Source organism: Vipera berus (genome assembly GCF_964194415.1).
Source record: "Vipera berus genome assembly, chromosome: 4".
In the NCBI taxonomy this organism is placed as follows: domain Eukaryota; kingdom Metazoa; phylum Chordata; class Lepidosauria; order Squamata; family Viperidae; genus Vipera; species Vipera berus.
In genome coordinates, this window is record NC_138206.1 from 72,100,417 (window position 1) to 72,161,364 (window position 60,948).

The 60,948-nt window shown below is 40.9% G+C and overlaps 1 protein-coding gene across 2 annotated transcripts; it reads right to left on the reverse strand.

The window, feature by feature from the left end:
* Positions 1-40,314: 40,314 nt before the first annotated feature.
* Positions 40,315-54,511, reverse strand: LOC308668113 (toll-like receptor 7). 2 transcript variants are annotated; one of them, XM_081327770.1, is made up of 5 exons: positions 54,219-54,511; positions 53,828-53,919; positions 48,990-49,075; positions 47,750-47,868; positions 40,315-45,492 (listed from the first exon to the last, which is right to left on the reverse strand). In XM_081327770.1, exons 4-5 carry the CDS (start codon positions 47,798-47,800, stop codon positions 42,340-42,342), a joined length of 3,204 nt encoding a protein of 1,067 aa, XP_081183896.1. In that variant the 5' UTR covers positions 47,801-47,868; positions 48,990-49,075; positions 53,828-53,919; positions 54,219-54,511; the 3' UTR covers positions 40,315-42,339. The 2 variants fall into 2 exon arrangements, with proteins under 2 accessions (XP_081183896.1, XP_081183897.1); XM_081327771.1 differs by lacking the exon at positions 53,828-53,919.
* Positions 54,512-60,948: the final 6,437 nt, after the last annotated feature.

Genomic DNA, 60,948 nt, shown 5'->3' on the forward strand with positions numbered 1-60,948 from the left:
CGATTATCTGTATGGCAGGGAGTTCACTGTCTACACAGACCACAAACCCCTGCTAGGCCTGTTCACAACAGACAAGCAGACCCCCCAAATACTGTCCCCCAGAATGCTCCGGTGGTCCATCTTCCTTGCAGCTTACGATTGCAAGCTGGTGCACAAGCCAGGGAAGGAGATGGGCCACGCAGACGGCCTAAGTAGGCTACCCATTGACACCACTGAACCAGACCCGGCACCAGCAACACAGATCCTAGTTCTGCAGGAACTACCAGAATGCCCAGTACATGCCAAGGACATTGCAAGCAGCACAGCCACTGACAACATCATGAGCAGGGTACACTCATGGGTTTGCACCGGGTGGCAGGACAAATCGCCGGGGCCGGAGTTCCAGGCCTATTTCACCAGGCGACATGAGCTCTCCACGCACCAGGGTTGTCTCCTTTGGGGAAGCAGGGTCATCATCCCCACCGCAGTCAGGGGCAGGGTATTGGAATCCTTACATGAGGGACATCCGGGGGTGGTTAGGATGAAGGCACTGGCCAGAAGCTACCTCTGGTGGCCAGGGCTGGACAAGGATATTGAGGAACGGGTCAAGGCCTGTTACACATGCCAGAGATCTAGGCCAGAAATGCCTCACGCCCCAGTACACAGGTGGGAAGCCACACACACACACCCTGGTCCCGCATTCACATCGACTATGCGGGGCCGTTCCAGGGCCAACTGTTCTTAGTCATGGTGGACAGCCACTCTAAGTGGCTGGAGGTAGTCCCTGTCCCCAACATGACCTCAGCAAGGATAATCCAGGTGCTCAGAGCCCTCTTTGCCACACACGGCCTCCCCGACGTAATTGTGTCTGATAACGGGCCTCAGTTTACCGCTAATGATTTCCAGGCGTTCTTGAAGGCGAATTGGATTAGAGACGCCACCTCCGCGCCCTTCCACCCATCGACTAACAGGCAAGCTGAACGGATGGTAAGGACGACCAAGGACGCACTCTGGCGCATCATCAGCGGGGACTGGCACCACAGATTGGCGGAATTTCTGCTTGCCCAACACACTACACCATGCGTTGCCACCGGAAAGAGCCCAGCAGAACTACGATGGGGATGGCGCCTCATCACCAAGCTTGACCATTTGCACCCCGACCGAGTGGCAGCAGGGATGGATAGGCCCTCATCATCAGCATCATCACACAGGGTTCTCAACATGGGGGACCTGGTTTGGGCTAGGAACTACGGGGCAGGGCATCCATGGATTCCGGGGACTGTGGTTGAAAAAACTGGGCCTCTCTCTTACATCGTGGGGGTGGAGGGAGATCGACACATAAGGCGACACATCGACCAGCTCAGAGGAAGGGTCCCTGAGTACACCACCCATGGCCAACGGGATAGCCACATTCCAAGGGAGGTCAGTCCAACCGGAAACGACTCAGAACCAGAACTAGAGGAGGATGGCCTCCTGCAACCAACACTGCTCAACCCAGCACAAAGGCATCACGAGCCCGCTGTCCAAGTCCAGGGCCAAGCCACACCCAGATGGTCCACCAGGCCCCACAGGGCACCGGCATACTTATGTGTGCAAGTGACCACCCAACAGCTGCATATGTATCAGCACACTTTGTATATAGTTATGTATATAGTTGTCATGTGATTCTTCTCTAAGGGGGGAGGGGTGTTATGTATCCAATGCAGGCATCTGCATAGCAACAGCTACTAGGGGGCATTGACCTGGACGGTTTTGGCGGGAACTTTAGTTTCAGCGGGAAACCTAGGGCCAACCCCATTGGCTGGTCACCTACCTGGCTAGGTATTTAAGGAGGCCAGGTAACCCTCGTTCCTCAGTACGCTACCCCCCCCAATAAAGAGCTGAACACGTACCCCGGCTGGCGTCTCTTCCTTGCGTCGGACCCACTACATTACACAGATGATACCACTCTAATGGCAGAAAGTGAAGACGAACTAAAGAGCCTCTTGTTGTGGGTGAAGAAGGAGAGTGCAAAAGTTGGCTTGAAACTTAACATTAAGAAAACCAAGATCATGGCATCCAGCCCTCTCAATTCCTGGCAAATATATGGGGAAGAAATGGAGGTAGAGACAGATTTTGTTTTCCTGGGGTCCAAGATCTCCGCAGATGGGGACTGCAGCCAAGAAATTAAAAGATACTTGCTCCTGGGAAGGAAAGCCATGGCAAATCTAGACAGCACACTAAAAAGCAGAGACAGCACCCTGCCAACAAAAGTGCGTATAGTCAAGGCCATGGTTTTCCCAGTTGCAATGTATGGCTGTGAAAGTTGGACCATAAGAAAGGCTGAGCACCAAAGAATTGAGGCCTTTGAACTATGGTGCTGGAGAAGACTCCCACGAGTCCCTTGGACTGCAAAGTGATCAAATTGGTCAGTCCTAGAGGAGATCAACCCTGACTGCTCTTTAGAAGGCCAGATCCTGAAGTTGAAATGCAAATACTTTGGCCACCTAATGAGGACTCACTGGAGAAGAGCCTAATGCTGGGAAAGACTGAGGGCAAGAGAAGAAGGGGACAACAGAGAATGAGGTGGCTGGATGGAGTCACTGAAGCAATAGACGTGAGCTTAAATGGACTCCAGAAGATGGTAGAGGACAGGAAGGCCTGGAGGAACATTGTCCATGGGGTCATGATGGGTCGGACATGGCTTCGCAGCTAATAACAACAACAACTATAATCAGCATATTTAAATCAATTAATTTAATATATTTTGTTCTGATCCTATCAGTTTATGTAAACCAACCAGCCTTATAAAGGCCAAATACCTTCTGCCTGGAAAAACATGTGCAGACTTGCTCTAAATAGTTCCTTGGAGTCAAAGGTTATTCCTTAAGTAGAATGGGACTCTATATATAAAGTTTATAATCCTTTTTATACTTATCTGAGCTCTTGATGGTGTTTTAGAAGTTGTTATATTCTTTGGATTTGTTTTATTGGGATTTTAAGTTTGTTTATAATCTAGCCTGTTTTCAAAGCCAGTCTTTTAAATATAATATAATATATAATACCCATATACAGGTAGTAGCATCTGGCTTCCCATTTCATTAAAGCTGCTTATCTGTGAACAGGGCCAAGCAAATTTTCTCATCAGCCACTTTATATTTTTTGTCTTAATTTTTTTCAGGGAAATGCCTCATGGACTTGCAATCTTTTCTTAAAATACATTCATGCCTGACCTATTTCTCTTCCCAAGCATTGCAGTAACTATTACACATGCTGGGTTTTCATATTCAATGGAAAACACTATGATTTATTGTTCCCCCATCCCCTTTTGTCTTTTGCAGCAATCCTCTTTTATTTATGGGTTGGGAGAGTGATCCTTCAAAAACCTCACTGGCAAACTTCTTTTCCAAGAGTATGTAAGAAACCCTGTGCTAATCTGAAATGCAGGTAGGCCACCACATGTAGACGATTTTAATGAGCAAATCCATTCTGAAACTGATAAGCCAAATTCCCTCATTATAAAAAAGAGCTTCTTTTTCAGATTTTTGCCAGCTCTTTAATATAGGCCAAGAAACAGACATCGCAGAGATTATTGGGATGTTTGTTATCATTGAAAGTAAAGTATCAAACAGAATCTGGAAAACCTGTCCTTCTGTAGGAAGACAGCCCCCCAGAGAAAGAAATATTAAAAGGGCAGAAAAATATATTTTCTTTTTTTTTTTATTAAAAAGTTTTAACATACATTTTTTCCCTTAAAAAATCCCCCCTCCCCCCCTTCTCCCTCCCCCCCTTCCTCTCCCCCCTCCCCCCCTCCCCCCCCCCGACTTCCCAGAGCTAAGTACAAGGTATATAAAAAAAAACCAATCATAAACAACCATATACTAACAACCATAAACTCTAAAATCTATCACTCTCTAGCTTATATAGGATAAAACAAACCTTAGTAATATTAAATATATATAAATATATATATAAAAAAACTAATATAGAAAAAAAAATAAAGAAAAAAGACTTATTCAAATATAAAACTTCTTAACCCTATACTTATTCTGAGTAAACTCAAGCCATTTTCTCCCTTCCATAATATAGCGTTCCTGCGAGTAATCTTTCAAATAGGCCGAAATCTTCACCATTTCGACCAAGTCGGAAACCTTTAAAATCCACTCTTCTATGGTCGACAGTTCCTCTTTCCAGTACTATCCTATCAAAAGTCTTGCTGCCGTAATTAAATTCAACATCAACTTAGTATATTCCATCAGATTTTTATCCAAAAAGCCTTAACCTTTTTGCAAGTCTACCATATATGAAAATATGAAAATATATTACGTCTTTATCACCGCACCTCCAACATTTAGGCTAATAATTCAGATACATGCTTAGCTTTTTAAAATCTAAATACCATCTATAAAACATTTTGTAAAAATTCTCTCTTAGATTTCAAACTTATATAAATTTTACATTCCTCATCCAAATCTTTTCCCACCTCCCACTACTTGGCTGTAAGTACGTTGTGAAAGTTCCATAGACTTCTGCTGATCTTGTTCTTTTATCTTTTTTGATCGTTTTAAAGCAGCACGCGTCACCCTCTGTTCTCTGGGATCATCCAAAAGTGTTATAACTTGATCTCCTGCAGCACCATTCTCCTCTATCTGTCCATCTTCAGCCTCTTGATATTCTCCTTCTCCAGATCCCTTTGCAGCTTCCAGAAGTGTTAATGGGGTTGCTTTTAAAACATTATTGTAAAAATCACGCGCTTGCATCACAGTAACCAAACGGTACCTTTTACCTTCATACATCACCATCAACCCAGCTGGAATCTCCCATCTGAACCTTATATCTCGTTGCTTGAGCTCTTGCACCAGAAATGTAAAATCCTTCCTTCTCCTTAAAATCTTTGGAGGAATTTCTTTTAGAACCAGAACTTCTTGATCAGCAATCACGACTTTAGTATCATAGGCAGCTTGTATAACTTCATCTCTAATTTCCCTTTTTGCAAAATAAACCACCACATCTCTAGGCAGCTTTCTCTGTCTAGCAATCCATGAGTTCACACGATACACTTTATCCATGCCTCCTTTTATTTCAGATGCTGGCTGATTCAATACCACTTCGAGAGCCTCAGAAACCAGCTGCTTTAAATCTTCCTTAATATTCTCCTTTAAACCTCTGATTCTAATGGCAAACTGCATCTGGAAATATTGAGCAAGACTCAATTCTCTATCCATTTTGTCTCTTAAATCTTCATTCTCCAATACTTTTGCTTCTAATATAGCATTCTTTTGAGTCAAATCTTTGACTTTTTCATCCAAATCTTCCACACATTCAGCCACTTTATACACTGAAAACAAAATGTCTACCTTCATCACGCTGAACTTCTGTTCCATCCTCTCTTCTATTCTCTCCTCCAATTTCTCCAATTTCTCCTCCATCTTTGCAAATTTATCACCCATTGATTGATTAATTGATTCCAAAAGTTTATCCAGAGCATCTCGTAAGTCCTTCGATGTCACTACATCAGGAGGATGTAATGCCTGCAATGATGATTGTTGCACCGGGGAAGTTCCAGCACTCCGAAGAGTTTTAGGGGGAGGTTTAGCCGCCATCTTTTACTTTCAATTGTGACGCACTTTCACTTAGAGTTTAAAAAGTCCATCAAGCTCGAGAGTAGAATAAAATAATCCTCTTCACCTTTTCCTCTTGTACCGCTCTGCCTGCTCTTTTTATTCCATAGTCCTTCCTTCAGGCAGGGGTGGTCGCAGACGCCTGGCTCTGCTCCATAAAGTCAGGAGCAGAGGCGCTGGCCAGCTGGGAGCGACCCAGGCTACGGGGGAGTTCGATCCTTCGGCCGCCCAAGCTACAAGCTCAGGCGGCCCCGGAGAACTCAACCCCTACCTGGGGCCTCACCCCCTCCTCTTCTCCCGAGGAGGGGGCTTCAAATTCACCCGAACAGCTGATCGGCGCTGTTTCGGGCGAAAATCACTCAGCTGAGCCGCGGGCAGCCCGGGAAGGCTGTCTCCGTCGCCGCGCAGCCACCGGAAGTCGAAAAATATATTTTCTTAAAGGATCTTAAAGAGGCAGAAAAGCATGCCCAGTTTTTTTAAAAAGCCCCAAGTCTCCCTACCCCAAGCAGAAACCAGCTCTGTAGAAATGCAGATGTAAATAATCCAGGGAGGTTGGAAGCCCCCAGCTAGAAGCTTAGGAAGACAAAGACATCTAAAATCTACATACCCCACCCAAACTCTAAGACAGGACATAATAGGAGTAACCCACAGATGCCAAAGGGCACACCCAGACTCGGATCAGAATATATGACACAGGAAATACAAAGCCTCAAACAGGAAGAGGAAACAACTCCAAACAAAAACCCTAGAGGGTATAAAAACCCACTCCCTACATATTCTCTCTCTCTTTTCTTTCAGAGCCATCTTTCTGTCTGGCTCTCCTCTTCAATAAACTGCAACCTTCTTTCTAAAGCAGTCGCCATGTTGTTTATTCCCGGCTTGCACTGAACCATGATGAAGACTTTTCCTTCAACAATTTGGCACACCAGATGAGACTCCAAGCTAACCTCTCCAATGGACTGAGACCGGTAAGCCCCATCTTGCTGGCAGCAGATCCCTTGTGTCTGTGGATAGGTTTCCCAGGCCCTGCTCATGTGGAGCCAGGGTAGTAAAGGGAGTTTTGGTTTTGAGCTCAAGGGCTGCTTTGGAAAGAAGGTGAAGGTGAGTACCTCTAAATTTTAACTTTAAAACCCAGGGGAGTGAGAAATATGTGTATGTCTGTGTGTGTGAGTGAGAAGACCCTTTTCCCAATCACAGTTGGATTTTGCTCCCTATGTCCTTTCCTAACCACAGAAAGGATCTGTTCAAGTGGCAGACCCTGTAAAGCATGGGGTTTGGCCAGAGCGCAGGACCTTTTGTTAGGGAAAAGGGAGAGGTTGTGGAATAAGTGAATGAGATTTGGGCAATCAGCTGGTTAGACCCTGTAAGCAAAGCCCAAAGTTAGGAAATTAAGCCTTGGGCTAGGAGTGTCCCTTACCTCTGGAAAGCAAGCAGAGGTATCCCGGACATTTGAAGTCCACAAACAGTGGTGGTGAAAAGTGAAGGTAGAGCCGGTAAGAGAGCGCCCCATACCTTCTGCAGGGGAACAGAAGAGTCCTCGACAGACCCCTTTTTGGTCTGAAACTGTGGTGGTAGATCCCTAAAGGAGCATCCAGTACTCTGTGAGGGATCCAGAGTCCTCCATGGGTACCTTTTTGACCCCAAACCATGGTGGTAGGCAGAGGTCTCACTAGGAGGCTTCAGTGCGCCGGACCCAATAGAACCAAAGTGAACCCCTGCATCAGGAATAAGGGAATCATGGTGGGTGTTCTAGTTCAAGGGTCAAGACTGGCTCCCCAGTAAAAGCTTGCTTGAAGCCTGGGACGGGAATCAGCTACCCATTCAGACAGGTGTGAAAAAGAGATAGTTAGAGAAACTATAAAAATGGACTTTGCTCAGGGCTTTGGCTGGGAAACCAATTTGGCTAAATAAAGGTACTCAAAGGGAAAATAAGAAATAGTGATTCTCTTCCCTCCCCTCTCTCTCTCTGCAACCACATGGTATGTTTAAGATTTGTGCCTTCCCTAATTTGAGTTAACTGAGGTTTATGGTGGGAATGACTAGGATGTGTAAAACTAAGACTTCTGTTTCCCTTTTCTGTTCTCTTTTCCTTGTCTTTGTGTATATATGTGTGTCAAAGTCTTTGTGTTGAGGTACATGTGACTGTTAATTGTTTCTAATCCAAAGAGAAAAGACTTTTAAAATTCTGCTAGAAATTCTGCTAAATTAAGCCACCAAAAGTAAAATATTCTAACTCTGTTTGTCTGGCCAACAAACAGAGTGAAGGGGGAAAAATCCTTTCTCTTTCTGTATTCATAAGAACAGCCCAAAGTTACCAGGAGGGAATGTTTTAAGTTCATCTGCTGGAAAAGTTTCACTCTTGTATTTACTTATCTGTTGTAAATGAGTTTTATCTGTCTATCATTTGATCAGCATTTTTCAAGTTGAAAGTCCTTAAGTCCTAACATGTTGCAAATGTTCAGTTCACAGGTAAGACCTTTCATTTATGTTCTCTTACCAGAGTGGAGCTTTCTTTTGTCCTCATCTGTGATTTCCTTATTTTGTTCCCATCTTATCTGTTTCTTTAACCACTGCAGTAATAATGCCTTTTCAAACTCTGCCTACAAGCTACTCCCCACCTCCATCTACTTCTCTTTCTTTTCCTCTGTTATCCATGCCTTTGTCTGCCTCTCCTGGGAGAGTTCACCTAGAAATTGGGGAGGAGATCTTGTTCTCATGTCTTTCAGCCCTACACAGATGACCCCCGCAACCTTTGGAAGCAGAGCACACTAACCCAGATGCTGCCTCCATCAATTTGAGCCATAGAATTGGGTTTTGAATCCAGCCATCCATTAAAAAGCCACCATGCAACCTGAGTGGAACATATCTTTCCACGTCCTACCATTCCCCCAGATACCTGTGAAAGCTGCAGAGGAAGGAAGGAGCCCTGGAGCCATTGGTCCCCATGTGAATGCTCAAAAGAAAATTAGGAACATTGTGGGGGGAGGGTGGAAACTCATTGTAAGGTTTTATTTCTTGCCTCATTTGTGTTGTAATTAAGCACTTGAATGTATTTGTGGAATGATGCCATTTGGGAATAGTTGGCACAGCAAGTACTGAACACCTTGGACTTCTGTCTGGTGGGAGGGAAAAATTGTCCAGGATGCTTGTATTGCCTGCTTTGTGAAAGTAGCTGCACACACATACCTGTACACGCACACACACCATTCATAATCACACTGAGAAGCTCCAGCCTGATTGTTGCCCTGTGTCTTTAAAACTTTGCATGTACAACTTCCTGCAAATTCCAAGGGGGAGGGAACCAAGCCCCCTCAGGCAATTTGCAATTCATATGCCCTCACTGAGGAGGTAGCATAAAAGAGATCTCCAAACCTAAGACCTGAATATCTTGCACTGGTGGACTCAGATTGGGAGTCCTAGGGCTCACTATGTGCAATTTAAGAAAATTTAATAGCCTGGCTTGCACACTGGCTAACCTCAATTGGACATTACAAACCTGCATGCACTGAACTAGGAGCTAAGGCAGGAAACAACCCTCAAAAATGGGCAGCCAGTGGTTATTTACTGAGGCAAGCCATGGCTGTGAAGAATTTGGGGAGGAATGTGCAAAACTGACTGGAAGCTCAAAGTGACATCCAACATTTGAAAATGATTGGCACAGAATATTGGACACTATAAATTTCTTTTCCATCTAACAGAACTTTTGCCCTGACTTTTAGACCTTTATGGGTTGGAAGCTCCCCTTTTGGGAGCCACTGCAGGGATCTTTTTCTGCTTGCCTCCATTAGTGTCTTCCCCTCTTTTTTTCTTTTTTCTTTTGGCTTAACAGTTTAAAGCTTGTTTACCAAGTCTCCCTGATCAGATCAATTTTAATCTTGTGTCAGTAAAAGTGTGTCACCCACACTATTATGGCACAAAGGGGGGATTTGTGGGAAGTCAGCCCCCCCCCCGAGAAAGAAATATTTTTTGGGAATATTTAAAAGACAGAATATATTTCCCTAAAGGATTTAAAGGCAGAAACCAACCCCACCCCCAGTCTCTTTGTCCCAAACAGAAACCAAGTCTGCAGAAATGTAGATGTGATAATCTTGTCAGAAAGACTGGAGTCAGGAAACTGGGATTAGGAAGAAAGATCCCTAGAATCAATAACCCCTCACATCAAAAATCTACGAGTCATCAGCCACAGTCCCAGGGAAGCAGGATATGACCTTTGGGACATAATAGGATTAACCCACCACCATCAGAATACCAGAAAGGCACACTCAGACTCAGGTCAAAGTTCATGTCACAGGAACAACTCCAAACAAAAGGCTCCAGAGGGTATAAAAACCCACTCCCTATATATGCCTTCTCTTTTTTCTTCCAGAGCCATCTTTCTGTCTGACTCTCCTCTTCAATAAACTGCAACCTTCTTTCTAAAGCAGTCGCCATGTTGTTTATTTCCAGCTTGGACTAAACCATGATGAAGACTTTTCCTTCAACACTTCCTAGAATCATCAAAGTAGGATTATTTTAAGTTTGCTCCTCATTCTTAGGACTGAGTAATTTTTTCTTAGACCTCTTAATGGCTGATTTTTCCTTCTGCATGTTTGAATCTACTGTTGAAGGAAAAGTCTTTTTTCTATTTTTTATAAAATGCTTTCTTCAATTATTTCAATTTTTCAATTTTTTTCAACTAAATGTTTTTTTAAAAAACAATTTACTTATTTTAATTCTTTAGAAATTTTTAAATTCTTAATTATCTAAGGGAAAAAAATAAAAACCCAGAACACCCCGCTGGAGGCTGGGCAGTGTTGAATTAGAATTAGAATAGAATAGAGCTGGAAGGGACCTTGGAGGTCTTCTAGTCCAGCCCTTTGCTCAAGCAGGAGGACCTATACCCATGGTGGTGAACCTATGGCATGCGTGCCACAGATGGCCCATGGAGCTGTCCCTGTGGATACGTGACCCATCACCCAAGAAGGAGGTGGGGCCAGGCTGCTCCCCTCCACCTCTCCACGTGCACCTGCACTTTTGCTCTCTTTCTCTCTGCACTGGGAGTCAGGGAGCAGCTGCAAGAGCTGGGTGGATCCGGGCTGGATGCTGGAGGCAGCTGCCAGCAAAAGTCCAGGTAAGACTCTGGAGTGATTTTGCGCCCTGGCCCATAGCTGATTCAGGTGGCAGAGGCCTTTTCCAAGCCTCTGGAGCTCACATTCATGGCTGCGGGGCGATTTGGTGGCACGCCAGCGGCCTGATCCGGACTCCAGAGGCCTGGAAAAGGCATCTGCCACCCAGATCTAGGGCTGCAGAGCGATTTCACACCCACCCACGGCTGATCTGGGTAGCAGAAGCCTTTTCCAAGCCTCTGGAGCTCACATCCATGGCCATGGGGTGATTTTGCAGTGTGCCAGCAGCCCACCCAATGGGCCACACCCACCCAGCACCCGACTATACATAACTGGGTTTTGTGTTCCAGGTTGAGAACTCGGTCTCTAAAAGGTACCCTATTACTGACCTATACCATCACAGACAGGTGATTGTCCAGTCTCTTTTTAAAAATTTCCAGCAATGGAGTGCCCATGATATCTGGATAGTTGAAGTCTCCCATTACTACTCTGGTATGCTTTCTACATACATTTGTTAACTGGTTGGCAAAGAGTTCATTTATTTCTTCTGATTGATTGGATGGCCTGTAATATACACCTATGATAATGTCACTTTTTTCCTCTTTTATATTGACCCGTATGCATTCTGGAGAGATATTATCTTGGATTGTGTGCATTTCTGTAGATATCTAGTGTTCTCTTACATATAATGCAACTCCCCCTCCTCTTTTTGTAGTTCTGTTTCTTTTGAACAATTTGTATCCATCCATCAGTCCATTCCATTCATGGGTTTCATCCCACCAGGTTTCTGTAATGCCAACTATGCCATACCCTCCTTCGTTAACTATTGTTTGTTCCCAAAGCTTTGAGCATCTGCATATAAGCATTTCCCCTTCATGGATTACTGCCTTGTCGTGGCGAAGGGGCTTATGTAATTCAATGAAGCTATGAGCTATGCTGTGCAGGGCCACCAAAGACAGACAGGTCATAGCAAAGAGTTCTGACAAAATGTGATCCGCTGGAGAAGGAAGTGGCAACCCACTCCAGTATCTTTGCCATGAAAACCCCATGAACAGTGCCAAAAGGCAAAAGGTTATGACACTGGAAGATGAGCCCCTCAGGTCATAAGGCGTCCAATATACTACTGGGGAAGAGCATAGCTAGTGGAGGTGACAGTATTCCAGCTGAGCTATTCAAAATCTTAAAAGACGATGCAGTAAAAGTGCTACACTCAATTTGCCAGCAAATTTGGAAAACTCAACAGTGGCCACAGGATTGGAAAAGATCAGTTTACATTCCAATTCCAAAGAAAGGCAGTGCCAAAGAATGTTCAAACTATCGCACCATTGCACTCATTTCACATGCTAGTAAAATTATGCTTAAAATCCTACAAGCTAGACTCCAGCAGTATGTGGATCGAGAACTACCAGAAATACAGGCAGGATTTCAAAGAGGCAGATGAACTAGAGATCAAATTGCCAACATACGCTGGATCATGGAGAAAGCTAGGGAGTTCCAGAAAAATATCTACTTCTGCTTCATTGACTATGCTAAAGCCTTTGATTGTGTGGATCACAACGAACTGTGGCAAGTTTTTAAAGAGATGGGAGTACCAGACCATCTCGTTTGTCTCTTGAGAAACCTATATGCAGGTCAAGAAGCAACCGTGAGACCTGGACACAGAACCACTGATAGGTTCAAAATTGGGAAAGGAGTCCGGCAAGGTTGTAAACTGTCACCCTGCCTATTTAACTTACAGTATATGCAGAGCACATCATGAGAAAGGCAGGGCTAGATGAATCAAAAGTTGGGATTAAGATTGCCAGGAGAAATATCAACAACCTAAGATATGCAGATAATAATAATAATAATTTTATTTGTATACCGCCCTTCTCCCGAAGGACTCAGGGCGGTGAACAGGGCAAACATATAAAAGTACAGGAATACAAAAACTAATAAAGAATTAAACAAGATGCCCAAGTTACAACAGTAGATTAAAATACATTTAAAATAGCAATAAAACCTAAACCCATCCCCCATCAGGCCAGGCCGGCTTGTTCAAACAAATAAGTCTTCAGATCGCGTCGGAAGGAGCGAAGGTCGGGCGCCATCCAGAGCTCAACCGGCAAATGATTCCATAAATCCGGGGCGCCCACAGAGAAGGACCTCCCCCTGGGGGCCACCAGACGACATTCTCTGACCGGTGGCACCCTGAGGAGGCCCTCTCTGTGGGAGCGCACAGGGCGGAGGGAAGTTGACGCCGGCAGCAGGTGATCCCTAAGGTACTCCGGACCCATGCCATGTAGGGCTTTGAAAACCATTACCAGAACCTTGAATCTCACCCAGAAGACAACTGGAAGCCAATGCAGCTCACGGAGCAGAGGTGTAACATGGGAGTATCGGGAGACTCCCAACACAACTCTCGCAGCTGCATTCTGTACCAGTTGGAGCCTCCGAGTGGTCCTCAAGGGCAGCCCCATGTAGAGAGCATTGCAGTAGTCTAAACGAGAGGACACGAGCGCATGAGTGACCGTACGCAGGGCATCCCGGTCTAGATAGGGCCGCAACTGGTGCACCAGGTGAACCTGGGCGAAGGCCCCCCTAGTCACAGCTATTATGTGGTCTTCCAAAGAAAGCTGTGAATCTAGGAGGACTCCCAAGTTGCGAGCCCTATCTATGGGGGGTAATAACTCACCCCTCATAGAAAGAGATGGAATGTTCTGAATATTCTGAATATCCCGAGATGCCGGTACGCACAGCCACTCAGTCTTGTCAGGGTTGAGTTGAAGCCTGTTCCTCCCCATCCAGACCAGAACCGCTTCCAGGCAACGGGACATCACGTCGAGGGCATCACTGGGGTGGTTTGGGGTCGAAATAAAAAGCTGGGTATCATCAGCATACTGATGATACCCAACTCCAAAACCACGAATGATCTCACCCAGCGGTTTCATGTAGATGTTGAACAGGAGAGGCAAGAGGACCGACCCCTGAGGAACTCCACAAGCGAGAGGCCTCGAGGTCGACCTCTGCCACCCTGCCAACACCGACTGCGAACGTCCCAGGAGATAGGAGGAGAACCACTGAAGAACCGTGCCTCCCACTCCCAATCCCCTGAGACGCCACAGCAGGATACCATGGTCGATGGTATCGAAAGCCGCTGAGAGGTCTAATAGGACTAGGACAGAGGAATATCCCCTGTCCCGGGCCCTCCAGAGATCATTCACCAGAGCGACCAATGCCGTCTCCGTGCTGTACCCGGGTCTGAAACCCGATTGGTACGGGTCTAGATAATCCGCTTCATCCAGAACCAGAGGGAGCTGATGCGCCACCACACTCTCAACAACCTGATGATACCACTCTAATGGCAGAAAGTGAAGAGGAACTAAAGACCCTCTTGTTGTGAGTGAAGAAGGAGAGTGCAAAGGTTGGGTTGAAACTTAACATTAAGAAAACCAGGATCATGGCATCCGGCCCTCTCAATTCCTGGCAAATAGATGGGGAAGAAATGGAGGTAGTGACAGATTTTGTTTTCCTGGGCTCCACGATCACTGCAGATGGGGACTGCAGCCAAGAAATTAAAAGACAATTGCTCCTAGGGAGGAAAGCCATGGCAAATCTAGACAGCACACTAAAAAGCAGAGACATCACCCTGCCAACAAAAGTGCGTATAGTCAAGGCTATGGTCTTCCCAATTGCAATGCATGGCTGTGAAAGTTGGACCATAGGAAAGGCTGAGCGCCAAAGAATTGAGGCCTTTGAACTATGGCACTGGAGAAGACTCCTGCGAGTCCCTTGGATTGCAAGGCGATCAAATCTGTCAGTCCTAGAGGAGATCAATCCTGACTGCTCTTTAGAAGGCCAGATCCTGAAGTTGAAACTCAAATACTTTGGCCACCTAATGAGAAGGAAGGACCCACTGGAGAAGAGCCTAATGCTGGGAAAGATTGAGCGCAAGAGAAAAAGGGGACGACAGAGAATGAGGTGGCTAGATGGAGTCAATGAAGCAGTAGGTGTGAGCTTAAATGGACTCCAGAAGATGGTAGAGGACAGGAAGGCCTGGAGGAACATTGTCCATGGGGTCACGATGGGTCGGACATGACTTTGCAGCTAACAACAACAACAATATAAGCATTTAAGACTTTTATGCCTGTTCATGGGCACGTTTCCTGCATCTCCTGATTGTTGTTTGGGTTTTTCTTTTTTTTCATCTCTGCCTTTTTGTAATGAATTTTTCAAGACAGAGAACAAAAGATCAAGAACTCTTATAAACTATTGTAAACTGACACTTTGCAACAAAGAGAATCCTTATTTTTTATAATTTTTTAAGTTTTTAGCAAACAAATAAAAAAGTCATGGATATAGAGACTGACATTATAGTGACTTGCAAAGTATGCCGTATGTTTCAGCTTATGCTCACAGAAGACCCAAACTATGTATGTATCAAATGTAAACTACTTGAATTACTAGAAGAAAAAGTAAAGGGTTTAGAGGCAACTATAGCTATTCTGAAACTCAATGAACAAAGCAAGAAATCCCAACCTAAACAAGAGGACTACACCAAAATAAACACAATAGGGAGCAAACAGCTTCTAAACAAATGATGTCCCCATATATGAACATGAAGAAAACCAATACACTCAAATTGAACACAATAGGGAACAAACAGCTTCCATAAAAATGAGCCTACGTATGTACCTAAAGAGCAAGACCAATGGAAACATGTCAGTCTAAGAAGAAAACAAACAAGAGCAAAGCCCCTAGCTACCCTAGCCCACTCCAGTGAAGCTCCTCTGGAACTGAACACTCACTTTCATAGCCTCCCCCTGGAAGAAAATATACAGACACTCACAAAAGAGCATTCATCAGTAGTTTCTAAAAAAGAGGCACAACCCAGGATTCCTGAGACAGGAAGTATTCCAGACTTCCCTATGGAAAAAAGGCAAATATTGGTGATAGGAGATTCAATTATTAGGGGAACAGAAACTATAGTCTGCAGACCATGGAGTCAGTCTAGGGAGGTATGTAGTTTCCCTGGAGCAAAAATCAAAGATGTAACTGAGTACCTTACTAAAATAATCAACCCCTCGGATTACTATTCTTTTATTCTCCTACACGTAGGGACCAATAACACAACAATGAATCTGAAAACAATAATGAGATTATGAACAGCTAGGGAAGAAAGTTAAAAAATTAAGAGCACAAGTGGCATTTTCATCTATACTTCCAACAAAAGGCCAACATCCAATGAGGTAGCAAAGGATTTTTAGAAACAAAACACTGGCTTAAAAACTGGTGCCGTCAACTGAACTTGAACTTCGTAGACCATGGTCTGCATTACCTAGATGAAGGGCTACTGGCAAGGGATGGACTGCACCTCACAAGAACTGGAAATAATATATTCAGAAAATGCCTGGTTCATCTTATCAAAAGGGCTTTCAAATAAAATTGAGGAGGGAGGGGTGGCAAATCTCATGACCTGTCCTATAGAACCTAATTCCAAGCAAAAACCACTAGATAACCAATCACATAAGTAGGAAGAAGAAATAAAAAAAGAAAAAGCATAATAAAATTGAGAGTGATGGAAAGGATGGAAATCCCAGTTACAAAGTAGGAGATACAAGAAATATACCCAAAACTAATAAAGGACTCAAATACCTATATACTGATGCTCAAAGTTTAGGGAACAAACAGAGACAACTTGAAGAATTAGTACTTGAAGGAAGATATGATATAGTTGTCATTACTGAAACTTGGTGGGATGAAACTCATGACTGGAATGTACCGATGGAAGGATACAAAAGAAACAGACCAACAAAAGAGAAGGTAGATTTGTATTATATATAAAAGATCACTACATTTCTACAGAAATAACAAAACCAAGGATGAAAACCTCCTAGAATCCATATGGGTCAATATAAAAGGGGAAAAATGACATTGCTATGGGTATATACCACAGGCTACCCAACCAACCAGAAGAAATAGATGAACTTTGCTAATCAATTAACAAATGTATATAGGATACATATCACAGTAGTAATGGGAGACTTTAACTACCCTGTTATCAACTGGGAGACAAACTCTGCAGCAAGTGGGAGATTGAACAGATTCCTAACCAACTTAGCTGACAACTTTGTCATCCAAAAGGCAGAGCAGGGAACTAGAGGAAAAACTATACTGGACCTAATTCTTACTAATAGAAAAGAAGTGATAGAGGGAGTTGAATTTGCCCAGAACCTTGGGCAAGAGTGACCACGTCATACTGGAATTCAATATAATGCAAACACAAACAATATAATATAATCCAACCAGTGTCTTAAACTTTAAAAGAGCTGATTTTAACAAACTGAGAGAGAGTCTAAGCAAAATTTCATGGATAAAAATCGTAAAGGGGAAAACAACTCAAAAAGCATGGGAAACACTGAAAAATATGATCATAAAATCCCAGTCCAACACAATATCACTGAAAAAGAAAAACAAGAAATCCAAGAAGAAACCAGCATGGTTTCACAAAGATCTCTCTGATAAACTGAAAGACAAAAAGGATAAGTACGAAAAATGGAAAGTAAGACCTATCCTGAAAATAAGCCCTGGCTTGATTTTTGGGAGTGGGCCTAATATAAGCCCTATCCCCAAAATAAGCCCTAGTTTTGGGGTGAGGAGCCCACCTAAAAATTAAGTTAGGATGGGGGTGGGGGATGGAGCTCCCCCATGCACCCCACACCTGCTTACATTACCAGTAGAACCACCACAGCCAGGCTTCCCACACCCCAACACTTTTCACACTGTGTGGCTCATCACCTCAGTGCTGCCGCTCATGGCAGCAGGCCGCATAGCACTTTGGGCCATTGCTGCTACTCACAGCAGAAGATGGCTTGGTGCTTCATGCCAGTGCCACTTCTTATGGAAGGATGCCATGCGGCACTTTGGGCCATTGCCACTGCTCGTGGCAAGAGGCCCACATGGTGTTCCATGCTGGTGCCGCTGCTTGCGGCAGGAAGCCTAAGCGGCGGCACTGGTACAATGTGCCACATGGTGTCTGGTGGCAAGTGGTGGCAAGTGGCTGCTGAAGAAGTCAAGCAGCAGCACGACAGGTGCCAGGGCATGGGAGGCCTAGCTGTGGAGGTCCTAAGGTAAGAAATCGGCCAAAAATAAGACGTAGTGCCTCTTTTGGAGGAAAAAAAATATAAGACATGTCTTATTTTCAGGAAAACACTAAGGCAGAATATCAGCAGGTAGCCACAATCTGCAAAGAAGAAATCAGGATAGCTAAGACTCAGAATGAACAAAGACTTGCAACAAAAGTCAAAGGTAATAAAAAAAAGTTTCTTTCAACATATAAATAACAAAAAAAGAGTCAAGGATACAGTCAAAAGAACTTTGGGCTCCTGGGCCATGGTCTGTACTACCTCCATGATGGACTTTTGGCAAGAGACAGACTGCACCTCAGAAAAACTGGGAAGAATGTTTTCGGAAAACGCCTGGCTCAACTTATCACTAGGGCTTTAAACTAAAACCGAGGAGGGGGAGGGTGACCAATCTTTAGGATCTCCAGGACCTAATTACAAGCAAAAACCCCTAGAAAACAAATTAAACAATGAGGTAAGGAGGGATGGGAAGGAAGACAAACTCAAACACCAAATAGAAGACATAGAAAGCATACCCAGAGTCAGACACAAAGATCTCAAATGCCTATATACAAATGCACAAATTTTTGGGAACAAACATGGTGAACTGGAATTATTAATAAATGAAGATAGATATGATATAATTGGAATTACTGAAACTTGGTGGGATGTAACCCATGAGTGGAACATACTAATAGAAGGATACAAACTGTACAAAAAAACCAGACCCCATAAAAGAGGAGGTGGAGTTGCATTATATATAAAAGACCACTATATTGCTACAGTAATGCACGAGCCCAAAGACAAAAACCTCCTAGAATGCATATGGGCCAATATAAAAGAAAAAAAGAATGACATTGCGATAGTGTATACTACAGGCCACCCAACCAAGCAGAAAAAATAGATGTACTTTTTCCTAACCAATTAACAAATATATGTAGGAAACACACTACAATAGTAATGGGAGACTTCAATTACCCTGACATTAACTGGAAGACTAATTCTGCACCAAGTGAAAAAATGAATAGATTCCTGACCAACCTAGCTTACAACTTTGTTGTCCAAAAGGTACAGCAGGGAACTAGAGGGATAGCAATGCTGGACTTAATTCTCACAAACAGAAAAGTGATAGAGGGGACTTCCTGTTTGCCATTGTGGCACCTGCGGACACAGAAAGGTGAGCTCCATCTTCCGCATTTGAATTCATCCTGCTGGGGGACCTTGGAAAGGGTCAAAGGTTGCCCTGTAGGGGCGATGAGCAAGAAGGGGACCCTCGTTTGATCGCAGGAGGGCAGCAGCCCTTCCACTTGATCCAGGGCAGCTCTCCAAACCGGCGGGAGAAAGACCGGCCATAGTACTATGGCTCGTCACTAAGCTGCTGACAGCTGAAGTCAAAATCACCATCAAGCACCTTTAAAGCAACGCAGATGAAACTGGCTGAGATCTGATCTTCTCTTTAAGACTAAGTATTTTTTTCCTATAAAAGCTACCCAAAGTATTTTTCCTCCTGTGAGGAGAGACGGAAGGGAATTTCTACCCCACTGTCTAAGAAAAACAGCGACTAACTACCCAGGGGAATCAAAGCAACTATAAGAACAATTTTAATCTAACTGGATCTATATGCTTTTGAAACTTGGGGAATAAAAGTTTTCCTATTCTTACTGGAGTTTGTTTTTATCTTAAAAAAAGAAATAAAACTTGAAAAACTGTCATAAAAATTTTAGACTTAAAAAGAAATTGGTGACATCTTGTGGTGAAGTATGGTATTACAACTTGTTGTTGTCTAAATGAGACTTGGCTTGAAGCCCAGACTCCAGAAAAAACTTCTGACCTTGACAGATACCACCTGTGAAAAACTTAGCTGTAAAGAGAACTTCTGGGTGACATATTTGACATTAGGATGGCAAAACAGCAATATAAACACAAGGTGGAGAACCACCTAGCAGACAACAATCCGAGGCAAGTGTGGCAGGGACTGCAGCACTTAACCAACTATAAGTGCAGTACGAGGAGCATGGTTAACACCGATGCCTCGTTGGCTGAGGAGCTGAATATTTTCTTCGCTTGTTCTGAGGTAAAAAGACCAGACCCTGTAGCCTCTCCTGGCCGGCCTTCTGATTTTCAACAACTCACCCTATCTGAAGAACAAGTGAGAACTGTATTGAAGGCTGTGAATCCCAGCAAAGCCGCAGGCCCAGATGGGGTGCTGGGGATAGTGGTTAAGAATTGTGCCGACCAATTAGCAGGGGTCCTGACAAGGATTTTTAACATCTCCTTGCAAACAGCATGTGTACCATCGTGCTTGAAAGCAGCTACCATTGTCCCAGTCCCCAAGAAAACTGCAGTTGAGTGCCTGAATGACTACAGACCTGTTGCATTAACATCTGTAGTCATGAAATGCTTCGAAAGACTGGTTCTCCAACATCTCAGGACATGCCTCCCACTGGATTTCGATAAACATCAATTTGCCTACAGGGGGAACAGGTCGACAGACGATGCCATAGCTACTGCTTTACACTCTGTAGCAAGTCGTCTTGAGAAACCTGGAAGCTATGTCAGGATGCTTTTTGTTGATTATAGCTTGGCTTTCAACACCATTTTGCCGAGCACTCTCATCGAGAAGCTGACTGACTTGAAATTTCCCCCCTCCATCTATGATTAGATTCAAGACTTTCTTAGGGACCGGTTATAAACAGTGAGGGTTGGGTCTGCTTTGTCCACCCCACTGAAGCTTTGCACCGGCTCGCCACAGGGCTGCGTGTTTAGCCCCTACCTGTACTCTTTGTACACATATGACTGTGTATCATCCAACCCATCTACTGCGATAATTAAGTTCGCAGATGATACTACTGTGCTGGGTCTTATTACAGGTGGAGATGAGACAGCATACAGGGCGGAGATACAAAAATTATCCATATGGTGTTGTAACAACAACTTGCACCTGAACATCGGCAAGATGAAAGAGATGGTGCTAGACATCCGGAGAAAAAAGGAGGAACCTGCCCCACTTTACATCAGGGAGGACTGTGTGGAGAGAGTTTCCTCCTTTAAATTTCTGGGAGTCTACCTCTGTGAAGATCTTACCTGGAAAGTTAATACAACCCAGGTGGCTAGAAAGGCCCAACAGAGACTTCATTTTCTCAGGGTCTTGCGGAAGAACAGGGTAGAACAACGGCTTATGACCCTCTTTTACCGGTCTAATATAGAGAGCATCCCCTCGTATGGTATTGTGGTTTGGTATGCTGGTCTGACAGCTGCGGATAGGAAAGCATTACAGAGGGTGGTGAGCACAGCACAAGACATTGTGGGCTGTCCCCTGACACCACTGAATGACATTGCCAGGGCTCGTTGCCTTGGAAGAGTGAGGAAAATTCTCAGGGATGACTCACACCCTGGACGGTATCTCTTTACTCTCCTACCATCCGGTAGGAGATATAGGAGTATAGCCAGCCATACCAACAGGCTGAAGAACAGCTTTTAACCATGGGCTGTTAGGCTTTTGAACAGGAAATAATTTTATAAACTTATGCATGATTGACTTGCGAGGCCGGTGCGTTGTGCAATTAGCTCACATGGTGTCATAAAATGGAGGGTTTGTGTCACTGTAAGTTGGGGGTGGGGGAACGAAGGGAGGCTCAGCCAATCTCAATGTGTACATGGTTGTACTTTGACAATAAAAGGTTCATTCATTCATGCTTGAAGAATCCTCTGTTATTACATAAGATGATGGAATACCTTGGATTATAAATTCTTACTTGACAAACAACGTCCAGTATAAAGACCACCTATAACACGTGAATTAGATGTCCCATACCTAGTTATAAAAAACTATTTTTAACGGCTGATTCTAAAGTCTTCAACTTAATACATTATTAAGAGAATATGGATGAAGATCAGGAAAAAATCCTTTCCATGTTGAAATCAATACATAAAACCATTCTCTCAGCCTGTGACAAAATAAGATGCAACATGAAGGAATAAGATGCCAGCTTAGATATACAAACCCAGATACTGACTACAACCAAAGAACTAACAATGCAAAAAACAACAGGAGAAGTGGAACAACCAAACATTAAGTGAGAGGACTTAATTGACCAACAAATCCAGCTAACGGAAATTTCAGAAAAGGGAGTGACAACACTGAAAATGGAAAAGACTTTCTATATACCGTATTTTTTGGACCATAAGACACACCTGACCATAAGACACACCCAGTTTTTAGAGCAGCAAAACAAGAAAAAAAATATTCTGAACCAAATAGTACCGGTATACTAAAACAGGGCTTTTCAACCTTTTCATCCATTGTACTACTTTTGTTGTTGTTAGCTGCAAAGTTGTGTCCGACCCATTGCGACCCTATGGACAATGTTCCTCCAGGCCTTCATGTCCTCTACCATCTTCTGGAGTCCATTTAAGCTCACGTCTATTGCTTCAGTGACTCCATCCAGCCACCTCATTCTCTGTCGTCCCTTTCTTCTCTTGCCCTCAATCTTTCCCAGCATTAGGCTCTTTTCCAGTGAGTCCTTCCTTCTCATTAGGTGGCCAAAGTACTTGAGTTTTAGCTTCAGGATCTGGCCTTGTAAAGAGCAGTCAGGGTTGATCTCCTCTAGGACTGACCAGTTTGATCGCCTTGCAGTCCAAGGGACTCGCAGGAGTCTTCTCCAGCGCCATAGTTCAAAGGCCTCAATTCTTTGGCGCTCAGCCTTTCTTATGGTCCAACTTTCACAGCCATACATTGCAACTGGGAAGACCATAGCCTTGACTATACGCACTTTTGTTGACAGGGTGATGTCTCTGCTTTTTAGTGTGCTGTCTAGATTTGCCATGGCTTTCCTCCCGAGGAGCAAGCGTCTTTTAATTTCTTGGCTACAGTCCCCATCTGCAGTGATCTTGGAGCCCAGGAAAATAAATCTGTCACTACCTCCATTTCTTCCCCATCTATTTGCCAGGAATTGAGAGGGCCAGATGCCATGATCTTGGTTTTCTTACTGTTAAGTTTCAACCCAACTTTTGCACTCTCCTTCTTCACCCGCAACAAGAGGCTCTTTAGTTCTTCTTCACTTTCTGCCGTTAGAGTGGTATCATCTGCATATCTTAGGTTGTTGATATTTCTTCCGGCAATCTTAATTCCAATTTTTGATTCATCTAGCCCTGCCTTTCTCATGATGTGCTCTGCATATAAGTTAAATAGGCACGGCGACAGTATACAGCCTTGCCGGACACCTTTCCCAATTTTGAACCAATCAGTGGTTCCGTGTCCAGTTCTCACTGTTGCTTCTTGGCCCACATATAGGTTTCTCAAGAGACAAATAAGATGGTCTGGTATGCCCATCTCTTTAAGAACTTGCCACAGTTTGTTATGATCCACACAATCAAAGGCATAGTCAATGAAGCAGAAGTAGATGTTTTTCTGGAACTCTCTAGCTTTCTCCATGATCCAGCGTATGTTGGCAATTTGATCTCTAGTTCCTCTGCCTCTTCGAAATCCTGCCTGTACTTCTGGTAGTTCTCGATCCACATACTGCTGGAGTCTAGCTTGTAGGATTTTAAGCATAACTTTACTAGCATGAGAAATGAGTGCAATGGTGCGATAGTTTGAACATTCTTTGGCACTGCCTTTCTTTGGAATTGGAATGTAAACGTTTTTTGCATTAAACGTTCCCTTCATCTCTCCAATTTTCTTGAAAAGATCCCTGGTCCTCCCTATTCTATTGTTTTCTTCTATTTCTTTGCACTGTTCATTTAAGAAGGCATTCTTATCTCTTCTAGCTATTCTCTGAAATTCTGCATTCAATTGGGCATATCTTTCTTTTTCTCCCTTGCCTTTCGCTTCCCTCCTTTCCTCAGCTATTTGCAAAGCTTCCTCAGACAGCCATTTTGCTTTCTTGCATTTCTTTTTCTTTGGGATGGTTTTGGTTGCTACTTCTTGTACAATGTTGCGAACCTCTGTCCATAGTTCTTCAGACACTCTGCCTATCAGATCTAATTCCTTAAATCTATTTGTCACCTCTACTGTATATTCATCAGGGATATGATTTAGTTCATACCTGAGTGGCCTAGTGCTTTTCCCTACTTTCTTCAGTTTAAGCCTAAACTTTGCAATGAGAAGCTCATGGTCTGAGCCACAGTCAGCTCCTGGTCTTGTTTTTACTGACTGTATAGAGCTTCTCCATCTTTGGCTGCAGAGCATATAGTCAATCTGATTTCTGTGTTGACCGTCTGGTGATGTCCATGTGTAGAGCCGTCTCTTGGGCTGTTGGAAAAGAGTGTTTGCTATGACCATCGTATTCTCTTGACAAAATTCTATCAGCCTGTGTCCTGCTTCATTTTGTACTCCAAGGCCAAACTTGCCTGTTATTATGGTTATCTTTTGTCTTCCTACTTTAGCATTCCAATCCCCCATGATGATAAGGACATCATTTTTTGGTGTTAGTTCTATAAGGTGCGGTAGGGCTTCATAGAACCGGTCAATTTCATCCTCTTCAGCACCGGTGGTTGGGGCATACACTTGGACTACTGTGATTTGAATGGTTTGCCTTGGATTCGAACTGAGATTATTCTGTCATTTTGAGGATTGTATCCCAGTATTACTTTTCCTACTCTTTTATTGACTATGAAGGCTACCCCATTTCTTCTGAGGGATTCTTGCCCGCAGTAGTATACCTGATGGTCATCTGAATTAAATTCACCCATTCCTGTCCAATTTAGTTCACTGATACCTACGATGTCGATGTTCAGTCTTGTCATCTCTTGTTTGACCACATCCACCTTTCTTTGATTCATGAATCTTACATTCCAGGTTCCTATGGAGAAAAAATCTTTACAGCATCAGACTTTCCTTTCACCACTAGACACATCCACAGCTGAGCATCATTTCGGCTTTGGCCCAGTCACTTCATTCTTTCTGGCGCTACTAGTACTAGCCCTCTGCTCTTCCCCAGCAGCATATTGGATGCCTTCTGACCTGAGGGGCTCATCTTCCAGCGTCATATCGTTTTGCCTTTTGGTACTGTCCATAGTCTTTTCATGGCAAAGATACTGGAGTGGGTTGCCATTTCCTTCTCCAGTGGATCACGTTTTGTCAGAACTCTCTGCTATGACCTTTCCATCTTGGGTGGCCCTGCATGGCATAGCTCATAGCTTCATTGAATTACGCAAGCCCCTTCACCACGACAAGGCAGTAATCCATGAAGGGGTACCACTTTTAGGACAAGGCAATGTCCGAGTACCACCAGTCACCCAGCAAGGTGTCAAAAACTTGACCCCCCCAAAAAAGGAAAAAAAATGATAAAGTACAGGTAGTCCTCGACTTACAACAATTCACTTAGTGACTGTTTATAGTTACGATGGCACTGTAAAAAGTGACATGTCCGTTTTTCACACTTATGACCGTTGCAGAATCCCCAGGGTCATGTGATTTACATTCGGATGCTTGGCAATCGATTCATATTTATGATGGTCACATTGTTCCAGGGTCATGTGATCGCCTTTTGCAACCTTCTGACATGCAAAGTTAGTGGGGAAACCAGATTCACTTACCAACCATGTTACTAATTTAATTTCTCTCTCTCCCCTTCTCTTTCTCTCCCTCTCTCCCCCTCCCTCTTTCTTTCTCTCTCCTCTCTCTCCCTTTCTCTCTCTCTCCCTTTCTCTCCTTTTCCCTCTTTCTCTCCCTCTATTTTCCTCCCTTTCTTTCTCCTTCTCTCTCTCCCTCTCTATTTTTCTCTTTCCCTCTATTTCTCCCTCTTTCTCTCTCTCCCTCTATTTCCCTCCCTCTTTCTCCTTCTCTCTCTCCGTCTTTCTCTCTCTCTATTTTTTTCTTTCCCTCTATTTCTCTCTCTCCCTTTCTTTCTCCTTCTCTCCCTCTTTCTCTCTCCCTATTTTTCTCTTTCCCTATTTTTCTCTTTCCCTCTATTTCTCCCTCTTTCTCTCTCCCTCTATTTCCCTCCCTCTTTCTCCTTCTCTCTCCCTCTTTCTCCCTCTCTATTTTTCTCTTTCCCTCTATTTCTCTCTCTCCCTCTCTCTCCCTTTCTTTCTCCTTCTCTCTCTCCCTATTTTTCTCTTTCCCTATTTTTCTCTTTCCTTCTATTTCTCCCTCTTTCTCTCCCCCCCTCTATTTCCCTCCCTTTCTTTCTCCTTCTCTCTCTCCAAACGGGGCGGAGAGCTGCTGCCTTCATCCATGTTTCAAACGCGCGGAGGAAGGCGGCAGCTCTCCAAACGGGGCGGAGAGCTGCTGCCTTCGGCTGATCTCACGTTCCTGGCAATCTCCCTCGTACCGTTTCATCTTGCTTTCTGTTGTAGCAAGGGAAGCTGAAACAGAGCGAGGGGTTTCTCAGGACGTGCTGATTCGTGCTCCTGGCAGTCTCCCTTGCTTTCCACTTGCAGAGGTTGGGGCTGGCCATACGGATCACCTTTGGACCATAAGACGCACCCTTGTTTTCTGTTTAGAAAACAGAACAGAACAAGACTATACTCAAATAGATAAGATGTGTATTTAGAATATTAGATTTTGTTATGAAAAGTGGGGGAAAGAAGTAGTTGAGATAAAGGAAACTTTGGTTACCTAAAGCTTGGAAATTATAAATATTGAATGTTAATTTGAATATTGATGGGAAATTAAAGCTGGGGGGAAAGCAATAACAGGACATTGATTGTATATAAGAATTGAATGTAAACACAATTAAGATATGTATAAGCTAAAAATTACTGATAAATATAATAATGACGTTTTTACTTAGTTGATAATAGTTGATAATAATAACTGTATTAGATATGTATTAGATATGAGATAGTAGACATTAAGGGGAAAAGATAGGAAATATCTGATGTTGTAACTTGAGATTTGTACTAAAGATTTATGTATGTTGTTGAACTATTGATTAACCCAGCCATCACATTGCTTTTTAAATACTTAATTGTAATATTAGAAAACTAATAAAATATTATAATAAAAAAAAGAAAAGTGATAGAGGGAGTTGAAACTTCAGGAACCTTGGGTGAGAGTGACCATGTCATACTAGAATTCAATATAATGCAAACACAAGCAATAGAACATAAGTATATCAGAGTCTTAGATTTTAAAACAGCTGATTTTAACAACCTCCGAGAGAACTTGGGAAAGATTCCTTGGATGAAAATCCTAAAAAAGAAAACAAGAAGCTTGGGAAACTCTGAAAAATATGATCATAAAAGCCAAATTCAGCACAATACCACTGAAAAAGAAAAACAAGAAATCTAACAAGAAACAAGCATGGCAGCACAAAGATCTCTCTGATAAACTCAAAGAGAAAAAGGGAAAATACAAAAAATGGAAAGAGGGACACATAACTAAGGCAGAATATTGGCAGATAGCCAAAATCTGCAAAGAAGAAGTCAGGAAAGAAAAGGCTCAGAATGAACAAAGACGTGCAACAAAAGTCAAAGATAATTAAAAAAACAGTTGGTCCACCAAAGAGAGAAGGAAGTGAGAGGCAGAAGAGAGAAAGCAGAGCTGCTTACCTCATTCTTTGCATGTCTTAACATAAAAAGAAACTATAACTCAACCTGCCAAAAACATAACTGTAAAAGACAGACTAGAAATAAAAATTAAAATAAGCAAGAAAATTGTAAGAAAACACCTCTCGTATCTTTTTTTTATTAAAGAGTTTTACAAAAACAAGATTTTACAATATATCCCCAAATCCCCCCCACCCCAAACCCACCCACTTCCCCCCCCCACTTCCCAGAGCTAAATACAGGATTATAGTTATAATAATCATATTCTAAATAAAAATTATGCATAATATACAATTAACCAAATTCATAATGTGCTTTAACTCCCCTTTAACATAACTACATACAAAGTACCAACACTAAGATCAATAACAATATCCCTCTAAAATCTACTCATAAGCTAAATGGAACTTTTTAGTCCCATATTTATTCTGAATATAATCTATCCATCTCCTCCAAACTGTAATATATCTTGTTGTGTATGTAGATTAGCCTGGGAGTGGCTTCTCCACCAGCGGGAATTCCGTAACACTGGGTTGGGTGTTGAGTCCGTGGCGGGAGATTCCCGGCCGGGGGTTGGCTAGCGTCCAGCGGCTGCTGGACATATATATAGCTACCAGGACTGGTCACTTGCAGTTCGCTCCACGTGTAATCAATAAACAATGATACTACAACCTGTCTCGCTGTAATGTCGTCGATCCGAACTTAACAGTGGCGACGAAGGTGGGATCCGGCGGCAGAACAGCAGAGAACCAGCACGGAAGGAAACAACGCGCGGAGCGGGAGATTTGAATCGCTGTCAGCCGAATCGGCAGCAGGCAACCGCGGAGCAGAAAAGTGAACATGGCACAAGTCGGCTCACTGAAGGAATTCGACCCGAACTACCCGGAAGATTGGGAAGAGTACGTCGGCCAGGTCGAGGGGTTCATGCTAGTGAATGGCATAACGGACGACCGAAAGAAGGCGGCAGCACTCCTCACGATCAGCGGCACACCAGTTTACCGGGTCGCCGTAGGGCTGTGTCAACCAGCACCGGTGTCGAGCGTGTCGTACGCAGACCTCCTTGCTAAGCTAAGGGTACATTTCACCCCCAAGAGGTCGGAACTTTACTGGAGACGAATCTTCGAGAAAAGAAATCAGAAGCCGGGCGAATCTATAACCAAATTCGTAGCGGCCGTGAGGGAAGCAGCCCTACGCTGCAAATATGACAATTTGGAAGTGCGGATCCGAGACAGAGTGGTCTTAGGGCTGCGAGACGAACAGTTGCAAAATAGAATCATCGCAAAGCCCACCAGGAACTTGCAAGAAGTCCTGGACGAACTACTCACATACGAGTCTACAGGGAAACGCGACCCCCCCCCCACAATAGCAATGGCGCTGCGGGCAAAATTAACCTGGAAAGCCATGTGGACGGTGGGGAGGAGGACTACCCGTGGGAATCGGACATAGATGAAATCACCCGGAGAATCGGAAAGATGCCGGCGAGGATCAACCGTCCTGAGGGCACAGACCGTTCCAGAAGGCAACAACCACCGTTTCAACAAAGACCCATGAAGGAGAGCCCAAACCGGCCGAGAGACCCCGAGGCGAAGTGCGGTAGCTGCGGCGGCAGCCACCCCCGATCAACCTGCAGATTCCGCAATGCAAAATGCCGGAACTGCGGGAAAACTGGACACATCCAAACAATCTGCAGGGGCAGACCCCGTGACTATCAACTTCACGACATCGACGCGTGGGCCACAGGTAAGGTAACCCCCCACCATAGTGGCAAAGAGACCCACAAGCCACAGGCACAATCCTCCAACCGCGGGAAGGGGGTGGGGGTCAAGCACTTACTGAGCCCTAAATTAAAAATCGAAGTCTGACTGCAAGGTATTCCCTGCAGAATGGAAGTGGACTCAGGGGCATCAGTATCCATCATCTCGGGTAGTACCCTGGCGCACATTGAAGCCAGAAGCGGGCAGAGAGTCCCCATCAAACAAACGCGAATACAATTAGCCGATTTCCAGAGATCACCAATAAAAATAAAAGGGAAGGTCACCATTAGCGTTAGCTATAAGGAATTCAAGGGCCCATTAGACCTCCTGGTCACCGAGGGCCAGAGAACCAGTTTAGTCAGCCTCAACTGGTTTAAGGCCCTAGGAATTTGGGTAGGGGAATTAACACCGTACAACGCCGAACCCTCAAATCCATCTGTGATAATTTCGCAGACGTATTTGATGGCTCGTTAGGAAAATACAAGCCCCCCCCCATTAACTTTAACCTGGATCCAGCAGTAAAACCCATCAGGCTTAAGGCCCGAAGGGTACCCTTCGCACTTAAACAAAAAATCGAGGCCAAATTAGAAAAACTAGTAGGTCAGGGCGTGCTGGAACCAGTTGAAGGGGGTCCCTGGGAGACACCAATCGTCACTCCCCTTAAACCTAACGGGGACGTGAGGATTTGTGCCGATTATAAAGCAACGTTAAACTTAGCAATGAAAAAGCATGCTAACGGTGAAGCAGGTCCTCGCGACGATACAAGACGGCGCCATCTTCGCCAAACTCAATTTGGCGCAGGTGTATTTGCAACTCACTGTTTCCCGGGAAGCTGCTGAAGCTCAAACGATTGTTACCCACAAGGGGGCATTCCGAGTCCACAGATTGCAATTCGGAATTGCTGCAGCTCCTGGCATCTTCCAAGTGGTACTTTGATGATGTCCTGATTGCTGGAAAAACTGAGGAGATCCTAGCTGACAGGCTTGAAAAGGTATTGGGGAAATTTAGAGCTGCAGGACTCAAATTAAAAAAAGAAAAGTGTTCCATTGGGGTAAAATCCACTGAATTTTTAGGATACAGGATTGATGCTCAGGGCATTCATCCTACTGAGGGAAAAATCAGAGCAATCAAATTAGCCCCTGAACCAAAAAATAAAGCAGAACTCCAAGCATTTTTAGGTCTCATAAATTTCTACCACACATTCTTGCCACACAAAGCAGCCATAGCTGAACCCCTACACAGGCTACTGGACAAAAAGACCACATGGCAGTGGCAAGAAAAACACAAACAGAGTTTCCAAACACTGAAGGACATACTGTCCAGCAATTCCACAGTAACACATTTCATTGAAGACAAACCAATTTACCTAGCTTGTGACGCATCACCTTATGGGGTGGGGGCAGTGATAAGCCACAGGGATGACAATGGGGAACAAAGGCCAATTGCATACTATTCCAGAACCCTGACCAAGGCAGAGAGGAATTATGCACAAATTGACAGGGAAGCATTGGCCATAGTGGCGGGGGTAAAGAAGTTCCACGATTACCTATACAGCAGGAATTTCACAATATTCACGGATCACAAACCACTATTAGGTCTGTTCACAACTGACAAACAGACGCCCCAAATCATGTCACCTAGAATGCTCAGATGGTCAATCTTTTTATCAGCATACACATTTTCCATCAAACATAGACCAGGAAAGGAAATGGGTCACGCAGACGCATTGAGCAGATTACCCCTACAAGACACAGGAACAGACCCAGCTCCAGCGGGTCAAATCTTTACACTTCAGGAACTACCAGAATGCCCTTTGACGGCACGGGATATCGCCAGGACCACTAGCAAGGACCCAATACTCAGCAGAATAGCTGCATGGGTCCAAGGGGGATGGCCTACGGAAAACCCAGACCCCAAATTCGCACCATACTTCAGAAGGAAGGATGAAATGTCATCACACCACGGGTGCTTACTGTGGGGAAATAGGGTAGTGGTGCCGGAGAAACAGAGGGACACAGTCATCACAGAATTACATGAGGGACACCCAGGTATCGTACGCATGAAAGCATTAGCCAGAAGTCATTTATGGTGGCCAGGATTAGACAAGGCAATCGAGGACAAGGTAGCAGGGTGTTACCAGTGCCAGAAGTCAAGACCTGAAATGACACACAAACCAGTACACAGGTGGGAGGTGGCTCACAACCCCTGGTCCCGCATACATATAGACTTTGCAGGGCCCTTCCAAGGCCAGACCTTCTTAGTAGTGGTAGATAGTTATTCCCGGTGGTTAAAGGTAGTGCCAGTAAAAAGCATGACATCGGCAAAGACAATACAGGTCTTGAGGGGTCTCTTTGCCACTCACGGGTTACCGGATGTACTGGTATCTGACAATGGCCCTCAATTCACATCTAATGAATTTCAGGATTTCCTCAAGGCCAACTGGATTAGACACGCAACTTCGGCCCCCTTCCATCCCTCCTCCAACGGATTGGCCGAGAGGAACGTCAGGACTACCAAGGATGCGTTGAAGAGAATCATTATGGGGGACTGGCACCAGAGACTGGCTCAGTTCTTGTTGGCTCAACACACAACGCCGTGTACTGCAACTGGGAAAAGCCCAGCAGAGATGAGGTGGGGCAGAAGGTTGACAACTAAATTAGACAGACTTCACCCTGATAGGTTGACCGCGGAAACGGAACAGGACTGCTCAACCAGATCACTGAACATTGGGGATTTAGTGTGGGCCAGGAACTATGGACAAGGGGAAAAATGGTTACAAGGGGTAGTCATTGACAAAGTGGGGCCACTATCTTACATCATAGAGGGGGAAGGGGAACGACAGATCCGGAGGCATATTGATCAGCTAAGGAAAAGATACCCTGAGATCACTTCAGCGGCCGCTGGCGGGTCTTATCAAACGTATAATACTGATAATAAACTTGACTGGCGGGTCAACTCATCAACAGCCGGGTCCCCAGGGTCACAACCAAGCGGGGTTGAACCGCCTGAGGGTATCACGGAGCCACAACCAAAGGCTCCTATAGGAACACAACAACCAGGGGAACCACAGCCAGAAACGGCTCCCCAACAGGCCGGAAGGCCATCCCTGGAAAAGGGCAATAGGCCGGACAGTTCACCTGGGAGATATCCTGCCAGGAATCATAGACCACCAGCATATCTGAAGGACTATATAAGATAATAGTTCTTAACTGGGGGGGAAGGGGTGTTGTGTATGTATATTAGCCTGGGAGTGGCTTCTCCACCGGCGGGAATTCCGTAACACTGGGTTGGGTGTTGAATCCGTGGCGGGAGATTCCCGGCCGGGGGTTGGCTAGTGTCCAGCGGCTGCTGGACATATATATAGCTACCAGGACTGGTCACTTGCAGTTCGCTCCACGTGTAATCAATAAACAATGATACTACAACCTGTCTCGCTGTAATGTCGTCGATCCGAACTTAACATATCTTTCCTGTGAACGATCTTTCAAGTAAGCAGAAATCTTAGACATTTCTGCAAGATTCAAAACTTTAAACACCCATTCTTCTATAGTAGGCAAACTATCCTTCTTCCAATATTGTCCCACCAGTAACCGTGCTGCTGTTATCATATTCAACATCAAATTGGTTTCTTTAACATCACAATCTACAACAATACCCAATAAAAACAATTGCGAAGAAAACTTTATCTTTCTCTTAAAAATCTTTTGAATGTTCCACCAAATTTTAATCCAAAAAGCTTTTATATTTCTACAAGTCCACCACATATGAAAATAGGTGGCTTCTAAACTACCACATCTCCAACATTTAGACTGTAAGTTAGGATACATGTTAGACAACTTCTTGGGATCCAGATGCCATCTATAAAACATTTTATAAAAATTTTCTCTTAAGTTTTGAGCCTGAGTAAATTTAACATTTCTGACCCAAATTATCTCCCAGGTGTCCAACGAAATTGGTTCCTGAATATTTTGTGCCCACTTTATCATACAGTCTTTAACCAATTCCGTTTCCGAATCCAATTCAATTAAAGCATTATATATCCTCTTTATATGTGCACAATTTAAATCTCTAATTTGTTTTACTAAATTTTGATCTGTAATTGTGATGCCAACCTTTTGATCTGACTTCCACCTAGCTTTCAATTGGGTATATTGAAACCAAGAGTAACTTATGTTTTCTTGTCTTAACTCCTCCAATGATTTGAGTTGCCAATCATTCCCTTGCAATCTAAGTAGTTCCTTATAAGAAACCATATCCATACTCACTCCCATAGATACGCCCTCTATCGCGTGTCCAGGAATTCCCCAAATCGGTATTTTATAATTTAACTTGTAATAATACCTTTTCCAGACACGCAATAAAGCACTTCTAAGAATATGGGATTTAAAAGCCTTGTCCACCTTCTTATCGTAAAGCAAATATGCATGCCATCCATATACCAAATCCCAACCCTCAAGATGAAGTATTCTCTTATTAGTTAAATTAAGCCAATCACTAACCCACGTCAAGGCAACCGCATCATAATACAATTTCAAATTCGGTGCCTTAAGTCCCCCTCTTTCCCTAGCATCTTGTAAAATCTTAAATTTAACTCTTGGTTTTTTCCCCGCCCAAATAAATTTATTAATACCCTTCTGCCATTGATCAAGGTTGGCATCCTTTTTCAATATAGGTATCATTTGAAACAAAAAGAGAAACTTTGGCAGAACACTCATTTTAACAACTGAAATTCTTCCCAATAAAGATAATTGTAATTTTTTCCAATTATTTAAATCCCTTTGTACCTTCAACCATAGTGTTTCATAATTATTCTTATACAATTTTACATTTGAAGCTGCAATATATACTCCTAAATATTTAACCTTTTTCACTATTTTAAAACCTGTTAATTTAGATAACATATCCCTTTCACTCATAGATAAGTTCTTAGATAATATCTTAGTCTTATTACTATTCACCTTGAACCCAGAAACCTTACCATACTGAGTTATAATTTCCATCAAATCTATAACCGACTGTAACGGTTGAGATACTGTCACAACCAAGTCATCAGCAAAAGCTCTCAATCTATAATCATTCTGTTTTATTTTAATTCCCTTTATCATACAGGACTCTCGAATGTTAATTAATAAAATATCTAATGTTAAAACCATATAGGAGCCGTGACCAGGGGGGCTTTTGCACAGGTTCGCCTGGTGCGCCAGTTGCGTCCCTATCTGGACCGAGACGCCCTACGCACAGTTACTCATGCGCTTGTGACCTCCCGTTTGGACTACTGTAACGCTCTCTACATGGGGCTGCCCTTGAAGACCACACGGAGGCTTCAACTGGTGCAGAATGCGGCCGCGCGAGTTGTAATGGGGGTCTCCCGATACTCCCATGTAACACCTCTACTCCGCGAGCTGCATTGGCTTCCGGTTGCCCTCCGGGTGAAATTCAAGGTGCTGGTTATTACCTATAAAGCCCTACATGGCCTGGGTCTGGGTTATTTGAGGGAACACCTGCTGCCGGCATCAAATGCCCTTCGCCCAGTGCGCTCCCACAGGGAGGGTCTGCTCAGGGTTCCGCCGGTGAGAGATTGCCGGCGGGTGACACCCAGGGATAGGGCCTTCTCAGTGGGAGCGCCTGCCCTCTGGAACCAGCTGCCGGTGGAGCTGAGAACTGCCCCCGACCTCCGATCATTCCGCCGGGGCCTGAAGACCTGGCTCTTTGAGCTCTCGGGCCCAGGCTGAGGAGAAATTTTTAATTGGGGTTTTAATTGTGTACAGGGTCAATTTAATATTTTTTAATTTGGTTTTAACTTTTGTATGTTGGATTTTTTAATTCCCTGTAAACCGCCCTGAGTCCTCAGGGAAAGGGCGGTATATAAATGTAACTAAATAAATAAATGTAACTAAATAAAACAAACAATAATGGTGATATCATATCTTGATGAATATAAATCACTGGGACCTGATGGATTACACCACAGAGTTCAGAATTAGCTGGCAGGAACTACCAGAGGATTGGAAAGAAGCTGATGTGGTTTCCATCTTCAAAAACTGGGAAAAAAAATCCACCCAGACCCAGGAAACTACAGGCCAATCAGCCTAACATTAATACCTGGGAAGATACTGGAAAAAATAATAAAAAAACAGATCTTTGAACATCTAGAAACAACTAATGTTATAACTAGTAGCCAGCACAGGTTTGTTAAAAACAGATCATGCCAAACCAATCTTATTTCATTCTTAGACAAAGTGACTAAATTAGTAGATCAGTGAAATGCTGCGGACATAGTATACTTAGACTTCAACAAGGCATTTGATAAAGTAGACCACAACCTACTTCTTGGTAAGCTACAACAAAGTGGGACAGACAGCATCACCACCAGATGGATTTGAGACTGGCTGACAAGCTATACTCAATGAGTAGTCCTTAATGGTACTACATCTACCGTGTTTCTGGGTCTTACTTTCTTTTGGGCTCTGAAGTAAGCACTAGGATTTACTTTCAGGAAGGGCTTACTTTTTGCTGGTACCAGTAGGCCACAAGTGCACAGGGGTTGGGCGGGGCCTATGGATGGGATGGAGAAGCAACATGGCGGCGAGAGCATGCTGGCGGCAACCAGGCCGACCAAAGCAGCTGGTGGAGCGCCAGAAGCTCAGGGAAGGAGGGTGGTGAAGTGGGCTGATGGGACAAATTCCCTTCCAATGCCAAGCCAGACCCGGCAGCCCTGGGGTGACCATGTTGGAAGGGCACTGAGGTGGGGCCCACCAGGCCAATCAAAGCAGCAGGTGGAGCACCGGGGGCTTGGGGAGAAAAGGTGGTGAAATGGGTGGTCAGGCAATTGGCGAGTGCAATGTGGCTCGGTTGAAAGAGGCCTCGGAACAAGTGGGGCAGGTAAGGAAAGAAATCCTTGCTCCCCCCCGGGAATTGCTGAGAATTCAGGAGAAACTTCCTAACAGTGAGGACAATTAACCAGTGGGACAGCTGCCTTTAGATATTGTGTATGCTTCATCTCTGGAGGTTTTTAAGAAGAGATTGGACAGCCACTTCTTTGAAATAGTATAGAATCTTCTGCTTAAGCAGGGACCTGGACTAAGACCTCCAAGGTCCCTTCCAGCATTGTTCGATTCTGATTCTGAGAGTCTTCTGTCAACCAAATGAAGCTTTTCCTGGATCTTAGTCTCTGCTGAGCTGATTGTAGGTCACCTTTCTAATGACTTTGGTTTATAGATAGTGGAAGGGATAGATGTTCCCACATTTAGGCAAGGTGGATGAGTAATATAAAGCCCATTTCAGAAGCTCTATGAATATTTGGACAAAGCATACTGTTACTAAATGACCTTTAAAAAACTATTATAATTGTGCTTACAAAATGCTCTGAGTTCTCCGTGTAAGAAAGGAAAAATCTTTTTCTGCTTGGCAAGCCATTACACATGACATTGTATCAGAAGGTCAGTGGTCTAATAGAGTAAAATAATATATAGGTAATCCTCAACTGAGCCCAAGATTTCCATTGCTAAGCCAGGCAGTTGTTTGTTGTGTTGATGTTCTGTTAGAAATTCTGTTTTATTATATAGAAATGGTACCAGAATATTGTTATATAGCCATACAGATTGGTAGCAGAGGATGGTTACAGAGCCAAATAATGTTTACAATGTACAGTCACAGGAAACTCTCCTCAGAACATAAAGGAACCATATATTATAACCATAGATGCAAACTAAACACTGCCATGTACTGGCTGAATAAGTCTGTAGTTATTTCAATACAAAATACATTCTAACATGTATTCCAACATATTCAAACTATTAAACATATTGTGAAAGATTGCCCACAATGTGTGTTCTCTGGTTCCCTAGAATAGAGGTCCCCAACCTGCCACGGAGAAAGATTTTTCCACAGACCGGAGTGGTTGTGATTTTGAATACTGCCTGGATGGAGCTTTGCTTGTTTGTGCAGTTCACTTGCTGGCATGCTGTGGACCAGTGCCAGTCCACAGACTGGGGGTTGGGGACCCCTGCTCTAGAAGATCTGCATGAAGTAATGCCAGAGGCTGGGTAGCTGAATTGGACATCCAGTTATGAGGTCACTGTCAAATCCCTATAGAAGTTTTATGTATAATTACATGGACTGTGTATATATATTTATTTGTCATGCTGTCATCATACGTTAAATAATAAGCACAAAATAGGTTATGTCTACTAGTCTTCATATTTATTCATGGTTTTTATACTGCAAAAGGGCATGGAAATAGTCAACTGCTTTTTCCCATGGTAACATATAGGTTTGCTCTACTAAAAACAGTATTTGGAAAGCTGAAGCCCCAAAACCTCCTTTCCTGTTTTTGCTGCAAATACAGAAACCACATGGTCATGCATTTCTAGAAGCCACACATGGGGGCCTGACTCCATGTGTAGACTAAATAAGTGTCTCCTCCTTGAGTGTAATAGAACTCATTACATTTTAAAGGGAAATTCAGTATAAATAACACCCCAAGTCTGCCCATGTGAGAAAAGCATTGTCTCTGTTGCATTGGCTTCTAGTATGTTTTCAGATGCAATTACAGTTGATGATCATCATTTTTAAAACTCTGCATGGCCCAGGACCAGATTACCTGTGTGGTCACTGTTTCCAGCAATTTCTGTCTCTTCTGCTCTTAGAATGTCCTGAGCCCGTTTGAAACAGCATATTCTAGTTGGATCCAGGAATTGTGCCTTATGTGTTGTGGGGCTTGTCCCATGGCATAGCTTGCTTTCTGAAATTTTGGTCTTCTGTTAGGCCAAAAAAAATCTGGTCCCCCCCCCAGGTGTTAGGGCTAAAATGCTAGCGGAGCCTAATGTGTGTTTTTGTGATGTGAGTTAGTTGTTGTACCCTGTTTTTCTTTTCTTTTCTTTTCTTTTGTTTACAGGGATTTTCATTATATTATTTCTTCTTGTATTTTTGTTAATGGTTCAGTGTTAGTTACTTAAGACAGGTGGCCATATATAAATAACTACATAACCAAGCTATTAGCAGTTAAGCTGCTAATGTAAAATCTTACCACCTCAGATTTTGGCATGCCAATTTCTTCTCATTTCCAAATAGATTTTGATATTCTGGCCTTGATTAAAAGCACGTAGACACTAAATTTAGAAAATGAAAGACCAAATATATTCACAATGCTTTATTGTAATTTAAATGAGATCCAGTTTCAACAATCATTTGCTGCCACCTATAGACTAGTATACTGTATGAATGATCATCTCTTATTTAAAAATGTGATACCTGCAGGTTTTTAAACTTTGAGAGATAAACTTCAGCATTTAAAAATCCCTAATTAATCATCCAGTGATGAGACCAGTTTTGTTACTTGTAGCCATTAAGCTGGTGTCACCTCTCTTATTATGGAGTAATGAAGTTGGCTGCTTCATTTTTTAATTACTTTTATTGTCTTTAAAGAGCCATGTGGAATTACATTACGGTTCAAATATCATCTAAATACACCAACAACCCCTTATACAAATATTCATGTAACACCTCATTTATCAACTGCATGAATACTGCAGGTGCCCCTTGTAGCTCAAATGGCATCACTCTGAATTGATGACACCATAAAGGGCAATTAAATGCAGTTTTCCACTCATCCCCTTCTTTAATCCTTACTCTATAATAGCTTCTTTCAGGTCCAATTTTGTAAACATTTTCCACTTTGACAGGTATCCTCCTCTTTCATAAGGAGGAGGGGTACATTTTTTCCATTGATATAGCATTGATACTTTTATAATCCACACACATTCTAAGGCCCCCATCCTTTTTTCCCCTCTAAATAATATAGGGGCAGCCATTTTCAATTTTTTTAAATCCCATTTATATCCCGCCCTTCTCCAAAGACTCAGGGCAGCTTACAAACTAAGAAGCACAAATCAATGTGCTTAGCAATAGCCTTCATTCTATGTATATGCTTGCTTATTAGGGCTTTTGCCCCCCCCCCAGCGGCATTTTTACAAAGTCAGCTTATTGCCCCCAACAATCTGGGTCCTCATTTTACCTACCTCAGAAGGATGGAAGGCTGAGTCAACCTTTTTGTAGGTTGAATGAACCCCTGAGTCAGTTTTTTTATCTAAAAACCCTCTAAGTTCTTCCATTTCTTTAGATGTCATAGCATACATATTCAGTATATGAAACTTAGCCTCTGGAACTATCTGTATGCTGGATGGGGAAGAGACCTCTATGACCTGTTGTGGGACTTTTGTTAGTTCTTTGGACTTTGGCACCAACTTCTTTGTCTTAGTCTTGCTTGGAGCTTGACATGTTGACATTGGGGGTGGCGCAGAGCAATCTGCAGGTCGGAGCCCCTCTTTTCCACAACCAAAGCTCCCCTACTGAGGAGGGTTCTCTCTCTTCTGGTCTCTGGAACATTTCCCTTGCTCCCCTGGCCAGCTGGGCACCTCTCAGATGCACAGTGAAGTTGGTTGTCTTGACTGGTGTGATGTCGGTAATCTACCAAATCTAATTCCACATTGGTAGCCAACTGGTACCAATTCCTGAGGAGACTGGGCACTCCTCTGGGTAGGTAGGTGTAATACAGTTCCTGCTTAGTCCATCTTGAAATTGGTATACCAACATATGTTCAGGCCATCCTCTTACATGAGCCACCAGGCTACGGAATTCTCTAATGTATTCAGCAACCAGTTGCTTCCCTTGCTTGATCATCCTGATTCTCACATCTGCCTCAGTGCGATCTTCAAACTGATTCTGTAGCTCTTGCATGAAGGCATCCACATCATGGAGCTCAGGGTCTACCTCATCATATAAGGACATCAACCACTCCACTGCATCCCCTTCCAGGTTCGCAGAAGTAGCATTCATGCATGATCCATCATCAGGGTGTCTGCTCCATATCTTTCTAAACAATTCCACACCTAGGTCAGAAAGTAAGCCAACTTCTCCAGTCAGCCTCAAACATGACTTTAAAGGAGGAGGCTGTTGATCCTCCTGCACCAGTACATATTCGGGTGGTAGATCAGCACCCAGTGGTGTTGCCTGATTCCTTTCCTTTCAGCAGTATTTGGTGGCTCTATCAATCCAGCTTTCTGCTTCAGACAAGCCCCAATCAACAAACCTGCCTCTCCCATCTGGGTTAAAACCAACAACCACAGGAGGGAAACTCCCCCCCTGTTGTCCCCCTCCATCTGTTCTCTTATCCATTTCAGGTCTCAGTACTCCTAGGAAGAAAACCCAGTAAGCTGCAAGAGAGAGTTAATTTAATGTCAACATCCAGCTTGAGAATCCAAATATAAGTCCAGGTTCATTCTGTTTCCAAAAAATCTTACTGTTTATTGAATACACTGCATGGTTTTGTCAAAGCAAAACTAACTCTGAGGCTACAACACCAATTCATATGCTTAAATAATAATTCCCCCAGCCAAATTCCCAACATTAATTCATATTAACAAGTTCACTTTGTTTTGGGAACCGTCAGCTTCAAATCCACACCTGTTCTGGTATCCTTGACAAGGCTTCAGGCTCTGTCTTCAGCTGAATCAAAGAGGTTTTGTTTCTCCATTTAACCCACTTGAAAGTAACATCTCCCCCTCCCTTAATCTAAAGGCAAGATGAAATGCAGAGGCATGTAGTTGCCAAAGTTTCATTCTTGAAACATTGAATCAAAATCACATGAAGTATTAGTACCATTTTATAAAGTCTTAGTAAAGCCACACCTGGAATACTGCATCCAGGGTCTCTTGCTTGAGCAGGGGGTTGGACTAGAAGACCCCCAAGGTCCCTACCAACTCTATTCTGATTGATTCTGACTGATTAACTTGGAGATTCTAGTTCCTCCTAGGGACAAGTGAAGTGACTGGCCCTAGGTCAGCCATTTGGCTTTGTGCCCAAGGCAGGACTAGAAGTAAAGGTCTCTTGGTTTCTAATTGATGCCTTAACCATTACACCAAACCATTACACACATAGATGCTTTCAGATTACAGTATAAACCCATTAGTCACTGATAATATTTTGTAAGTGTTTACATTCCTTCATTTTTGGAATTTGACACTGTAATGAAAGAATTTTTTTAAAAAAAGAAAAAGCATTATACAAAAAGCATTTAGATCACCAATTTTCTTTCATTTCCCCCCTTCTTTCTATTTCTGAATGCATTCCATCCTTTTTCTTTCCATTCAGTCATGTCCAATTCTCTGCCTGGACAAGTTACTACAGTTTTCTTTGCAAGGTTTTTCAGAAGTGGTTTGCCATTGCCTTCTACCTTGGGCTGCGAAAGTGACTGGCCCCAAGGCTATCCAGCTGACCTAAGGCTGGACTAGAACTCATGGTCTGGAAGCCTGAGGTCTACAATAGAAGGGCAACCAGTGCAAGGCTGCCTGCCTGCTGACCTGGGGAAAAGGCACAAGTTTGGTACCTCAGTTTAATTGCATCAGCAAGGTTCTTTGCAGCACAAACTGAAGATAAACTCCTATCAAGTTGATGGTCCTTCTCAGTTCACACCATTGCAGCACCAAGTAATCTTAGTTGTTGCAACTAGCCAAGGCAGTGAATCTGTGCAGAACTCCTTTTGAGTCGTGAGCTGAGACTTTCATGGTAATTGTTAACTATATTATTATTTAATTTCAAAATGCAGCTTGTGCTTTATTGCATTTTATTTTATTTTATTAACTATTTCCAATTGCATTTTAATTTGACTTGTGACACACGCAGCAGTGTTGAGCTACATGTTTGACTTCTGAAATAGGATATTGCCCTAATAGTACAAATAGAAACTAGATTGGAGTTAACTGATCTCCATATCCCCATTATGTTACAATTCCCATATTATTATTGTATCATTAGGCAATTTAAAGCTTTTTCCCCTCATCATATAAATAAGTAGCCAGCTAGTTTAAAATATCTGTTTTTCAAATATAATTGTAGTTCATGCTAAAGATTGTATTGATTTTTCTTTTTCTTTCTATATTGTATCAAATATTGGAAAGAAAATATGCTTACATAGGAAAACTCATAAATTCTTGCTGTGAAAATTTGTAATTGGAGTGTTTCTTCTGTTTCACTTTTCCTGCTTAGATTGGGGGAATTCATAAGTTTCCTACATCTCAATAATTGTGAAATGGAAAATTGAGCTATTGAACTAAACCTCCTGGGCACCTTTCCTCAGATAACCAAAATTTTCCCTGCTTCAGAAGGAGCATGTTATGTTTGATGAGGTGCTCTTGTTTGGTTCTACCAATGCTTTAAAACCACCTCAATGTAGAGTTTGAGATTCAGCCTCATCCCATGCATCTGCTATGATTTCCAAAACATTTTCTGAGAATGCAACTGAACATTATACCATTTCTTTGAAAAGCTTGTTATACCTGAACTCATTATTTGCTGCTAGGGAGTTTCTAAGACAATGCCAGAAATAAGCCTGAGACTGAGGATTAGTTGGCCATTCAAGACAAGATCTACTACACAAGGTCTTCCGGAGACGAAGACATTTTGACATTTGCAGAAGCTTCTCAAGAATTATCAGGATAATTACATCTACTTTTTCATCCAGAAGACGCTGATGTGCCATATAAAAGGCTGTTTTGAAGTTGCCACTTGAAATATAGCTGTTTGTCAGCACAAATATTGTTTTTCTACTCATTTGTATGCTGTCGTTAAGGTTTTCTATAAATGGGTGACCAGGTAGCCAGTCTCTTTCTTCTAAACATATATTGAATTTTTTTTCTTTCTGATCTTCCAGTTTCTCAATTAGTTCTTTCAGGATCCATTCTGTTACAGCTGCATCTTTATTATCGTAAGCCACAAAAGCATCATATTTAACTTCAGATGAAAAGAGACGTTTATATCCCTTTAATTTGGCAGTGCAGAAATGATAAATATACCAGACATCCCAAAAATATAGGTGGCTTATAACTGGAACTATTATGAGAAATAAGATGAATGAAGCTGACAATAAATAGAGGATCTGAGAGAAGTCTGATTCACACGTATGCAAATCTAATAAAATCAAACTTTTACCTTTCCATACACTTGGCCCTGCACAAGTCACATGTGTTGCTAGGAAAGGGATTTTTACTTTTGTCTCATTGATCCAGTGGACAAGCCACACAATATCACAATTACATCTGAAAGAATTATCATTTAAGAGTAATGTTGTTAGTCTGCTAATAACATTTCTGGGGAAGCTAGAGTTCCTGATTGTTTTGATCTTATTAAAACTAAGATCTAAATGCCTCAGGAAGAAAGCATCTTTGAGAAAATTATCTGTCAGCTTTCTGATCTTGTTGTTTTGCACTATGAATGTCTGAAGAGACTTAGTACAGTTGGACAGTTCATGGGGGACTGTAGTCAGCTGATTGTTGCTAAGATCTAAGACTTCCAAATTCTTTAGTGCTGGAAGACACCTCCAGTTAAAAGTCTTCAATAGATTACTAGCCAGCTTTAACACTTTCAGTTTTGGAGGAAGATTGTAGAATACATCAAGAGGTAACAAAGTCAGAAAGTTCTCAGAAATGTCAAGACTTTCCAGGGCTGTCAAATTCTTGAAAAATGCCAAGTATTCATTAGTTCCATCCTTCCATAAAATATCTAAGCGATTCCGTCTAAATTCTAATGTTTTGATGGAATCACTTGACATCCCTTTATCAGTGGATACAGAAATCTCATTGCCATTCATAATCAGTATTTTCAGATTAACCAGGAATTTGGTAAAGCCCAACATATGTGTGACACCTTCCGCCTTAAAATAATAGCTATTATCACTAAGGTTTAGAACTTCCAGTTCTTTCAGCTGTTGAAAAGCATTCACATGTAGCAAATCAATCCGATTATTAGATAAATCCAAACATTTCAAACTGGACAGATGAGCAAATTCAGTTCCCTTCAAAGCTTGGCTCATAGCATTATTGGAGATGTTAAGGCATTTAAGGTCTGAAAGTTGCTGGAAATCAGAAGAATTGATAAAAAAAATATTGTTTCTGCTTAAATCAAGTGTTTTTCCATAGTTGCTGCATGCAATCTCATTGATAAAAGGCAAAAAATGAGTATCCTCTGTATCTTTAGATCTGCAACTTTGTCCATATTCATCATATCTGAAATACTGTGTATCTATCAATACATTGCCATTATATTGATCATCTGATGAATTGAGAACAGAGTAAAGCCTGCTATTTGGCTCATATGAAAAAAGAGATATTTTATTAAAAGAAAGAATTATTGTTCTAAGACTCTGGAATTCTTTAAACATAGCAATGTCAACATTCCTGATAAAATTAGTTCCAAAATCCAAGACATTAAGTTTTTTAAGAGGAATTAAATTCTGTATAGTCTGTTGATTTAGATCCTTGAAAATAAATCCTCTTATTCTTAAGGACTGAAGATTGGACAGGGTGGAAAATGTTTTGGGGAACATAAAATGTAATGGGTATGATCCCAGTTCATAATTGAAAGATAAGTCAAGTTCCACAAGATTAGGAAGAAACTTTAGAAAATGGGCTTGCTGAATTTCTTTAGCCAAATAATTTTGTGAAAGATCAAGTACTTGAAGGTTCCTAGTATTTATAAACCAATGATGGTCCACTCGTTGAAGGGAGGTGCTGTGCAGCTTCAGTACCTTTAAATGCTTTAATGAGTCAAAGGCTCTGGGATTGATAAAAATGCTTGCCTGTCCTCGGCATTCAACACAATGATATCGTGCATTGTGACAACGAGGGCAGTTTCCACTTAAATCAAGTACTTCCAAATTTTCCAGAGAGGACAGATCATGCTCAGTGATAGTTTGAATTGCATTATTATAAAGATAGAGTTCTTTTAAGTTTGATGGTAGGTTTTGTGGGACCCTTGATAAGTTGTTGGCTTTCAAAGACAACACTTTTAAACTTGTGAGAGGCTGAAAGGCTGCGTCATTAATTTCAAAAGATATATTGCAGGGGTTGCGGTAATAACAATTCTGCCCTAGATAGAGTACTTCTAGGTTTTGAAGTCCTGACAAATTTTCTTTCTTGATAGAAAAAATGGAATTAGCTTCAAGACTCAGAAGACGTAGGTTAGGTGGGAGATGTTGAGGGATTGCTGAGAGCTGGTTGCCATCTAAATAGAGTGATTTTAAGCTGGAGAGTTTGGAGAAAGCGTCAGCTTGGATTTTCAGAGCCTGGGTGCAAACATGATCTTTAGGTCCCAACTTGACTGGTACACAGTTGCATTTTAAATCAATTTCTAGAAGCTTTTTCAAGTCCTTAAAGTGGCTTTTGCAAATGTTTGGAATGTGATTAACAGCAAGTGTCAGATTGGTAACATTGGTAGGAATGTCTTTTGGAAACTCTATGAGTTTACGGTCACTACAGTCAACTTGCATATACATTTTGGAAGTATCATTTACATAATTCACATCACAAGGCAAAGTTTTATAAAATGGCATTACTATAATCTCTTTCAAAGCCAGTGATACAACAAAGAAAATCAGTCGGCTTGCGAGCCAGAGATGAATAGTCTAGAGAGAAAAGAAAGAAAAGCAAATATAAAAGAATTCACTTAAACAATTGAACAATGAACATTCTTAAATAATTTTACATTGAGAAGTGGTGCTTTAAGCTCTATCAGGAATGTATGTTCTGGAGTTCTCCTTCCTCAGGCTTTTCTTCCCTTGCCCTTATTACACCACAAATACACCCCAGAAATCTCTGTCTTCCTTTTTACCACTGGATCCCCAGACTGCACTGTTTGTTACCCTATTCCACAAATCTCTGCCTGTGGCTTTCTAAGTTCATCAGGGTTATCCAAAGCTTGCTCCTTCCTTCCTTCCTTCCTTCCTTCCTTCCTTCCTTCCTTCCTTCCTTCCTTCCTTCCTTCCTTCCTTCCTTCCTTCCTTCCCTCCCTCCCTCCCTCCCTCTATTCTCTAGTAAGCAACACAAATTTATCTGCCCCTTTCCTCTCCTTTCCTTCTTTCCTTTCCCCTTTCCCCTTTTCTTTCCTTTCCCTGTCTCTTTCCCTTTTCCTTTCCTTCTTTCCCCCAGAGATATGCTGGCCCTGAGGAAGAAATGTGAAATATAAATAAATATTTTTTTAAGAAAAACATTTTTTTTAAATCAGAAAATATAGGGCTTTTGATTACTATCAAGCAGTATGCCCAAATTTGCAGTTAGGTCAGCAAATGAGCCAATAGGGATTTTTTTGGTGATTCAACTATGTTGAAGAAATTATTGGCATGATATTATTTGAATCCCTTTATCGCTATCAGATATCTAGAGCAAATACCATTTTGTATGAAACATTGCTTTAGAAGATCTTCATCTAAAATTTGTGCACAGTGAAGAGAACTGACATTCTCTCCATGTTTTTAATCCAGTTTTCTGCATCCTGGGATGGGGAAAAGAATATTGCTTTGATCAAGGATGGACAACCAGTGAGTGTAGCATGTATTTGATGTTTGTTCTACAGATCTTTCATAATTGAGGAACAGGAGCAGGTGAAACCTTCCCCAAAAGCAACACAATACCAAAAAGAGAGAGACTTTATTATATCTGGCATTGATATCAAGTCAGAATCTAATCCTTCTCCTGGCCCTGGGTGTAGAAGATATTGGTCCAGTTCAATCTTCTCTCTTTCCCTTTCAGCAGCTGAAAAACACCAGAAGCTGAAGAGGAAGAAAACACAACAGTGATGTATAGAAGGCTTGGCTACATTAAGGAGCAGACTTGGTGGGGCTACTTAGGAGTCACTTGATGAAGTGACATACAGCTTATGAAGGGACATGGTCTTCCATAGAGTCAAAGGCTAGTGAGCAGCTGGGACTCAGGAAGGTTGTTTGTACAGTATTACCGAGAATGGTCTTATGGATTCCTGCCTAAGACATGTGCTGGAAACCTGAGTAAGTCTTGGGATTCTCTTGGGTGCCTCTATGTATAGCATCTGTTGGTAATGTCAAGGTAAATCTTTCTAGATAACTGTGATACTTGGACTGAATTTATAAGAGCCCAAGGGATAAGCCTATTGTGTCCATTACTATTTGCAGACAGATAAGTAATTCTATTTGTGAGATTCAGACAGCATATTAGACTAAAATTTCCAAGGCAATCTTGGTTAAGAATAAATGTATTATATGTAGTTCATTGTATCTGGAGGGCAGGATAGAAACAGTTTTTATTGTTCTATCCAAATGCAGTCTTCTTAGCACCCAATATTTAGGACTGGGTAAGAGAACATTGGTTTTCAACATCTTTAATTACTCTTTTTCCTGGTGTTAACCAAGTGGAGCACAGTAAGGATGTCCCTCTGTATAATCAATATAAGGACTTTTATTTTCTTTCCAAGCATTCTTCTATAATCTGATGTAGCATTGTAAAGTAGATTGTTTTAAGTGTACAGGAGTCCCTTATTTGCTGAAGATGGAGTTTACCCAAGAAGAACCAATAAGGAAAGAGGGATTTAGTGAACAATCAATCTGGGCTTCAAAAGGGTAGCAGAACTGATTAATAAGAAAGGTAGTGTAAAAACTGTATTTGCCAGGGTTCAGTCATATGGAAGACCTGAGCATTTAGAATGCTGGAGTGCCTTTGTGCCTGGTTCCTTTGATAAACATTATATATTATTTTATTCTTTTTTTTTAAAGAGGTGCTAAAATATGTGTGTAGATGTCCTATAGGCTTCTTTTTACTCATCTTGGCCTCCATGCGTATGCATTTGTGTATGAGAGAGAAAAAGAAAGAGACAAAGGGAGGTGGCAGAGAAAAGGTAAGGTTTACACTTACCTGGTGGAAAGCAAAAGACATTCTGTCTACATTCAGAGGCACTCTTAGCATATCTCTCTGGTTAACGGTGGAAATTTAGAAGTTCTAATATCTAGATCACAGGGAGCCTAGAAAGAGATCTGATAGAAAATTTCCAAGATGAAAACAATATTTGCTGAGCTAGATTTTATTTTTGGAAGAAAAGCTAGGACTAGCAATAGTTGACACTGGGTCAGTCATTTTTTTGAAAGAATTATGGTTGTGCGCTAACTTCTAAAGGGGTGGTTGTTTTGTTTCATTTTGTTTTACAGGTAGTCCTTGACTTACGATCACAATTGGGACTAGAATTTCCATTGCTAAGCAAGACGGCTGTTATGTGAGTGGTGCCTAATTTCACAATCTGTTTTGCCATGGTTGTTAAGCAAATCACTGGTGTTATTAAATGAAACAGTCACTAAGTGAATCTAGCTTCCTCTATTGACTTTGATTGTCAAAAACCAACTGAGAAGGTTGATTGCATGATCCGGGATGTTGCTACTGTCATAATACCTGCCAGTTGCCAAGCATCTGAATTTTGATTATATGTCATGCAGTAACTTCTAGGATTAGCCATAGGTTACTTTTTTCAGTGCCATTTTAATTTTGAATGGCCACTAAATAAATGGTTGTAAGTCGAGAACTAGCTGTACTAAAAGTTGCTTTGGAAACTGATCCTAGCTCTCTGCATGCATATGTGTTTTGACAGATGTTCCAAGGCACTTTTGGGAAGAATTTCCACAGTTCTAACAGGAACCCTGTGAACTGTATGCATCCCATCAAAAATGGCTTCTAGTAATGGATTGTGTTTTATTACTGGACCATCTGGTGTCAAAGAGATGGAGGGACCCTGTTACTCTTAAAAATTGTGAGCTTATTTATTTTGGCAATATTCTACAGACACCAAATTGTGTATTTTTCCCTTTATAACCCCATCTTAAATGAAGCAACCACTTAGACGATTTACATTATAGTTAAGCAACTTTAATTACATTTTTGTGAAATTTTATTTTAAAATGAAACCTTTATGAATTAAAATGAGACCAATAACTAACCTAAAAATCTTGATCTTATACTTTTACCAGTATAATTTCCAGCCCACTTTCCAAATTGCTGCATGCCAAAGGTTTCTGCTGCAAAAATTACTAATGGCATTACAAAATGTATGTTATGAAATACAACTGCTCAATTAGGCAACTAATTGTGCTGAAAGATAGATGCTTACCCTGATGGTCAAGGAACAAGAAATATTTCTGCCCTCTCTTCATGGTCTAAGAACATGAATAACTGTTTGCAGTGAAATATTACCTGCTAAATTGAAGGGAGAATAGAGTAAGTGAGATGAAACTGTTGGTGCAAAGTAAAGCAATATGTTGAACAAGAATGGGGTTCTTTTCTGCATATTTTTGGGTGCACTATTCCCCAAATATATGTCTTTTTTCCTAACATTTTTATATTTCCATTTCTTCATACTATTGTATTCTATAAATTGATGAACTATTATGCAATTTCCAGAAAATACGGTACAAATTTTGTCACATGAACAGTTTCTGATCCATACATACGTTGGAATAGGCAAAGTTGTCAAATTTGCAATGAAACTCAGGCCAAGCAAATGTATCCCTGTTCTCTGCTAAACAGTCTCTGCTTACAATCACAAAGAGGCAGCTTTAAATAAACGGTGCTTTAAATAAACAAGGCTTTCTGGATAAACACAGCCATGATGTCTTTTGAAATATTTATTGAATCATCTGCTGTATAAATCCATAGGTGTCTAATATACATCATAGTATCCTAGGTGTTTTTTTAAATTTCTCTATTAGATGAGTAACAGAAAATGTGATATTCTCCTGAATACTTAAGAAAAATGGTTAAATATATAACTTTATGATTAAGCATAAAGGTAACAGCGTTCCGTGCGCCTTTGGTGTCTAGTCATGCCGGCCACATGACCACGGAGACGTCCTCGGACAAGCGCTGGCTCTTCGGCTTTGAAACGGAGATGAGCACCGGCCCCTAGAGTTGGAAACGACTAGCACGCATGTGCGGGGGAACCTTTACCTATACCTTATGATTAAGCAAAACTAAGGATACTAAGTAATTAACTTTTATTATATTTCATTCATCTGTCATTGATATAAAAATCTGTTAGGAATTATTTATTAATACCATTTCAAAACATATCATGAGAAAATTAAAAATAGTTGGCTTGTGCTTAAGTAGTCACAATTGCTCGTTAGATGTTTACTTCACCAGGTTAAAAAATTACAGTATACTATCATCATGAATTGTATGCATAATTAATCATATAATCTACCTTGTCATTTTAATTGTAAAACATTTTATATAAATATTAAATTAATAAAAGAAATTCAAGAGAAAGTTTAATAATAGTTGCACTTCTAAAGACATTTTTTAATGAATAACATGGCAGGTTAACTGGGAGAAAATATGGGAAAAAATATGTGCTGTAAGAAAAAAGTAAGTATATTGGTACCTGAAGGCCTAGAACAGGGGTGTCTAACTTGCAACGTCACGTGACGTGTCGTGATGTGTCGCAACTTTTTTTCCATTGCTGGCAATGGGGTAGGCACAGTTTCGCCATAGCGCATCTGGCCTGTGGGCCAGCAGTTTGACACCCCTGGCCTAGAATATATGTAATTATTAGCAGAATGGAGGAAAAGGGAATACATGGAAAGTTGGGATTGGGTTGAAGAATTTATTGCTGTATAACATGCTTTGCTTCTTCTTTTTATGTAAATTTTATTGGTTTTTATAAGGGTGGGGAGAAAAATGAAGGGATAGGGTTGGGATAGTGGGAAACTTGGGGGAGGGGTTGGGGTTTCCCCCAATTACATTCATTATTTAGCAAATAGCATAATGTCTGGGTTGATATATATCAATAGAAGTAGTAAGAATGATTGATTACAGTAATAGATATAGCAAATTATAGTAAACAATGTTAAATTTTCAGTCTATAATATTTTTCTTAGTAGAATAAGGTCAGAAATAAGTATCACATTCCTTTCTCTCTAATTCGTTTGTTTAGCCATTGATAAAATTTATTCCAGGTTCTATAGTAGACTAAATGCTCCTTTTCTTTAATCTCTAAAGTTAATCTATCCATTTCTGAACAGCCTAATATTTCTTAATTAGCATTTCTTCAGTTGGTAAACTCTTATTTTTCCAATATTGGGCATACATAATTCTCGCTGCTGTTAATACATGTAATATTAAATACCCAGTCTCTTTATCATAATTGGGATCTATCATTCCTAACAAAAACAATTCTGGTTTAAATTCTATTTGTTTTGTAACCATCTTCTCCAACCATAAATGTAATGTATTGGGCCTTGTTTTACTGAGTGTACCACGTGGGGTTTGAATGCTGGAAGGTTGTTTAAGCAGGGAGCTGGCTAACGGCTCCCAGCTCCTCAGACAACCCGCCTCCAGAGCTGCCATTGGTTGCCTCTAGGGCGGCAATAAGTTGCTTCAAACCTATTGGCTGCCACCTAGAGGCCAGGGTATAAATAGCTGCATTCATAGCCCTGTTTCCTAGTTCAGTTCCTGCAAGCAAATAAAGAATGTTCCTGACTGAACTCACTCGCCTCGTCTCGTCATTCAAGCAACGAACCCAGTACACAACAATAAATGTATCTTAAACCTTTTAGCTTTAGAACATGATAATAGGTACCTGGTCTTTGGCTGCATTTCCAACAAACATTTGAAGTATCTGTTTAAGCAATCCGGTCTGGTCTGACGGGTTCTGTTTTAATTATTGTTTTAAGATAACTATCTTCTGCATTTGGGCAAATTGGGGTTTAATTTGTTTTCAATATCTGTATTTGTGCATTCTGTTATTTATGTCACTGTTCACCGCCCTGAGTCCTTAGGGAGAAGGGCGGTATACAAATCAAATCAAATAAATAAATAAATAAATAAATAAATAAATAAATAAATAAATAAATAAATAAATAATCTCCCTGGTGTCATGTGCCATCTATAAAACATTTTATACAAATTTTCTTTATATGATACAGCTTTAGTTAATCTAATATTTCTATCCCATAACTTTTCCCATTCTTCAAGTTCTATAGTGTGACCAACATTTTTTGCCCAAATTATCACTTTCTTTAACTTGTTCTTCCTCCATCTTTAGATTAAGCAGAAATCTGTAAAGTTTTTTAATCAGCTTTTCATCTGTTTTTAACAATATATGATTGAGTTCTGTCTGTTCATTGTAGAATCCTGTTGTTTTCAAGTCTTTTTCATGTCTTGTTTGAATTTGTAAGTATGGCCACCATGCTAAATCAATACCTTGTTGATACAGGTCTTGTCTATATTTCAATCTTCCTTCATTATCCAATAAGTCCTTATATGTTACAAGTTTATCGTAATTAATTAAGTTTGGGTAAGCAAAAGCTTCCATTGTTGAAAGCCATTCAGGTATCTTAATGTAAATTTTTTCCTTTATTTTTTTCCATTCTAAGAGAAGTGCATTTTTTATGATATGGTTCTGAAAGTATCTATGGGCTTTATTCTTCCTATACCATACGAAGGCATGCCAGCCGATCTGCAGGTCATGCTCCTCAAGATATAATAGTCTTTTATCTCTGAGTGTTATCCATTCTTTAATCCACATTAGAATAGCTGCTTGGTAATATAACTTCCAATCTGGGAGTCCCAGTCCTCCCCTTTCTCTAATGTCTTGTAACATTTTCACTTTAATTTGTGCTTTTTTCCCTTACTGTAAGAAAAGAGTAAGTATATTGGTACCTGAAGGCCTAGAACAGGGGTGTCAAACTCGCAACATCACGTGACGTGTCGCAACTTTTTTTCCATTGCTGGCAATGGGGTGGGGGCAGTTTCACCATGGCACATCTGGCCTGTGGGCCAGCAGTTTGACACCCCTGGCCTAGAATATATGTAATTATTAGCAGAATGGAGGAAAAGGGAATACATGGAAAGTTGGGATTGGGTTGAAGAATTTATTGCTGTATAACATGCTTTGCTTCTAATGAGAACAGCAGACCATCCTTTTTATTTCATCCTTTCAGTGACCTGATGCATTAGATACCTCTGAGATCTGAAATGTAGTGAGATTTGCATTGTGGTTTCCACATTTCTGAATATGGGAATGAAACTTATCCCTGCCAAAAAGAACAGACCCCCCGTTTTCCCATTCACAAGGAACAAAGAAGTATCATACTTTTCCACAAATATATAATATTCAGCACAGACAGCTTCAGTTGCCCATGGCCCATTCTCATAGCATATTTCTTTCCTTTCCAGAGAAAGCACAGGATTAAAAAGTGTAGAAAAACTGAAGAAAAAGGGTATTTTTTCAAATTGGATTAAGGGACTGTGTTGTGAAGTCAATGGATTTTTCCAGAAAAATCACTTGTGATTTCTATCAAAAAATACTGCAGCTACTCCATCCTTTATTAATCAATTTTCTGGAGTAAAGGGGAAAAATTAACATGTGCATATCTTTTTGTTTGTGCGTGTTTGGTGCAACTGAAAGAGTTGTAAATCTGAATATCGTCCCTCCATTTATATAATGTTCTTTCCCTAAAAAAAACTTGACAGGTAACATCTGAATAGAATGAGGAACAGAGAAGAGACAATAGATAGGATTATATTCTATTTTTTTAAAAAAAATAACAATTCCCCTTTACATCTACATCTACAGTTAATAGCAGGTGACAATGGTAATTTCCATAAATGTTTTCACTTCTTTTTTTCCTCAGATCAATCAGTTAAAATGTTCTAAGGCAAACTTCACAAAGATTTGAAATGTATAGGAAAGAGGGATGAAGAACATATGGCTTTAGAAGTGAGAGAAAAAAGATACAGTATATCAAAAGATGCAGAAAATCTTGTGTGGTTACATGATATCAGACATAGATGAAATTTCATATCAACTAGAGTGGAAGCATTAGGCTACATTCCTCTAATCTATATTTTGAGTTATTTGTAAAGCTTTATAAAACTATTTTAAAAAACTGTTTATTTTCCTTACAAAGTTGTAAAACCAAGAACGTGAAGTATCTTTTTTCTTACCTACTAATTCTTCTTAGAATAATCTTTTCAGGTTAACAACCTTTTTATATGTAAGCTGCTGTTAGTAACAGAAATCCTCTCCAAGTAGTTTTCTGTGAAACCAGAACAATTTTAGACTTAAAAACTAGTCTTTTGGACATCATTTTGGCTATGTTTGTCAGAATCAAGGCTGCAAATTAAACTAATAAAAGCTTTTTAGGGCTATTAAGCCCACTTGTTAGCCTCTTTTTGTAAATAACGTTCATTAGTTTTTTAGAAAATATGTGTTAAGAAACGGAGTACATTCATTATGAATAAAAAAGAACAATAGTCTTAGAATTCTTAGACACAAAAATCAGTTCCAAATAAAATTATTTTTCAAAAGAAATACAAAGCTTTGTAATGAGCCTACCATTTACATAGTCCTCTGCAACATTAAGATGACTTGTCCTTCAGGAAGACCGTGGTAGAAAGAATCACTGAAAGAAGCCTTAATTTCAAGTCAAGTAGAAGAATACAAAGTAGGCTTGCTCACCAGGAGCCCCTTGTTCATCCACTGTGGTTGTTGTGTAAGAAACAGTTTAAAACATAAATAGCATGTGAGACAGGTGCCATCACTACTCACTTCCTCAAAAGACTGCATTTAAAATGTACAATTGCCATTTCTTACTCTTCTCCAGTTAAAAATAGTTTGGTTCACTGATTTTAAAAAATCATCTTTGTCCCCTAAACCATGAGTCTCCCCTCATATGCAGCTGCTCATAGGCTTAATAAATTAGTAAACATTTTTTTATCAAATACGGCACTTCAGAAGGCAAGATGTTCTTCATTCTCTCCCCCCCCCTCAAGCAATTGATGGCAAATAGTCCCCAGGGTCTGGTCCATAATTGTTTTTGGTAGAGGAACTTCTTTTTTTTTATTGAAAAGTTTTAAAATACATTTTATCTTTAACAATCCCCCCTCCCCCTCCCCTACCTATCCCTCCCTACCCCTCCCCCCCCTTTCCCCCCTCCCCCCCCCCCCGACTTCCCAGAGCTAAGTACAGGGTATAAAAACAAAGAACAATCATAAACATCCATATGCTACCAACAATAAATTCTTAAATCTATCACTCTCTAGCTCATATAAGATAACTACAAACAATACTAATATTTCATATAGAGAGAAAAAAAAAGAAAATAGAAAGGAAGACTTATTCAAATGCTAAATGAAACTTTTTAGTCCCATATTTCTTCTGGATATATTCAATCCATTTTTTCCACTCCATAATATAGCGTTTTTGCGAATGATCTTTCAAATAAGCCGAGATCTTTGCCATTTCTGCCAGGTCAGAAACCTTTAAAGTCCATTCTTCTATAGTTGGCAGTTCCTCCTTCTTCCAATACTGACCTATTAAAAGTCTTGCTGCTGTAATTAAATTTAACATCAACTTAGTGTCCACAACAGTAGCATCTGTAATTATACCCAACAAAAAGAATTGCGGACAAAACTTTATCTTTTGTTTGAAGATCTTCTGCATATTCCACCAAATTTTTATCCAAAAAGCCTTGACCTTTTTACAAGTCCACCATATGTGAAAATATGTTGCATCTTCACCACCACACCTCCAACATTTTGGCTGATATTTCGGATACATACTTGCAAGCTTTTTAGGATCTAAATGCCATCTATAAAACATTTTATAAAAGTTCTCTAAGTTTTGAGCTTGTGTAAATTTTACGTTCCTCACCCAGATCTTTTCCCACGTGTCCATTGTAATAACTTCTTGGATATTCTGGGCCCATTTTATCATACAATCTTTAACCAGTTCTGTTTCTGAATCAATTTCTATCAATGCAAGATATATCCGTTTGATATGTGCTGGACCCTGATTTCTAATTTGCTTTATCAAATTTTCATCAGTCATTGCAAAACCAGTTTTCTGATCTTCTTTCCACCTGGCCCGTAACTGAGTATATTGAAACCAGGTTTGAACAATCTTCTCATCTCGCAAGAGATTATACGATTTTAAACACCATACACTTCTTTCCAAGTCGTGTTTGAAACCAACATTTATGTTTTCTATTGCGTGTTTTGGAATTGCCCACAATGGCATCTTACAGTCTAACTTGTATCTATACTTCTTCCAAACTCTCAACAATGCCTGTCTTAAAATATGCACTTTAAACACATTATCTACCTTCTTATCATACAACAAATATGCATGCCAGCCAAATAACAAGTCGTGGCCCTCAAGATTTAATAATCTCTCTTGTGTCAAATTAATCCAATCACTTATCCCTGCTAACGCAGCAGCTTCATAATATAATTTAAGATTGGGCATTTTAAGACCACCTCTTTCACGAGTATCCTGCATAATCTTAAGTTTAACTCGTGGCCTTTTCCCTGCCCAAACAAATTTATTGATACCCCGTTGCCATTCTTCCAAATTAGAATCTTTCTTAAGAACCAAGAGGAACTTCTTTTTAATGTAAGTCTTCTGGGGCATTTTGAAGCAATGCAGTTGTGATACAGGTCCCCTCTTTCAGTAGGAGGTAAGCCATAATTTTATATACTTGTGAAAGGCCGATTCTAGTGCAGTCTTCTCATATCTCAGTGGAACTGTGCTAGATGCAACATTTCTCCATTCCCTTGGAGAGCCTTGGTGGAGCAGTGGGCTAATGCCTCCTTAAGTAACACCAGCTGCCTGCAATTAGTGCAGGTTCGCATCCCACCAGGCTCAAGGTTGACTCAGCCTTCCATCCTTCTGAGGTAGGTAAAATGAGGACCCAGATTGTTGGGGGCAATAAGCTGACTTTGTAATAATGCCGCTTGGGGGGGGGGCAAAAGCCCTAATAAGCAGGCATATACATAGAATGAAGGCTATTGCTAAGCACATTGATTTGTGCTTTAAATTGTAAGCCGCCCTGAGTCTTCAGAGAAGGGCGGGATATAAATGGGATTTAAAAAAAATAATAAATTTTAGTAAGTATCAGGTCTCTTCACATCAACTACATCAGCATTGTGAAGAAACAATAAAATATCCACAATGATCACGGAAGCATTATTATCTAATCAAAGTAAAAATCTCTGTAAAACCCAGGCTGGCAATAAGACAGCTATGGGAGGCAGTGAAAATGCCCTCAGAGCTCTTGGCTATAGGCTAGGCTTTATCAAATGAAGATCAATCCAATAGTATCTTCCCCTTTGATTTAATGAGACTCAGAAGTCTCTCACCTTGCAATCGTCAATATTTTATTAATATTTATTTGGTAAATTTATTCAGATGTCCATGTCCCTTACACACTTCTGAGCAGTGTAACAAATTTAAAAAGACAAAAACAAAGCAAAATAACCAAAACCATAACAAAAATAAAAAGAGTTGCAGTGGTTAGAATGCAGTATTGCAGGCAAACCCTGTCCATAGACTGGAGTTCAATCCTGACTGACTCAAGGTTGACTCAGCCTTCCATCCTTCTCAGGTCAGTAAAATGAGGATCCAAATTGTTGGGGACAATATGCTGACTCTATAAACTACTGTAAAATACTATGAAGCGCTATATAGACATATATAAGTGCTATTGCTAAAAATGATTACAAAAATTAAAAAAAAATAATTTGCAGAAGAAAGCACTCTCTAGCACTTTGCAAGCTTCACATTACCAGAACTCCAAGCCAGATGATAAAATCATGTCTTCAGTCTCTTCTGGAAGGTCAGCAAGTTCTGTTCCAATATTAGTTCAGGGGGAATGTTATTTGAAAATTAATATTTTGTAGGCCTTGCCTATAATCCTTCAAGTTTAATCAATTTTGTTCCTTGATTTTAATAGCTCAGACTTCCTTAACCTCATGAAATTTGCCATCTTCACACTGTTAACAAACCCAGTTTAACAAAACTCTTTTTAGTTTGCACCACTGCTGACAGTTCTAGAATTTCCATGGAAAATCAGACTACTTTTATTAAGACCTTTGTTTCTTCCACTTTGGGAAGCTTGGGAAAGGGGCATGTGCTATCTATCAACCAGCCACCTTAGTTTCAATTCATAGTAAAATGGAAGTTTGTTGCAGAAATGTTCTCAAGCAAGGCTTTTTTTCATAGCAGTCATTCAAGTATGATGTCTCATAAAGAAATCTAAAAATGATCTAACAGATTTAATTTATGTTTTATTATATCCATATCTCTTATTAAAGTCTTTTTTGTGGATTTCTTTGCAGTTCTGATTCTAACTTTCCAAATTCTTTTTTTAATAATACATATTGCTGTTTTTTCTGTTTATTTTTCCTTGCCATATACGATATAGCTATACCTCTAAAATATGCTTTGGCTGTATCCCATAGATTTTGTATTGTAGTATCTTCTTTTTTGTTTTCTTTATAGAAGAATTCCATTTTTTGGTTAACTCTATAAATTCTTTATCCTTTAATATGGAACAATTTAAAGTCCATCTTAGCCTTTTTTGTATTCCTTTCCACGTCATTTTCAAAGGATTATGGTCTGCCCATATGCCTAGTTCTATTTCAATGTCCTGCACATTCATTCTCAAATCGGCAGCTATCCAAATCATATCAATTCTTGACCAAGATTTCTGACTATTTGAGTAAAAAGTATATTGCAATTTTTGTGGATTCACTTCTCTCCAAACATCTTGAATTCCAATTTCCTCCCCCATATCAAAGAATGTCTTAGGTAATCTTTCTCTACCATTTTTCCCTGTTTTGTTACTTTTATAATCAATTTTTCCATCTGTTATTGCATTGAAATCTCCTAGTAAGCAAACATTTTGATACTCCATTTCTATTATTTTTCTATGTAAGTTTTTATAAAAATTTTCTTGATTATTCGGTGCATAAATTGCCACTAATAATATTTGCTTTTGATGCAGATAAATTTCTACCATTAAAATTCTTCCTTCTTCATCTGAATATACCATTTTCGAATTTGTCTCTTTAATATATAAAGCTACTCCTCTTTTTTTCTGCTGTGCTGATGCATAATAAGAGTTTTCCAATTTTTGGATATTCCAATAATTTATAATGCTGTACTTTTATATGTGTTTCTTGCAAACAAATTATATCCAAATTCAATTTCCGTAATTTCCTAAATATCTTATTTCTTTTAATTGGAGAATTTAGTTCATTTATGTTTACTGAGAAGATTCCGTTTTCTTTATCCATTTCCATTTATTTATATTTCGGTCTAGTAGATCTAGTAGTCCTTTGTTCTCTGGCAAGTCCTTCATCCTCTCCCTTTTTGTCATCTTCCTCTTTCTGTTCTTTTGTTTGTGCAGTTGCTCCTTGAGTCCTCTCTTCTGTTTGTTTCTGTTGCTTACTCTCCCCTTGACCTCTTTTTATTCCTTCATCCAAAATTGACCTATTCTTCTCTTCAAAATCTTCTGCTTTCCAAATTGACTCAAGTCTATATCTTGTATTGTTCCAGTTTATTAAGATACCTTTTGGCATCAACCATCTAAAGTTTATGCCATTGGCAATCAATTTCGTAGTCAAAAAATGGTACTGTCTTCGTGAATCTCTAACTCTCTTAGGTATCTGTTTTAAGACCACAATTTCTTTATTTTTATATTGTATTGGTTCATCTCTAACTTTCCGTAGTATTTCATCTCTTGTTGTCTTCTTTGTAAACCGTACATGTACTTCTCTTGGCAACTTATTTCTTCTTGCATAGCTTGAATTGAAGCGAAATATCCCATCTAATTCAAGTTGGATTTCTCCTCTATCCGCCTTCAGAGCCTCCTCCAAGATGTCAATAATCACCTCCTCTATATTTTCCTCTATATCTTCAGGAATATTTTGAAATCTTAAATAATGTTCCGCTTTTTCCATCTCTAGAATCTTAATTGCGTTATCTAATTTTTCATTTTCTTGTAATAACATTTCTATCTTTTTATCATTCTCATGTTTTTCTTCAATCTTGTGTATCTTCTGTTTATTTTTTATTATCATTTGATTTTGAGTTTCAAATTTTCCCTTTATATCCAAAATTTCTTCATTTAACTTCTCTAGTTTTGTTTGTGTGCTTTTATGATTCTCTTGCATCTCTAAATGATTCCTCTCCAAAGTCTCTTGATTCTTTAACATAAGATCCTGAAGAAATTTTAATGAAGTCTGTGTTTCACTTTGAGCGGTATTTATCTTCTCCCTTTGCAACATTGCTTCAATAGATCCCTGTGTTGTAGGACTGGATTGTCCTACTGAGGGTGCAGAAGAAGTTTTCTTCATAAGTCTAGTAATATTCAATGAAGTCATTTTACAGCTTACAGTCTATAGCCAAAACAACGTCTGTTTAAATTTAGCCAAATTCAATAGAAGTAACTTTGAATTTCAGTCTCACAACAAAGCAGTCTTATCGCCTGCAGGTGTTCTTCAAGGTTAAATTTCAGTCAACAACAATATTACAGAAATTTCATTCTTTCACCACTAGATGTCCTCCTTGGCTTATTTATCAATATCCAATATTTTTAACAAAAAGTCTTTTCCCCCTTTTATATTTCCTCACTGCTCTTAAATCTTCTGGGGGTCTTTGCTTTCCAGCCCTTTTCCCTCAGGGCTCAACATTTATAATCCTCAGAGAAGAAAAGAGAAAATCTTGCTCACCCAGCTTCAGTACGCAGTTGAAATTCAGTTGATTTATAGTCCTTTTGTTCCTGCCGGAGACGGCTATGGCTGGAAGATTTTAACAGCCTTTATTCTTCGCTTTTCCAGAGGGTCCTACAGTTTGCTCCAATCGGGTGCCCTCTGATCTGAGCTCCTGAAGTATCCCTCCTCCTTCATTGCCCCTCCAGGGCAACTTTCTGACCCTTTAAAGGTCACTAGACGAAGAAAAACCAAGCTGGAAAGCCGAGCACTGACTTTTCCAACTTGTCCTGACGGCTGCCAAACAGGAACTCCTTAGTTTCAATTCATAGTAAAACGGAAGTTTATTGCAGAAATGTTCTCAAGCAAGGCTTTTTTTCATAGCAGTCATTCAAGTATGATGTCTCATAAAGAAATCTAAAAATGATATTTTCTAAAGAATAGAAAGAAATATTTGGAAAGATTATAGAATTTTGCCACTTTATGAAACCAATATTATGACTGAGGAAATAACTGATCTTTTTCAATGAAACTTTTAGAGGTACAGAGGCAATTAAAAATATTGAATGTAT

Excerpts from the sequence above, each read along its gene's own strand:
- LOC308668113 (XM_081327771.1), bottom strand. The coding sequence starts at position 47,800 with ATGCTAAGAGTGCCTCTGAATGTAGACAGAATGTCTTTTGCTTTCCAC. Across the intron at positions 45,493-47,749 it reads TGTCTTTTGCTTTCCACCAG|ACTATTCATCTCTGGCTCGC; the intron begins GTAAGTGTAAAC and ends TTTTCTCTCTAG.